The 71839-nt window shown below is 42.6% G+C and overlaps 5 protein-coding genes and 1 long non-coding RNA gene across 6 annotated transcripts; 4 read left to right on the top strand and 2 right to left on the bottom strand.

Annotated features, from left to right (window-relative positions):
• The first annotated feature begins 16271 nt into the window (after window positions 1-16271).
• eppk1 (epiplakin 1) lies at window positions 16272-33520 on the top strand. Its single transcript, XM_060043146.1, has 2 exons — window positions 16272-16421; window positions 21579-33520. Exon 2 carries the CDS (start codon window positions 21587-21589, stop codon window positions 33311-33313), a length of 11727 nt encoding a protein of 3908 aa, XP_059899129.1. The 5' UTR covers window positions 16272-16421; window positions 21579-21586; the 3' UTR covers window positions 33314-33520.
• A 461-nt stretch (window positions 33521-33981) lies between these two features.
• On the bottom strand, window positions 33982-40780 carry fbxl6 (F-box and leucine-rich repeat protein 6). The gene is made up of 10 exons (XM_060043173.1): window positions 40649-40780; window positions 39353-40118; window positions 38837-38995; window positions 38664-38727; window positions 38276-38407; window positions 36955-37062; window positions 36355-36471; window positions 35828-36059; window positions 34848-35097; window positions 33982-34201 (listed from the first exon to the last, which is right to left on the bottom strand). Exons 2-10 carry the CDS (start codon window positions 40015-40017, stop codon window positions 34072-34074), a joined length of 1857 nt encoding a protein of 618 aa, XP_059899156.1. The 5' UTR covers window positions 40018-40118; window positions 40649-40780; the 3' UTR covers window positions 33982-34071.
• A 97-nt stretch (window positions 40781-40877) lies between these two features.
• On the top strand, window positions 40878-44429 carry LOC132450950 (uncharacterized). Its single transcript, XM_060043162.1, has 3 exons — window positions 40878-40927; window positions 41188-41278; window positions 41455-44429. The coding sequence occupies exons 2-3, from the start codon at window positions 41218-41220 to the stop codon at window positions 43935-43937; spliced, it is 2544 nt and encodes an 847-aa protein (XP_059899145.1). The 5' UTR covers window positions 40878-40927; window positions 41188-41217; the 3' UTR covers window positions 43938-44429.
• A 300-nt stretch (window positions 44430-44729) lies between these two features.
• Window positions 44730-50067, top strand: slc52a2 (solute carrier family 52 member 2). The gene is made up of 4 exons (XM_060043180.1): window positions 44730-45032; window positions 45871-46789; window positions 47156-47279; window positions 47997-50067. The coding sequence occupies exons 1-4, from the start codon at window positions 44774-44776 to the stop codon at window positions 48204-48206; spliced, it is 1512 nt and encodes a 503-aa protein (XP_059899163.1). The 5' UTR covers window positions 44730-44773; the 3' UTR covers window positions 48207-50067.
• A 624-nt stretch (window positions 50068-50691) lies between these two features.
• si:ch73-196l6.5 (riboflavin transporter 2) lies at window positions 50692-54736 on the top strand. Its single transcript, XM_060043185.1, has 4 exons — window positions 50692-50886; window positions 52389-53441; window positions 53690-53813; window positions 54345-54736. The coding sequence occupies exons 2-4, from the start codon at window positions 52429-52431 to the stop codon at window positions 54552-54554; spliced, it is 1347 nt and encodes a 448-aa protein (XP_059899168.1). The 5' UTR covers window positions 50692-50886; window positions 52389-52428; the 3' UTR covers window positions 54555-54736.
• Window positions 54737-59344: 4608 nt separating this feature from the next.
• Window positions 59345-60875, bottom strand: LOC132451029 (uncharacterized). The gene is made up of 3 exons (XR_009523953.1): window positions 60750-60875; window positions 60400-60484; window positions 59345-60243 (listed from the first exon to the last, which is right to left on the bottom strand). It is a non-coding gene; the product is annotated as an uncharacterized LOC132451029 (long non-coding RNA).
• Between the last annotated feature and the right edge of the window lie 10964 nt (window positions 60876-71839).

The following is a 71839-nucleotide window of genomic DNA, read 5'->3' as shown; positions in this document are numbered from 1 at the left end:
TTATGTTTTTTTTCATGACGGCAATAAAAAACGACAGTGTTACCCCTTATGTTTTTTTCATAACGACCGATAAAAACAACAGTGTTACCCCTTATGTTTTTTTTCATGACGACCGATAAAAAACGACAGTGTTACCCCTTATGTTTTTTTCATGACGACCAATAAAAAAACAACTGCATTACCCCTTATGTTTTTTTTCATGACGGCGATAAAAAACGACAGTGTTACCCCTTATGTTTTTTTCATAACGACCGATAAAAACAACAGTGTTACCCCTTATGTTTTTTTTCATGACGACCAATAAAAAACAACAGCGTTACCCCTTATGTTTTTTTTCATGATGACCGATAAAAAACGACAGTGTTACCCCTTATGTTTTTTTTCATGACGACCAATAAAAAACAACAGCGTTACCTCTTATGTTTTTTTTCATGATGACCAATAAAAAACAACAGCGTTACCCCTTATGTTTTTTTTCATGACGGCGATAAAAAACGACAGTGTTACCCCTTATGTTTTTTTTCATGACGACCAATAAAAAAACAACAGTGTAACCCCTCATGTTTTTTTTCAAGACGACCAAAAAAAACCAACAGTGTTACCCCTTATGTTTTTTTTCATGACGACCAAAAAAAACAACAGTGTTACCCCTTATGTTTTTTTCAGGACGACCAATAAAAAACAACAGTGTTACCCCTCATGTTTTTTTCAAGACGACCAAAAAAAAACAACAGTGTTACCCATTATGTTTTTTTCATCACGACCAATAAAAAACAACAGCGTTACCCCTGCCGACGTTTTTACGGGGATTAGAACCTGAGCTGTTTAGAGTGTTAACCTCCGAACTTATCAATGCTCCATCAAGACACCGAAGAATTTCATCACAATGGTTATACTTGACTTTATAATTCGCATGAAATAGAGATAAGAGTCTTCCAACAGACGACTTCAACCGGACTTGAACCCCGGTCTCCAGGGGGTTAGCCCACAGCTCTCTCCACTCCCCACTGAAATTTATGTGTAAAATATGTCTCTGGTTATATATGACAGTGCAATAGACATGACGACCAAAAAACAACAACTGTGTTACCCCTTATGTTTTTTTTCATGACGACCAATAAAAAACGACAGTGTTACCCCTTATGTTTTTTTTCACGACGACCAATAAAAAACAACAGCGTTACCCCTTATGTTTTTTTTCATGATGACCGATAAAAAACGACAGTGTTACCCCTTATGTTTTTTTTCATGACGACCAATAAAAAACAACAGCGTTACCCCTTATGTTTTTTTTCATGATGACCAATAAAAAACAACAGCGTTACCCCTTATGTTTTTTTTCATGACGACCAATAAAAAAACAACAGTGTAACCCCTCATGTTTTTTTTCAAGACGACCAAAAAAAACCAACAGTGTTACCCCTTATGTTTTTTTTCATGACGACCAAAAAAAACAACAGTGTTACCCCTTATGTTTTTTTCAGGACGACCAATAAAAAACAACAGTGTTACCCCTCATGTTTTTTTCAAGACGACCAAAAAAAAACAACAGTGTTACCCATTATGTTTTTTTCATCACGACCAATAAAAAACAACAACGTTACCCCTGCCGACGTTTTTACGGGGATTAGAACCTGAGCTGTTTAGAGTGTTAACCTCCGAACTTATCAATGCTCCATCAAGACACCGAAGAAATTCATCACAATGGTTATACTTGACTTTATAATTCGCATGAAATAGAGATAAGAGTCTTCCAACAGAGGACTTCAACCGGACTTGAACCCCGGTCTCCAGGGGGTTAGCCCACAGCTCTCTCCACTCCCCACTGAAATTTATGTGTAAAATATGTCTCTGGTTATATATGACAGTGCAATAGACATGACGACCAAAAAACAACAACTGTGTTACCCCTTATGTTTTTTTTCACGACGACCAATAAAAAACAACAGTGTTACCCCTCATGTTTTTTTCATGACGACCAAAAAACAACAACAGTGTTACCCCTTATGTTTTTTTCAGGACGACCAATAAAAAACAACAGTGTTACCCCTTATGTTTTTTTTCATGACGACCAATAAAAAACGACAGTGTTACCCCTTATGTTTTTTTTCACGACGACCAATAAAAAACAACAGTGTTACCCCTTATGTTTTTTTTCATGACGACCAATAAAAAACAACAGTGTTACCCCTTATGTTTTTTTCATGACGACCAATAAAAAACAACAGTGTTACCCCTCATGTTTTTTTCATGACGACCAAAAAACAACAACAGTGTTACCCCTTATGTTTTTTTCAGGACGACCAATAAAAAACAACAGTGTTACCCCTTATGTTTTTTTTCATGACGGCCAAAAAAAAACAACAGTGTTACCCCTTATGTTTTTTTCATGACGACCAATAAAAAAACAACAGTGTTACCCCTTATGTTTTTTTTCAAGACGACCAAAAAAAACCAACAGTGTTACCCCGTATGTTTTTTTTCATGACGATCAAAAAACAACAACAGTGTTACCCCTTATGTTTTTTTCAGGACTACCAATAAAAAACGACAGTGTTACCCCTTATGTTTTTTTTCACGACGACCAATAAAAAACAACAGTGTTGCCCCTTATGTTTTTTTTCACGACGACCAATAAAAAACGACAGTGTTACCCCTTATGTTTTTTTTCATGACGACCAAAAAAAACAACAGTGTTACCCCTCATGTTTTTTTCAGGACGACCAAATTATGTTTTTTTTCATGATGACCAATAAAAAAACAACAGTGTTACCCCTTATGTTTTTTTTCATGACGACCAATAAAAAACGACGGTGTTACCCCTTATGTTTTTTTTCATGATGACCAATAAAAAACAACGGTGTTACCCCTTATGTTTTTTTTCATGATGACCAATAAAAAACAACAGTGTTACCCCTTATGTTTTTTTTCATGATGACCAATAAAAAACAACAGTGTTACCCCTTATGTTTTTTTTCATGATGACCAATAAAAAACAACAGTGTTACCCCTTGTGTTTTTTTTCATGACGACCAATAATAAACAACAGTGTTACCCCTTATGTTTTTTTTCATGACGACCAATAAAAAACAACAGTGTTACCCCTTATGTTTTTTTTCACGACGACCAATAAAAAACGACAGTGTTACCCCTTATGTTTTTTTTCATGATGACCAATAAAAAACAACGGTGTTACCCCTTATGTTTTTTTTCATGATGACCAATAAAAAACAACAGCGTTACCTCTTATGTTTCTTTTCATGATGACCAATAAAAAACAACAGCGTTACCCCTTATGTTTTTTTTCATGACGGCGATAAAAAACGACAGTGTTACCCCTTATGTTTTTTTTCATGACGACCAATAAAAAAACAACAGTGTAACCCCTCATGTTTTTTTTCAAGACGACCAAAAAAAACCAACAGTGTTACCCCTTATGTTTTTTTTCATGACGACCAAAAAAAACAACAGTGTTACCCCTTATGTTTTTTTCAGGACGACCAATAAAAAACAACAGTGTTACCCCTCATGTTTTTTTCAAGACGACCAAAAAAAAACAACAGTGTTACCCATTATGTTTTTTTCATCACGACCAATAAAAAACAACAGCGTTACCCCTGCCGACGTTTTTACGGGGATTAGAACCTGAGCTGTTTAGAGTGTTAACCTCCGAACTTATCAATGCTCCATCAAGACACCGAAGAAATTCATCACAATGGTTATACTTGACTTTATAATTCGCATGAAATAGAGATAAGAGTCTTCCAACAGACGACTTCAACCGGACATGAACCCCGGTCTCCAGGGGGTTAGCCCACAGCTCTCTCCACTCCCCACTGAAATTTATGTGTAAAATATGTCTCTGGTTATATATGACAGTGCAATAGACATGACGACCAAAAAACAACAACTGTGTTACCCCTTATGTTTTTTTTCATGACGACCAATAAAAAACGACAGTGTTACCCCTTATGTTTTTTTTCACGACGACCAATAAAAAACAACAGCGTTACCCCTTATGTTTTTTTTCATGATGACCGATAAAAAACGACAGTGTTACCCCTTATGTTTTTTTTCATGACGACCAATAAAAAACAACAGCGTTACCCCTTATGTTTTTTTTCATGATGACCAATAAAAAACAACAGCGTTACCCCTTATATTTTTTTTCATGACGGCGATAAAAAACGACAGTGTTACCCCTTATGTTTTTTTTCATGACGACCAATAAAAAAACAACAGTGTAACCCCTCATGTTTTTTTTCAAGACGACCAAAAAAAACCAACAGTGTTACCCCTTATGTTTTTTTTCATGACGACCAAAAAAAACAACAGTGTTACCCCTTATGTTTTTTTCAGGACGACCAATAAAAAACAACAGTGTTACCCCTCATGTTTTTTTCAAGACGACCAAAAAAAAACAACAGTGTTACCCATTATGTTTTTTTCATCACGACCAATAAAAAACAACAACGTTACCCCTGCCGACGTTTTTACGGGGATTAGAACCTGAGCTGTTTAGAGTGTTAACCTCCGAACTTATCAATGCTCCATCAAGACACCGAAGAAATTCATCACAATGGTTATACTTGACTTTATAATTCGCATGAAATAGAGATAAGAGTCTTCCAACAGAGGACTTCAACCGGACTTGAACCCCGGTCTCCAGGGGGTTAGCCCACAGCTCTCTCCACTCCCCACTGAAATTTATGTGTAAAATATGTCTCTGGTTATATATGACAGTGCAATAGACATGACGACCAAAAAACAACAACTGTGTTACCCCTTATGTTTTTTTTCACGACGACCAATAAAAAACAACAGTGTTACCCCTCATGTTTTTTTCATGACGACCAAAAAACAACAACAGTGTTACCCCTTATGTTTTTTTCAGGACGACCAATAAAAAACAACAGTGTTACCCCTTATGTTTTTTTTCATGACGACCAATAAAAAACGACAGTGTTACCCCTTATGTTTTTTTTCACGACGACCAATAAAAAAAAACAGTGTTACCCCTTATGTTTTTTTTCATGACGACCAATAAAAAACAACAGTGTTACCCCTTATGTTTTTTTCATGACGACCAATAAAAAACAACAGTGTTACCCCTCATGTTTTTTTCATGACGACCAAAAAACAACAACAGTGTTACCCCTTATGTTTTTTTCAGGACGACCAATAAAAAACAACAGTGTTACCCCTTATGTTTTTTTTCATGACGGCCAAAAAAAAACAACAGTGTTACCCCTTATGTTTTTTTCATGACGACCAATAAAAAAACAACAGTGTTACCCCTTATGTTTTTTTTCAAGACGACCAAAAAAAACCAACAGTGTTACCCCGTATGTTTTTTTTCATGACGATCAAAAAACAACAACAGTGTTACCCCTTATGTTTTTTTCAGGACTACCAATAAAAAACGACAGTGTTACCCCTTATGTTTTTTTTCACGACGACCAATAAAAAACAACAGTGTTGCCCCTTATGTTTTTTTTCACGACGACCAATAAAAAACGACAGTGTTACCCCTTATGTTTTTTTTCATGACGACCAAAAAAAACAACAGTGTTACCCCTCATGTTTTTTTCAGGACGACCAAATTATGTTTTTTTTCATGATGACCAATAAAAAAACAACAGTGTTACCCCTTATGTTTTTTTTCATGACGACCAATAAAAAACGACGGTGTTACCCCTTATGTTTTTTTTCATGATGACCAATAAAAAACAACGGTGTTACCCCTTATGTTTTTTTTCATGATGACCAATAAAAAACAACAGTGTTACCCCTTATGTTTTTTTTCATGATGACCAATAAAAAACAACAGTGTTACCCCTTGTGTTTTTTTTCATGACGACCAATAATAAACAACAGTGTTACCCCTTATGTTTTTTTTCATGACGGCGATAAAAAACGACAGTGTTACCCCTTATGTTTTTTTTCATGACGACCAATAAAAAAACAACAGTGTAACCCCTCATGTTTTTTTTCAAGACGACCAAAAAAAACCAACAGTGTTACCCCTTATGTTTTTTTTCATGACGACCAAAAAAAACAACAGTGTTACCCCTTATGTTTTTTTCAGGACGACCAATAAAAAACAACAGTGTTACCCCTCATGTTTTTTTCAAGACGACCAAAAAAAAACAACAGTGTTACCCATTATGTTTTTTTCATCACGACCAATAAAAAACAACAGCGTTACCCCTGCCGACGTTTTTACGGGGATTAGAACCTGAGCTGTTTAGAGTGTTAACCTCCGAACTTATCAATGCTCCATCAAGACACCGAAGAAATTCATCACAATGGTTATACTTGACTTTATAATTCGCATGAAATAGAGATAAGAGTCTTCCAACAGACGACTTCAACCGGACATGAACCCCGGTCTCCAGGGGGTTAGCCCACAGCTCTCTCCACTCCCCACTGAAATTTATGTGTAAAATATGTCTCTGGTTATATATGACAGTGCAATAGACATGACGACCAAAAAACAACAACTGTGTTACCCCTTATGTTTTTTTTCATGACGACCAATAAAAAACGACAGTGTTACCCCTTATGTTTTTTTTCACGACGACCAATAAAAAACAACAGCGTTACCCCTTATGTTTTTTTTCATGATGACCGATAAAAAACGACAGTGTTACCCCTTATGTTTTTTTTCATGACGACCAATAAAAAACAACAGCGTTACCCCTTATGTTTTTTTTCATGATGACCAATAAAAAACAACAGCGTTACCCCTTATATTTTTTTTCATGACGGCGATAAAAAACGACAGTGTTACCCCTTATGTTTTTTTTCATGACGACCAATAAAAAAACAACAGTGTAACCCCTCATGTTTTTTTTCAAGACGACCAAAAAAAACCAACAGTGTTACCCCTTATGTTTTTTTTCATGACGACCAAAAAAAACAACAGTGTTACCCCTTATGTTTTTTTCAGGACGACCAATAAAAAACAACAGTGTTACCCCTTATGTTTTTTTTCATGACGACCAATAAAAAAAAACAGTGTTACCCCTTATGTTTTTTTCATGACGACCAATAAAAAACAACAGTGTTACCCCTCATGTTTTTTTCATGACGACCAAAAAACAACAACAGTGTTACCCCTTATGTTTTTTTCAGGACGACCAATAAAAAACAACAGTGTTACCCCTTATGTTTTTTTTCATGACGGCCAAAAAAAAACAACAGTGTTACCCCTTATGTTTTTTTCATGACGACCAATAAAAAAACAACAGTGTTACCCCTTATGTTTTTTTTCAAGACGACCAAAAAAAACCAACAGTGTTACCCCGTATGTTTTTTTTCATGACGATCAAAAAACAACAACAGTGTTACCCCTTATGTTTTTTTCAGGACTACCAATAAAAAACGACAGTGTTACCCCTTATGTTTTTTTTCATGATGACCAATAAAAAACAACAGTGTTACCCCTTGTGTTTTTTTTCACGACGACCAATAAAAAACGACAGTGTTACCCCTTATGTTTTTTTTCATGATGACCAATAAAAAACAACGGTGTTACCCCTTATGTTTTTTTTCATGATGACCAATAAAAAACAACAGTGTTACCCCTTATGTTTTTTTTCATGACGACCAATAAAAAACAACAGTGTTACCTACCCCTTATGTTTTTTTTCATGACGACCAATAAAAAACAACAGTGTTACCCATTATGTTTTCTTTCATGACGACCAATAAAAAACAACAGTGTTACCCCTTATGTTTTTTTTCATGACAACCAATAAAAAACAACAGTGTTACCCCGTATGTTATTTTTCATGACGACCAATAAAAAACAACAGTGTTACCCCTTATGTTTTTTTTCATGACGACCAATAATAAACAACAGTGTTACCCCTTATGTTATTTTCATGACGACCACTAAAAAACAACAGTGTTACCCCTTATGTTTTTTTTATGACGACCAATAAAAAACAACAGTGTTACCCCTTATGTTTTTTTTCATGACGACCAAAAAAAACAACAGTGTTACCCCTTATGTTTTTTTTCATGACGACCAAAAAAAACAACAGTGTTACCCCTTATGTTTTTTTTCAGGACGACCAATAAAAAACAACAGTGTAACCCCTCATGTTTTTTTCAAGACGACCAAAAAACAACAACAGTGTTACCCATTATGTTTTTTTCATCACGACCAATAAAAAACAACAGCGTTACCCCTGCCGAAGTTTTTACGGGGATTAGAACCTGAGCTGTTTAGAGTGTTAACGTCCGAACTTATCAATGCTCCATCCAGACACCGAAGAAATTCATCACAATGGTTATACTTGACTTTATAGTTCGCATGAAATAGAGATAAGAGTCTTCCAACAGAGGACTACAACCGGACTTGAACCCCGGTCTCCAGGGGGTTAGCCCACAGCTCTCTCCACTCCCCACTGAAATTTATATGTAAAATATGTCTCTGGTTATATATGACAGTGCAATAGACATGACGACCAAAAAACAACAACTGTGTTACCCCTTATGTTTTTTTTCACGACGACCAATAAAAAACAACAGTGTTACCCCTCATGTTTTTTTCATGACGACCAAAAAACAACAACAGTGTTACCCCTTATGTTTTTTTCAGGACGACCAATAAAAAACAACAGTGTTACCCCTTATGTTTTTTTTCATGACGACCAAAAAAAAACAACAGTGTTACCCCTTATGTTTTTTTTCATGATGACCAATAAAAAACAACAGTGTTACCCCTTGTGTTTTTTTTCATGACGACCAATAATAAACAACAGTGTTACCCCTTATGTTTTTTTTCATGACGACCAATAAAAAACAACAGTGTTACCCCTTATGTTTTTTTCCATGATGACCAATAAAAAACAACGGTGTTACCCCTTATGTTTTTTTTAATGATGACCAATAAAAAACAACAGTGTTACCCCTTATGTTTTTTTTCATGATGACCAATAAAAAACAACAGTGCTACCCCTTATGTTTTTTTTCATGACGACCAATAAAAAACAACAGTGTTACCCCTTATGTTTTTTTTCATGACGACCAATAAAAAACAACAGTGTTACCTACCCCTTATGTTTTTTTTCAGGACGACCAATAAAAAACAACAGTGTTACCCATTATGTTTTTTTTCATGACGACCAATAAAAAACAACAGTGTTACCCCTTATGTTTTTTTTCATGACGACCAATAAAAAACAACAGTGTTACCCCTTATGTTTTTTTTCATGACGACCAATAAAAAACAACAGTGTTACCCCTTATGTTTTTTTTCACGACGACCAATAAAAAACGACAGTGTTACCCCTTATGTTTTTTTTCATGATGACCAATAAAAAACAACAGTGTTACCCCTTATGTTTTTTTCCATGATGACCAATAAAAAACAACGGTGTTACCCCTTATGTTTTTTTTCATGATGACCAATAAAAAACAACAGTGTTACCCCTTATGTTTTTTTTCATGATGACCAATAAAAAACAACAGTGCTACCCCTTATGTTTTTTTTCATGACGACCAATAAAAAACAACAGTGTTACCCCTTATGTTTTTTTTCATGACGACCAATAAAAAACAACAGTGTTGCCTACCCCTTATGTTTTTTTTCATGACGACCAATAAAAAACAACAGTGTTACCCATTATGTTTTTTTTCATGACGACCAATAAAAAACAACAGTGTTACCCCTTATGTTTTTTTTCATGACAACCAATAAAAAACAACAGTGTTACCCCTTATGTTTTTTTTCATGACGACCAATAAAAAACAACAGTGTTACCCCTTATGTTTTTTTTCATGACGACCAATAATAAACAACAGTGTTACCCCCTATGTTTTTTTTCATGACGACCACTAAAAAACAACAGTGTTACCCCTTATGTTTTTTTTCATGACGACCAATAAAAAACAACAGTGTTACCCCTTATGTTTTTTTTCATGACGACCAATAAAAAACAACAGTGTTACCCCTTATGTTTTTTTTCATGACGACCAAAAAAAACAACAGTGTTACCCCTTATGTTTTTTTCAGGACGACCAATAAAAAACAACAGTGTTACCCCTCATGTTTTTTTCAAGACGACCAAAAAAAGACAACAGTGTTACCCATTATGTTTTTTTCATCACAACCAATAAATAACAACAGCGTTCCCCCTGCCGACGTTTTTACGGGGATTAGAACCTGAGCTGTTTAGAGTGATAACCTCCGAACTTATCAATGCTCCATCAAGACACCGAAGAAATTCATCACAATGGTTATACTTGACTTTATAATTCGCATGAAATAGAGATAAGAGTCTTCCAACAGAGGACTTCAACCGGACTTGAACCCCGGTCTCCAGGGGGTTAGCCCACAGCTCTCTCCACACCCCACTGAAATTTATATGTAAAATATGTCTCTGGTTATATATGACAGTGCAATAGACATGACGACCAAAAAACAACAACAGTGTTACCCCTTATGTTTTTTTTCATGACGACCAATAAAAAACGACAGTGTTACCCCTTATGTTTTTTTTCACGACGACCAATAAAAAACAACAGTGTTACCCCTTATGTTTTTTTCATGACGACCAATAAAAAAACAACAGTGTTACCCCTTATGTTTTTTTTCAAGACGACCAAAAAAAACCAAGTGTTACCCCTTATGTTTTTTTTCATGACGACCAAAAAAAACAACAGTGTTACCCCTTATGTTTTTTTCAGGACGACCAATAAAAAACAACAGTGTTACCCCTTATGTTTTTTTTCATGACGACCAAAAAAAAACAATAGTGTTACCCCTTATGTTTTTTTTCATGACGACCAATAAAAAACGACAGTGTTACCCCTTATGTTTTTTTTCACGACGACCAATAAAAAACAACAGTGTTACCCCTTATGTTTTTTATCATGATGACCAATAAAAAACGACAGTGTTACCCCTTATGTTTTTTTTCATGACGACCAAAAAAAACAACAGTGTTACCCCTTATGTTTTTTTCAGGACGACCAATAAAAAACAACGGGGTTACCCCTCATGTTTTTTTTCATGACGACCAAAAAAAAACAACAGTGTTACCCCTTACGTTTTTTTTCATGACGACCAATAAAAAACAACAGTGTTACCCCTTATGTTTTTTTTCATGACGAGCAATAAAAAACAACAGTGTTACCCCTTATGTTTTTTTTCATGACGAGCAATAAAAAACAACAGTGTTACCCCTTATGTTTTTTTTCATGATGACCAATAAAAAACAACAGTGTTACCCCTTATGTTTTTTTTCATGATGACCTATAAAAAACAACAGTGTTACCCCTTATGTTTTTTTTCATGATGACCAATAAAAAAACAACAGTGCTACCCCTTATGTTTTTTTTCATGACGACCAATAAAAAACAACAGTGTTACCCCTTATGTTTTTTTTCATGACGACCAATAAAAAACAACAGTGTTACCCCTTATGTTTTTTTTCATGACGACCAATAAAAAACAACAGCGTTACCCCTTATGTTTTTTTTTATGACGGCGATAAAAAACGACAGTGTTACCCCTTATGGTTTTTTTCATGACGACCAATAAAAAACAACAGCGTTACCCTTTATGTTTTTTTTCATGACGGCATTAAAAAACAACAGCGTTACCCTTTATGTTTTTTTTCATGACGGCGATAAAAAACGACAGCCTTACCCTTTATGTTTTTTTTCATGACGACCGATAAAAAACGACAGTGCTACCCCTTATGTTTTTTTTCATGACGACCAATAAAAAACAACAGCGTTACCCTTATGTTTTTTTTCATGACGGCAATAAAAAACGACAGTGTTACCCCTTACGTTTTTTTTCATGACGACCGATAAAAAACAACAGCGTTACCCCTTATGTTTTTTTTCATGATTACCGATAAAAAACGACAGTGTTACCCCTAATATTTTTTTTCATGACTACCGATAAAAAACAGCAGGGTTACCCATTATGTGTTTTCATGACGACCGATAAAAAACATCAGTGTTATCCCTTGTGTTTTATTTCATGATGACCAATAAAAAACAACAGCGTTACCCCTTATGTTTTTTTTCATGACGGCAATAAAAAACGACAGTGTTACCCCTTACGTTTTTTTTCATGACGACCGATAAAAAACGGCAGTGTTACCCCTTATGTTTTTTTTCATGACCACCAATAAAAAACAACAGCGTTACCCCTTATTTTTTTTTTCATGACGACCAATAAAAAGCAAAAGCGTTACCCCTTATGTTTTTTTTCATGACGGCAATAAAAAACAACAGCGTTACCCCTTATGTTTTTTTTCATGACGGCGATAATAAACGACGTTGAAGTCAATACAATGCAGTCAATATTGAACATCAGTAGGTAAATATTTTGCATGATTACTCAACACAAAAAAAATGCCTAACTAAGGAAGAGACAGAATTGTATCTCACATATGCCTCTCAGTATTCTTCCCAGAGAACAGGAAATCCTATTTCTTTCAAACCATCTTCTCAGATAATACCAGCACTTATACAACAGATTGGCTGCCATCCAACTGATGCGGCTTGGCAATGTTGTCCTTAAATGATTGTTGAATTGTGGTTGTTTTGGAGGGTTTGGCATTATTGGTCTGATGAATTCCTTTGGGTTGAGATTAAAAAGAAAAAATGACACCCGAGACAAAGCATTATTCCTCGGAACTGGAACAGGGTGATTAAGCCTGATCGTGTCACAAACATGTATTAACCCAACTCGACGTGCAGGCTCAGCCGCCGTCAGAGGTATGCCTGTACAAACTATTCTCCGTCGACGGGCGGGAGTGGCCGAGATAACACGGGCTGATAAAGAGGAACCTGCAAACCTGTTAATCCGATTGATGCATGCAGCTACATAAACGCACAACCCTGATTACGCAACTGACTTCAGTGACGGGTTAACCATGATGAATAAAGGTGTGTGTTCGACATTTTGCTGTGTGTTTAATGACATGTAGATGTGAAACCAGGGAGCTGTGTGTGTGTGTGTGTGTGTGTGTGTGTGTGTGTGTGTGTGTGTGTGTGTGTGTGTGTCTGTGTGTGTGTGTTAGTGTGTGTGCTTGCGCGTGTGTGCGTGAGCATGCGTACGTGCGTGTGTGTGCGTGCGTGTGTGTGTGTGCGTGCGTGTGTGTGTGTGCCCATGTTTGAATCACGTTCAAATTTAAAAAAACATAGTTGGGTAAGGGACTACTAGAATGCATGATGAAAATAGAAAAATGTCAATTCAAACATAATCAATTTACCCTTCTACCCTTCTTTGTTTCCACGGAAGTTGCTGCAGCTGCTGTTGTTTTCCTGCAGGTGATGGACACACACATCCGTCTTGCTTTAAGCAGAGCTCCAGATGCATGGCTGAGTGAGAGGGCCCTCCCCCTGTCTCGACAGGTCAGAGTGTGGGTGTGGCAGGGTCTGGCCGGACAATAGGAGAACATTCCAGGGTCTAAGAGAACTACCAGAAAGGAGGGAGGGAGAGAGGGAGAGAGAGAGAGAGAGAGAGGAGAGAGAGAGAGAGAGAGAGAGAGAGAGAGAGAGAGAGAGAGAGAGAGAGAGAGAGAGAGAGAGAGAGAGAGAGAGGAAGAGAGAGAGAGAGAGAGAGAGAGAGAGAGAGAGAGAGAGAGAGAGAGAGAGAGAGAGAGAGAGAGAGAGAGAGAGAGAGAGAGGAAGAGAGAGAGAGAGAGAGAGAGAGAGAGAGAGAGAGAGAGAGAGAGAGAGAGAGAGAGAGAGAGAGGGAGGCAAGGAGGGCAGGCTGGGTGGATGTGGTTGGCAATTATATTTCCACCAGGATTTATTTTTAAAGTGGATAAAGTGAGGCCTTCTCCAGTACCTCTCTATTGGTGTAGTATTTATGCGTCAATGGGTCCTTTGTAATACTTTCTTTAATGCTACATCCTTCTGCTGGAAAACGGTGCAGATTGTTCCATATGTGAGACAGATCTTAAGTTCACAATCCAATGGAATGATATTTAGAGCACTGGTCAGCACTTAAACACACTTCGTAGACAGGAAGAATGGCTTAAATACAACTTAAGTTCAATTATAATGACTTCAATGCTTTTTGTTCCTGTTTTATACCATATTGCCCATTCCAACGACGATGATTTGGGTTTTGTGGTTTACAGGGAAAAGAGGTCTATGACTACAGTACAGATGATCAAGGCCTGGAGGTAAAATTGTGAGTCTTGGCAAGCACTGTATTTGCATTCATCGACTCTCTGCACAACATTTGCATTTCACAATCGAAGCATTCAATCTACAATCAACAAACTTTATTTTATACAGCAGTTTTGTGCAAACCAACAATGTGCGTGTGTGTTAAGTTATAAGCATTACATTATGTGTGCACAATGCTTACCTTTTTCTTTTGCCAATTTTTGGCCTGAAACATAAGTAACTGTGGATGATGTCATCTTTCAGTGCATTCGTTCGTGTATGTGATTGCTCAATCTCCAATTGTGTTCTGTTTCCCGCACCCATCTATCAATCAATCCACACCTGTTTCTTCAATTCATCATGACATTACCTCACCGGGGTGCCTACTAATGCATTCTGGGAATTTTCCACACGCAACACAGCAATATGTCTCCCAATAGGTTTTTGCAGTGCCGGTGGTGTCCAAACTATCTGGGTTTGTGTTGGATTTGGCCCAGGGGTAAACAGCAGATGTATCCAAGCCTTTTATATAACCAGGGAAGAATGGAAGAGGTTAAAGCTGAGGTAACAAAATGTGCCAGTTCTGTTAAGATCAAACAGGAATTTTGCAGCTTGGGGCTGCATCTTGATTCTATTGGACTGAATCTGGTGCTGGCTGATGGATTCTGTAAACTGAATAATTCTGGTAGCTGACTGATTTAGAGGCTGGCTGAATTATTTCGAGTTGACAAGTTCTGGATGACTGATTTCGGAACAGTTTGACTGATTCCTTAAGACTGTTTCTGGTACTGGCAGACTGATTCTGGGGCTTGATTACTGATTCTGTTAGCTGACTGACTCTGGTGCTGTCTCACTGATTCTGGTAGCTGACTGATTCTATTAGCTCACTGATTCGGGAACTTCACAGATTTTGTACTGGCTGACTTACTGGATGGGGGCCAAACTGTAGTTGCCTGATCATAAATGTTAACTTTTTCTATGTAAGCCTGTTAGTTGCAATCCAATAAAGCAGTTATTGAATGTTATTCAATGGGATTATCATAGACTAATCAATTAACTATTCTGTTTTGGTCATCAGTGATAAGGTCTCATGGTGTGAAATACTGCCGAACTCCAGATTTAGCTCCAGGGGTTGGTCACAGAACGGTGCGAGGTGTCACGTCTCTTACTGCACACTGTTGCGTGATCTATCCCTCTGCATCGGTTTATAGTCCACTCCATTGACTGATTCATATCTCGGCATCTGTTTGAGTCTGTGACGACCTTACCGTCCTAACAGACGGGTGTCACAGTTGTGACACACCGATCGTCCCGCATTTATGATGTCAACGGTAATTAAAAGAACGACTTTTCCAGAGAATGCTCTGTCGGAGGACCCCCCCCCCCCCCATCCCGCCCCCCATCCCCCCCCCCCCCCCCGCCCTTCTCTCTTGGAATGTCTGACTATCCCCTGAGAACCCGCCGGGCACGGGACACGCTTGGTTAACAGCCACACCCTTTCTCTCTGACTTTGATGGAGGTATTCCTGTCAGTGCTTGGCTTACTCTGTGAGGAGAGATAAGGGGTCACACCAAGAGCCTCTTAAACAGAGTAAATGACAGCTAGGGAGCCGTCCACATGTGTGAAGCTCATACATAAACACACATAGTGTTATTCGCAGGGCTCTTGACTACAGAGGTGTAGAAGAGATTCTGGGATTCATGAGGTTTAACCACCACACACTTAATAAGAACTTCTTCCTGTGAGACCTTTAACTTTATTATTTGAATTATACAAAGAATAAAAAACAATGCCTTTATTTATATAACACTTTTCAAGTGTCACTTTTCAAGTGAAAAAGTGTTTCAGCATAACAGGAAAAACACTAAAATGTATAAAACAAGCAAAAAACCCACCACTCAGCATTTCATATGTTAACTCAAAGTAAGGACGTGACTCTGCAGCACAAAATGTTATTCTTGGGCAAGACAATAGCGAGGGGATGTACTGAGATCCAACGGAATTCCTGGCATTCTGCAACCAATCGGCTGACAGGATTTCTCTCCACCTTGTCTTGAGTCTTTACTGTATTTGGAAGGTGGGCGTGGTTTCCGTGGAAAGCAGTTTGACTCGATCCAGAGGTGGACAGCCCCTCTGACGCTTTCTATAAGAGCTGTCCGTCAGCCCAGCTCCGAGAGACGCCAGTGCTCCCTGGCATTTAACACCACCACCACCACCACTCCAGCCATCTCCTTTGCGCACCGGTTTCTGCATCTACCCACCTACACGTAAGTGTGTCATTCAGTGACTGTGGTTTCTAACCAACTTTATTTATTTCTGGGGTGAAACACATTATTGTGTTATCTCATGAAAGGTCATCATTTAAAATGTATTCTATTCTTCTTTGATTGGTTTTAATGGCAAGATCAGGTTGGATAGAGATCTTGAAATAAACTTCACGAGGGAGAAAAGCCCAGCATGTGTAGTAGGTATTGCGGGTATCCTAGATCAAATCCTAGAGGGCCAACTCCCTTGCCATAAAAAAAGGGAAAGTAAACATTCCTCTGCGATTAGGTCGTGGTAGCGCTCAGGTCTTGATAGTGTCCTGCGCGAGGGGTTAACGCTTGGGCGGAGAGGACGCAACAAGTCCACCACCAGGTCAGAGACGGTTCTCTGTCACTACTAACAACAGATCTCAAATAACCTGGGGGTTTTGTTGAATTTAGAAACAAGGAACGAATACCGGGACCTGACACTTTATAACGGGAGGTTGCGGCTCGCCTCAAACTATTTTTTTTTTGCACTGCTGAGTAACCCTTGAACCTGGGGCTTTACTGGGAGAGCAGGCGTTAAATATGTCACAACCTACAACGTCCTCTTTGAGAGATACACACATGGGTTATGGTCCACCATAAAACGATATGCTTTCCTATTTGCCTGTAAACCGACAATGAGCTCAGCCTTGGTAGGATAACCCTTTATGATGCTTGTGCATTTACAAAATGCATATTCATGACCCAACTGGCATTTTTATGTTTTCATATTGATCACAACCCGGGAACTCAAACATTAATTTCACACAAAAAAGGTTTGAAACCGTTCCTGTCGTTTGCTCCTGTTTGTTTGTTGTTCAGTTAACATCAGGGTTGGTAAATAGTGCATTGTGTGCATGCTTATGCAGTTCTTGTGAAACTTCTCCTGCAACTTCTTAATAACTACCATTACTGAATGAACCAGAATGTGAACATGCGAGTGTAAATAGGTAACACACTGCACTCACACATTCTTTGTCATTACATTCTACATTTTCAGTCAAATGTCATCTGCATTTACAAATGACTAACCCTACTACCAGGCTGGTATTTAAACAAAGCAAAGAATGATTGCACAACTTTGACGAAATGACAGTATGTGCTTACCCTGCAACGGATTATTCCGATTAAATCTTTTTCATTTTGGAATGTTCTTTCCTGAAAGGCCTCACAAATTGCTGGTGATATTCTGCAAATGGCTGTAATTATCTGTCTGTTCTTCCGGATGTAAATCTTTGATCAATACAACATACCTCCCTTCCTTAACACCTCATTAGAAAGAGGCCATCGGCAGATCTCAAAAGATACGTCGGTCCAATGTGATCTCAGCCTGTGGCAAACAACCAGATTTGGCAAAACCCTAATCCTGGTTGAAGAGGTGACGAGATTAGATTCGACATGAGGAAATCAGTCAACGAAAGAAAGTCTCTCCAACGCAAACAAAACTCTCTCCCAATGGTATGTTCAGAGAGCTGATGTCGCAACCCTTCTCCTGTTCAGGTGAATAGTTTCGCTCCATCTCCCACGTCCCGGTTGGGTGGGTGATCTGGTCAGGTCGTGGTATCGGTGGGGAGGGGCCGGGGACGGTGAGGGGAGGAGGGGGAGAGATTACGGGTGGTGGACAAATCACGCTGCCCTGCAACGACGGAAGACCTCCTTCCCGGTTTGGCACTCCTCATTGCAGTACCCATTCATTTAATTTGCACTCATGCACAACATGTGGTTACAAATACTTATTTCCTGCGGTATATAAATAATGCTGATGTTTGCCCGACTGAACTCAACAGAGCCCTTTTTAGAAAACAAGACAGGTTCTGCAGAAGAGGCTACTTGGTGAAATGGACCGACGTTTATCTGCTTCATGTGTGATCAGATAGATCAGAGGTTGGATGTTATAACATTGAGATAAACACATTTAGTTTCTTCAGAAGATGCCTTGTCGTGGGAAAGGATATTTGTATTAGTTGCTAGTTTGTTGAAATTTGATTCATTGGAATGATACTACTCAACTGCAGATATGATTACTCTGTCATTTGTCCTGATCGAAAGGGGAACCACGCACATTCAGCAGCAGCCAGTGAACAGCGGCCAAAAACTGAAAACATTTGGCTGAAATGAAGTTTTCGATTAATCCAAAAAAAAATAAAAAGTTGAAGGTTAAAAACCTGGCAGATATTGTATGTCAGGGTTTCTGCATGTTTAATCTTCAAACTCGACAGTGCCGGCTCCTGTGTAGTCTGCCCATCTCAGAGCAGAAGCAATTTTGTCATGATTAATTCACACAATCCCTGTTATGTTATGCTAGCACAAGTAAAAGGCTGAAGGCCTATACTTAATTTGCCAGGAGCTATTGGCGCATGCTAAATTAATATTTATTCACAGCTATGTGCCAATTCTTCGTAGCAGTACACTGAACATGTACCTACATCACACAACACACACACACACACACACACACACACACACACACACACACACACACACACACACACACACACACACACACACAACTTTTTATTAATGTTTGAATTAGTGCTGTCAAACGATTACAATCGCGATTATTCGTCATAGTTAACTCGCGATTAATCGCAATTTTTTTTCTATTCTAAATACCCCTTGATTTCGTGCTGCTAGCCTTTTAGTGAGATCAGAGAATGTTGAGAAGGACAGTAATAAATTATATTTGGTAAGATGGATATAAGAAGAGAGACCCGCAGTGAATTCAAACCGGTCCACTTGACATCGGGTAGGTGCATGACAGTGGTAGGCCTACCGTAAAACTTCAATAGCCCAGGCTTTTATTTGTATTTCCACCACTGAAATTTCGAACAAAACTCTTGCTCAGCAAAGATGGGAAATACTATTACATTTATTATTTAAACCAGTATGAATATTCATACCATACGAAGGCCTATACACATTACCAGGCTACCGAATAACGCCTACACAAACACACACACACAGACACACACACACACACACACACACACACACACACACACACACACACACACACACACATAGACACACACGGTGGTGGAGTGGTAATCGGGAGAGTCAGGAGAATTCCCGGTGGGCCGTTAACGTTTCGCGGCTGTCGGGCTGATTACTGCGGGATAACAATATTGCGTTTCTAAAAGTTCCTTGCAGCCAGTATTAATTTTGTCAGCTATTTTAGATTTAGCCTTAGTCTTAGGCCCCGTCCACACGAAGCTGAAACGTGCGAAACCGTTACGGTTTCGATCTATCCGGTTTCGGAGTATCTCCGTAAAGACGGAGTCAAGCGAAACCGGGTAGATCTGTAGAAACGCTGTAGTACACATTCCAGGCCCATAAGGGGCGCTGCTTCTGCTACAGTAAATAAATAATAAGAAGAGGCAAGCATGCGCATAAAGGGTGAGACTCCGCGGGCTTAACAGTCATTGGCTAGAGGGTCGAGGGGTGGGGCGATGACTTCATGGTTTACGGTTTCAGTCGGTTTCAGGCGTCCACACAAATCCAAAACGAAACCGGGTAGATTTGAAACCACTTCCGAGGGTGGTTTCAGAAGTTTACGGTTTCGGTCAGCGGATTCGCCGGCTTCGTGTGGACGGAAGGCCGAACCGTACAAGACCTTTGCGGTTTCGCCATAAAATCGGCTTCGTGTGGACGGGATCTTAGTCTTTAGACGAAAATGCTTATTAGATTTAGTCACATTTTAGTCATTGTTTTCCTTTGTAGTTTTAGTCAACGAAAAGTCCTTACATTTTAGTCAAAATGTTTTCTCTTTTTAAACTAGTTCAATTAGGCTAACCCCATATATATGGACACCTCCTAAACTGTTCCACTCAAATAGAGTACTAAAGTGAATACGTCACGTTGTCCTGGCAACCAGATTTTCAGTTCTAAACAACCGAACGAGAGATGGCGTTCTCCATTGCTTCCATGTGTTGTTTTTTTCAAAATGAAAATAAATCAATTTCAAGAGGTGAAAATCACTACCAATCGAAACATGTCGAGGCGTTCATGTATTCCCCTGGGGTATTAAAAGGAAAAGTTCGTAAACGTTAGTTTAGTTTAGTTTCTTTTTATATGAAGACAATCTATTCTAGATATTACGCGGTGATTCTCTTCAAAACGAGAGCCGGTAAATTCTGAAAAATGTAATCATACAACGCGGTTATATGCTATAGACCCTAGAGTATCTGTGGTATAAAGGCTGGGACGAATTTTGAATTATATGTACAATGCATAACGTTAGCTCATAGCTGAGTGGACTATACCTCCCGTGGCCAAATCGTAGCTAAGGTCCGTCCTATTTACTGGAGGAGTGATCAGTTGCATAAGAACCTTACGGGAGGGTATTGATTGGAAAATATCGTGCATTTCGAATGTCCAAATAGCACACCACTAACATTTTAGTCCTGTCTCGTCTCATCAACAAAAACAAAACATACATTTCGTCAGGCTCGAACAGAGTGACACACAAACACACACAAACTTTTAAGGAGTTTTTCACCCACTCCGTATATCCGTATATCCTTGCTTGCCCCAACAAGTTTGTGCAGCGTGCTTGTTGTTTTGTTTCCGGTGTAGCTAGATCCGGTATGGTGTTGTAGTTTTCCTAACGTGACTAATTGTTGCTAGACAGCAGGTGAAAAAACTACAATGTTTGCCAAACCAAAAGAGCGTTAATCACGCGACAAAAAAATTAACGCCGTTAAAATTGGTTTGCATTAAATCAGTTAATAACGCCTTAAACTAATAGCACTAGTTTGAATCTTTAACCTATGTTTGTATTAACATTTATAAACAATTTGAATGCTCATTGCGAGTACCGTATATCATGAATTTAGTTAATTACTAGATAGTTCATTTAGATTACTGCATGCATCCCCTAATTTATTTTCAACTGACTATTTTTTTTATTCCTCCCATATCCTTTTGCGCTACATTGTTGAGGATATGCAAAGTAAAATGTGTTGGGTTGGTTTAAACGTATTTATATGTATAGAGATATTACAAATAAATTATTTTGTAGTTGTATTCGTAGTAGAATTAGCTGATCATTTAGGGTAAGGTACATGTAAATGTGTGTTGGTTTGGCCATACTTCTCTAACTTCTTTCTTTCTCTTTTTATTTTATTGTCTCAGGTGTCAAAATGGCGCCCATAAGTGAAGCTACTAATGGGAAGCAAAATGGTTTTGGAGAACACAAACACCGCCCTGTGGCGGGAATATTCCTGGAGAAGACAAAGGAGAAGAAGACTATCTATGAGGCCATGAAGAAGCGTCTTCTCAAGCCTGGAACTGCACTAGCCCTGCTCGAGGCTCAAGCTGCTACTGGCGGGATTCTTGACCCAGTAAACAATCGCACACTTACTGTGGAGGAGGCCATCAAAGCTCAAATAGTTGGACCTGAGATGAAAGAGAAACTGCTGGCAGCAGGGAGAGCCATTGATGGTTATGTTGACTCTTCCACCAATGAAACAATCTCTGTATACCAAGCCATACAAAAGGATTTACTACCAAAGGAGTATGGATTGAGGCTACTCGAAGCACAGATGTCTACACATGGTCTCTTCGACCCGATTGAGAAGAAATGCATTGCGGTGGAATCTGCCATTGAAAAGGGCTACTATGAGAAAGGTCTGCTCAATAACAAGATGGAAGAACTCAAAGTTTTCTACAATCCAAATACACAAGAAAACCTCAACTACAGCCATCTCCTCGAGAAATGCACTGTCGAGCCTGAGACCGACATGGTGCTTCTGCCGATCTTCATCACCTTCAAAGGCCTGCGTCGGGGTGTGTCCTCCTCTGAGCTGCTGGCGTCCAACATCATCAACAAAGAAACCTATGATGACCTGCAGATGGGCAGGACCACCACTCAGGACGTCATGCTCATGGAGACAGTGAAGGAATTCCTGCAGGGGAAAGGGAGCATCTCTGGAGTAGCAGTGTTCTCCACCAATGAGCGGATGAGCATCTATAAAGCCATGAAGCAAGGCATCTTGATGCCTGGAACCGCGCTGGTCCTCTTGGAAGCCCAAGCCGCCACTGGATTCATGTTTGACCCTGTGAAGAACAGAAAATACAGCGTGGATGAGGCGGTCAAAAACAAAGTTGTTGGCCCCGAATTCCATGCCAAGCTTCTCTCTGCCGAGCGGGCAGTAACGGGTTACAAAGACCCTTACACTGGTGAGACAATATCTCTGTTCGAAGCGCTATCAAAGGATCTCATGGTGAAGGAGCACGGGATACGCTTACTTGAGGCTCAGATTGCCACCGGTGGTATAATAGACCCGATAAACAGCCACAGACTTCCAGTAGAAGTGGCCTACAAGAGGGGCTTTTTAACGGAAGACATGAATGCCATCCTGGAAGACTCCGGCGACGACACCAAAGGCTTCTTTGACCCAAACACCAAAGACAATCTCACCTATCTTGAGCTGATGGAGAGATGCGTCATTGACCCAGCCACGGGGCTCTGCCTGCTTCCTCTTATTGGGAAATCAGACAAGTTGAATATCAGCTTCATCGACTATGACACAAAAATGGAACTGAAGCAAACAATGGTGAAAGTGACGTGTGGAAAATACATGGGAATGACGGTGTCACTGTGGGAATTGCTGATGTCAGAATACTTTGATGAAAACCAGAGGCAGGAAATCATCAACAAGTACAAACAGGGAAAACTCACGATCAAGACGGTCACTACGACAGTCCTGGAAATCATAGAGAAATCTGTGAAAACAACTACCGTCGTCTTTGAGGGAATCCGAGAAACTGTCACCGGAAAGCAGTTACTCGAGGCAGATATCATCACTGATAAGGACCTGGAGGAGCTGGAAATGGGAAAGATCTCAGTGAACAAGCTTAAAGAAGATGAGACCGTCCGCATGTATTTGCAAGGGAAAAGTAGCATCGCCGGTGTCCTTCTTCCAAATTCTCAGATCATGACCATCTACCAAGCCCGACAGAAGGCATTGCTCAGGCCGGGTACAGCTCTGATTCTGCTTGAGGCCCAGGCAGCAACCGGGTTTGTCATCGACCCCATTGCTAACAGGAAGTTCTCAGTGGAGGAGTCTGTGAAGGCCGGAATTATCGGAGCAGACGTTTACCAAAAGTTATGCTCAGCGGAGAGGGCGGTCACAGGGTACAAAGATCCCTCAGACGGCAAAACAATCTCCTTGTTTCAAGCAATGCAGAGGGACCTCATCATCCGCGAGCACGGAATTCGTCTGCTCGAGGCACAGATTGCAACGGGTGGAATTATTGACCCAATAAACAGTCATCGCATTCCTGTCCAGGTGGCCTATAAGAGAGGTCTGTTCGACGAGGTGATGAACCAGGTCCTAGACGACCCCAGTGATGACACCAAAGGATTCTTTGACCCAAACACCCACGAAAATCTGACTTACCTTCAGCTCATGGACAGATGTGTGACCGATCCAAGCACAGGATTGTGCCTTCTGCCCCTCAAAGGTAAAGTGCATAAGATCAACATTGATGATACCCTTCGGGAGGTCTTCAGAAGCACGATGGTCACTGTAAAGTATGGCAGATTCCGTGGCAAGCAAACAACACTGTGGGATCTGATCAATTCAGAATATCTCTCAGAGGAAAAAAGACAGGAACTTTTCAAGCTCTATAAGTCACGAAAGATGACTTTGGAACAGATCACTGTCACCATTTTGGAGATTGTCAAGATCAGGGAATTGAAACATCAAGCAGATCTGAATTTTGACTGTCTCAGGGGAAAGGTCTCTGTTTTGGATCTCTTGGGATTAGATATTGTGGATAATTCAATTTACAATGGTTTGCTAGAAGGGACACTATCAGGAAGTGAGGTAAGGAAGATGGAAAGTGTCAGAACTTACCTTCAAGGAAAAAGCTGTGTAGCTGGCATGATACTACAGCCATCTAACCAGAAGCTAAGCATCTATGAAGCTCAGAAGAAGGGCTTCATAACACCCAGTACTGCCCTGTGTCTTCTCGAGGCCCAAGCTGCCACAGGATTCATAGTAGATCCCACAAATAACCAGAAATGTACAGTGGCACAGGCTTTACAAGACAAGCTCATAAGTCCACACATGTATGAAAAGCTCCTATCTGCTGAAAGAGCTGTGACAGGGTACAAAGATCCATACACGGACAAAAAAATCTCCCTTTTCCAGGCATTGAAAAAGGATCTGATTGTGAAGGAACATGGCATCCGTTTGCTTGAGGCCCAGATAGCTACAGGCGGCATCATTGACCCCATAAGGTGCCTTCACTTACCCCTCAACATTGCCTACAGGGAGGGATACTTCGATGCAGAACTTAACCAGATCCTGACAGACCCTACTGATGACACTAAAGGCTTTTTTGACCCGAACACCAAAGCAAATCTGACATACATGGAGATGTTAGGCAAATGTGTCAAAGATACAGAAACAGGCCTGTTTCTACTGCCGTTAAATGAAAAAGGCACTTCTACAGGAACAAAGGTGGAAACATATACTGACGAAGAAATCAGGCAAGTGTTTGAAAAAACCCTTGTAACCATATCAGTGGGCCTTTACTCAGGAAGAAACATTTCGCTTTGGGAGTTGATCCATTCTGGATATTTCACAGAGGATCAGCGGCGGGAATTAATAGCAGAATATAGGACAAAGAAAACAACCACACAGAGCATAACCACCACAGTGATTAGCACCATTACAAAACTGGAACAGGCCGAAACTCACAAGACCGTAATGGGCCTCAGAAAACCGGTATTTGCCAAACAGCTCCTGGAATGTGACATCATTGATGTAAAGACATTTAGTTGTTTGGAGGAAGGCACACTTACTTTCGAAGAGGTCTCTAAACGGGACTTGGTGCAGAAATACCTGAAAGGAACTGGAAACATTGCTGGGATTGTGAGTCACCCATCCAAGAAGACCTTGAGCATCTATGAAGCAAGAGAACAAGGGCTGTTGACAGCAGCTGCTGCACTTATTTTGCTGGAAGCCCAGGCTGCAACAGGGTTCATCGTTGACCCGGTCAAAGCTAAATGCTATACTGTTAAGGAAGCAGCAAGGGAGAAATGTGTTGGTGCAGATCTACATGAGCAATTGCTTTCAGCCGAGCAGGCTGTGACAGGCTATGCAGACCCTTTCACAGGTGCTAAAATCTCTCTCTTTGAAGCAATGGGCAAAGACTTGGTCACGAAAAGCCAGGGCATTCGACTTCTGGACGCGCAAATGGGAACCGGCGGGATTATCGACCCGATTCAAAGTCACCGGATACCTCTTCATGTTGCAATGAAAAAGGGATACTTTAGTGAGGAAATGAATCAAATGATGTCTGCCCTCAATGATAACACAAAGGCCTTCTTTGACCCAAACACCAAGACAGCGGTCACTTATCTCGAATTGAAAGAGCGCTGTGAGAAAGACCATGAGACTGGGCTCCTTCTTCTACCCATCCATGAAGAAGGGTCCCGTGATTTTCATACAGACAACCAGACCGAGCTGGCATTCCAGAACTGTACAATGACCGTAGATGCAGGAAAGTTTCAAGGCATGAGTACTACTTTGTGGGAGGTGTTGAACTCCGTATACATTTCGAAACAAAAAAGGGAGCAGTTACTTCAGCAATACAGGTCAGGAGCCATGAAGATGGACCAGATCATTGAAATTGTCACCACAATCATAATTGAGGTGACGTCCAAGGAGAAGAAGTTCAAAGGTCTAAGGAAGAGGGTCTCCGCCAGTGAACTTTATGAATCAAAAATTATCTCAAAAGACCTCTTCACACAAATTGTACAAGGAGAACTTACTGAAGATACTATCAATAAAATGGAATCCATTCAGAAGTACCTTGGGGCCACCAACTGTATAGCTGGTGTCAGGGTCGAATCAACCAAAAAGGTAATGAGCATATATGAGGCCAAGTCTAAAGGACTGCTGGCCCCTGGAACATCTCTTATACTCCTTGAAGCGCAAGCAGCCACTGGCTTCGTCATCGACCCATTAAACAACAAGAAAATGTCAGTAGATGAAGCTGTAGCTCAAGGTGTGGTTGGCTCTGAATTGAAAAGGAAACTGCTTTCAGCTGAAAGGGCAGTGACTGGATACAAGGACCCCTACACTGGAAACATAATTTCTTTGTTCCAGGCATTGCAGAAGGACCTCATTGTAAAGGACCATGGAATTCGTCTCCTTGAAGCACAAATCGCTACAGGGGGCATCATAGACCCAGTGTACAGCCACAGAGTGCCAGTAGAGGTTGCCTACCAAAGAGGGTACTTTGATGTGGAAATGAACCAGATCCTGTCTGATCCTGATGATGACACCAAGGGCTTTTTCGACCCAAACACACATGAGAACCTCACCTATCTCCAGCTGATGGAAAGATGCATCAGAGATCCAAGAACAGGGTTGAGTCTGCTGGTCATTGCAAAGAAGGGAGAGTTTTACTTTTTTGTTGATGAGGCAACAAAACTCATTCTGAAATCAACCACAACAACCCGGGCTGGAGGAAAATACCAAGGAAAGACTGTTTCTCTGTGGGAGCTTCTGTACTCCAAGTACATCACTGAAGAGGAAAGGAGGGAGCTGGTCCAGCAGTACAAGTCTGGAGCCATTAATATTGAACGCTTCCTGGAGATCATTCTCACAACCATTCAGCAGCAGAACGACACAACCACAACAACATCAATGGTATTTTGCAAACCTCCAGAAATTGACTCAAATGCCAGCATAACCAAAACCACCATAACCACAACCACATCTACCAATTCCACTCACAGTAACGCCTTCCATGGAATCAGAAAGGAGGTCAGTGCCACTGAGCTCCTGGAATCTAAAATCATTGACAAGAAGCTCTTTGAAGATCTCAACACTGGAAAGGTCACTGTGACAGAGGTCAGCGAGATGGACTCTGTGCGCCAGTATTTGGTGGGAACCAACAGTATTGCAGGAGTGTACCTTCAGTCCAACCAGGAAACCATGAGCATCCACCAAGCCAAGTCCAAGGGTCTGCTCACCCCTGGAACCTCCCTGGTCCTGCTTGAGGCGCAAGCAGCCACTGGCTTCATCATAGACCCAGTGAATAACAAGAAACTCTCAGTGGAAGAAGCGGCAGCTCAAGGTGTGATTGGCCATGACTGGAAAAAGAAACTGCTTTCAGCTGAAAGAGCGGTGACTGGATACACAGATCCTCACACTGATAAGACCATTTCTTTGTTCCAGGCCTTGCAGAAGGACCTCATTGTAAAGGATCATGGAATTCGTCTCCTTGAAGCACAAATCGCTACAGGGGGCATCATAGACCCAGTGTACAGCCACAGAGTGCCAGTAGAGGTTGCCTACCAAAGAGGGTACTTTGATGTGGAAATGAACCAGATCCTGTCTGATCCTGATGATGACACCAAGGGCTTTTTCGACCCAAACACACATGAGAACCTCACCTATCTCCAGCTGGTGGAAAGATGCATCAGAGATCCAAGAACAGGGTTGAGTCTGCTGGTCATTGCAAAGAAGGGAGAGTTTTACTTTTTTGTTGATGAGGCAACAAAACTCATTCTGAAATCGACAACAACGACCCGAGCTGGAGGAAAATACCAAGGAAAGACTGTTTCCCTGTGGGACCTTCTGTACTCCAAATACATCACTGAAGAGAAAAGGAGGGAGCTGGTCCAGCAGTACAAGTCTGGAGCCATTAACATTGAACGCTTCATGGAGATCATTCTCACCACCATTCAGCAGCAGACCACAACAACCACAACATCCTCGATGGTGTATTCCACACCTCCAGAAATGGACTCAAATGCCAGCATCACCAAAACCACCATCACCACAACCACAGCTACCAATTCCACTCACAGTAACGCCTTCCATGGATTTAGAAAGGACGTCAGTGCCACTGAGCTCCTGGAATCTAAAATCATTGACAAGAAGCTCTTTGAAGATCTCAACACTGGAAAGGTCACTGTGACAGAGGTCAGCGAGATGGACTCTGTGCGCCAGTATTTGGTGGGAACCAACAGTATTGCAGGAGTGTACCTTCAGTCCAACCAGGAAACCATGAGCATCCACCAGGCCAAGTCCAAGGGTCTGCTCACCCCTGGAACCTCCCTGGTCCTGCTTGAGGCGCAAGCAGCCACTGGCTTCATCATAGACCCAGTGAATAACAAGAAACTCTCAGTAGAAGAAGCGGCAGCTCAAGGTGTGATTGGCCATGACTGGAAAAAGAAACTGCTTTCAGCTGAAAGAGCGGTGACTGGATACATAGATCCTCACACTGATAAGACAATTTCTTTGTTCCAGGCCTTGCAGAAGGACCTCATTGTGAAGGATCATGGAATTCGTCTCCTTGAAGCACAAATTGCTACAGGGGGCATCATAGACCCAGTGTACAGCCACAGAGTGCCAGTAGAGGTTGCCTACCAAAGAGGGTACTTTGATGTGGAAATGAACCAGATCCTGTCTGATCCTAATGATGACACAAAGGGCTTTTTCGACCCAAACACACATGAGAACCTCACCTATCTCCAGCTGTTGGAAAGATGCATCAGAGATCCAAGAACAGGGTTGAGTCTGCTGGTCATTGCAAAGAAGGGAGAGTTTTACTTTTTTGTTGATGAGGCAACAAAACTCATTCTGCAATCGACACCAACGACCCGAGCTGGAGGAAAATACCAAGGAAAGACTGTTTCTCTGTGGGACCTTCTGTACTCCAAATACATCACTGAAGAGGAAAGGAGGGCGCTGGTCCAGCAGTACAAGTCTGGAGCCATTAACATTGAACACTTCATGGAGATCATTCTCACAACCATTCAGCAGCAGACCACAACAACCACAACATCCTCAATGGTGTTTTCCACACCTCCAGAAATGGACTCAAATGCCAGCATCACCAAAACCACCATCACCACAACCACAGCTACCAATTCCACTCACAGTAACGCCTTCCATGGAATCCGAAAGGACGTCAGTGCCACTGAGCTCCTGGAATCTAAAATCATTGACAAGAAGCTCTTTGAAGATCTCAACACTGGAAAGGTCACTGTGACAGAGGTCAGCGAGATGGACTCTGTGCGCCAGTATTTGGTGGGAACCAACAGTATTGCAGGAGTGTACCTTCAGTCCAACCAGGAAACCATGAGCATCCACCAGGCCAAGTCCAAGGGTCTGCTCACCCCTGGAACCTCCCTGGTCCTGCTTGAGGCGCAAGCAGCCACTGGCTTCATCATAGACCCAGTGAATAACAAGAAACTCTCAGTAGAAGAAGCGGCTGCTCAAGGTGTGATTGGCCATGACTGGAAAAAGAAACTGCTTTCAGCTGAAAGAGCGGTGACTGGATACATAGATCCTCACACTGATAAGACCATTTCTTTGTTCCAGGCCTTGCAGAAGGACCTCATTGTAAAGGATCATGGAATTCGTCTCCTTGAAGCACAAATCGCTACAGGGGGCATCATAGACCCAGTGTACAGCCACAGAGTGCCAGTAGAGGTTGCCTACCAAAGAGGGTACTTTGATGTGGAAATGAACCAGATCCTGTCCGATCCTGATGATGACACCAAGGGCTTTTTCGACCCAAACACACATGAGAACCTCACCTATCTCCAGCTGGTGGAAAGATGCATCAGAGATCCAAGAACAGGGTTGAGTCTGCTGGTCATTGCAAAGAAGGGAGAGTTTTACTTTTTTGTTGATGAGGCAACAAAACTCATTCTGAAATCAACAACAACAACCCGAGCTGGAGGAAAATACCAAGGAAAGACTGTTTCTCTGTGGGACCTTCTGTACTCCAAGTACATCACTGAAGAGAAAAGGAGGGAGCTGGTCCAGCAGTACAAGTCTGGAGCCATCAACATTGAACGCTTCATGGAGATCATTCTCACCACCATTCAGCAGCAGACCACAACAACCACAACATCCTCAATGGTGTATTCCACACCTCCAGAAATGGACTCAAATGCCAGCATCACCAAAACCACCATCACCACAACCACAGCTACCAATTCCACTCACAGTAACGCCTTCCATGGAATCAGAAAGGACGTCAGTGCCACTGAGCTCCTGGAATCTAAAATCATTGACAAGAAGCTCTTTGAAGATCTCAACACTGGAAAGGTCACTGTGACAGAGGTCAGCGAGATGGACTCTGTGCGCCAGTATTTGGTGGGAACCAACAGTATTGCAGGAGTGTACCTTCAGTCCAACCAGGAAACCATGAGCATCCACCAGGCCAAGTCCAAGGGTCTGCTCACCCCTGGAACCTCCCTGGTCCTGCTTGAGGCGCAAGCAGCCACTGGCTTCATCATAGACCCAGTGAATAACAAGAAACTCTCAGTAGAAGAAGCGGCAGCTCAAGGTGTGATTGGCCATGACTGGAAAAAGAAACTGCTTTCAGCTGAAAGAGCGGTGACTGGATACATAGATCCTCACACTGATAAGACCATTTCTTTGTTCCAGGCCTTGCAGAAGGACCTCATTGTAAAGGATCATGGAATTCGTCTCCTTGAAGCACAAATCGCTACAGGGGGCATCATAGACCCAGTGTACAGCCACAGAGTGCCAGTAGAGGTTGCCTACCAAAGAGGGTACTTTGATGTGGAAATGAACCAGATCCTGTCCGATCCTGATGATGACACCAAGGGCTTTTTCGACCCAAACACACATGAGAACCTCACCTATCTCCAGCTGGTGGAAAGATGCATCAGAGATCCAAGAACAGGGTTGAGTCTGCTGGTCATTGCAAAGAAGGGAGAGTTTTACTTTTTTGTTGATGAGGCAACAAAACTCATTCTGAAATCAACAACAACGACCCGAGCTGGAGGAAAATACCAAGGAAAGACTGTTTCTCTGTGGGACCTTCTGTACTCCAAGTACATCACTGAAGAGAAAAGGAGGGAGCTGGTCCAGCAGTACAAGTCTGGAGCCATCAACATTGAACGCTTCATGGAGATCATTCTCACCACCATTCAGCAGCAGACCACAACAACCACAACATCCTCAATGGTGTATTCCACACCTCCAGAAATGGACTCAAATGCCAGCATCACCAAAACCACCATCACCACAACCACAGCTACCAATTCCACTCACAGTAACACCTTCCATGGAATCAGAAAGGACGTCAGTGCCACTGAGCTCCTGGAATCTAAAATCATTGACAAGAAGCTCTTTGAAGATCTCAACACTGGAAAGGTCACTGTGACAGAGGTCAGCGAGATGGACTCTGTGCGCCAGTATTTGGTGGGAACCAACAGTATTGCAGGAGTGTACCTTCAGTCCAACCAGGAAACCATGAGCATCCACCAGGCCAAGTCCAAGGGTCTGCTCACCCCTGGAACCTCCCTGGTCCTGCTTGAAGCGCAAGCAGCCACTGGCTTCATCATAGACCCAGTGAATAACAAGAAACTCTCAGTAGAAGAAGCGGCAGCTCAAGGTGTGATTGGCCATGACTGGAAAAAGAAACTGCTTTCAGCTGAAAGAGCGGTGACTGGATACATAGATCCTCACACTGATAAGACCATTTCTTTGTTCCAGGCCTTGCAGAAGGACCTCATTGTAAAGGATCATGGAATTCGTCTCCTTGAAGCACAAATCGCTACAGGGGGCATCATAGACCCAGTGTACAGCCACAGAGTGCCAGTAGAGGTTGCCTACCAAAGAGGGTACTTTGATGTGGAAATGAACCAGATCCTGTCCGATCCTGATGATGACACCAAGGGCTTTTTCGACCCAAACACACATGAGAACCTCACCTATCTCCAGCTGGTGGAAAGATGCATCAGAGATCCAAGAACAGGGTTGAGTCTGCTGGTCATTGCAAAGAAGGGAGAGTTTTACTTTTTTGTTGATGAGGCAACAAAACTCATTCTGAAATCAACAACAACGACCCGAGCTGGAGGAAAATACCAAGGAAAGACTGTTTCTCTGTGGGACCTTCTGTACTCCAAGTACATCACTGAAGAGAAAAGGAGGGAGCTGGTCCAGCAGTACAAGTCTGGAGCCATCAACATTGAACGCTTCATGGAGATCATTCTCACCACCATTCAGCAGCAGACCACAACATCCTCAATGGTGTATTCCACACCTCCAGAAATGGACTCAAATGCCAGCATCACCAAAACCACCATCACCACAACCACAGCTACCAATTCCACTCACAGTAACACCTTCCATGGAATCAGAAAGGACGTCAGTGCCACTGAGCTCCTGGAATCTAAAATCATTGACAAGAAGCTCTTTGAAGATCTCAACACTGGAAAGGTCACTGTGACAGAGGTCAGCGAGATGGACTCTGTGCGCCAGTATTTGGTGGGAACCAACAGTATTGCAGGAGTGTACCTTCAGTCCAACCAGGAAACCATGAGCATCCACCAGGCCAAGTCCAAGGGTCTGCTCACCCCTGGAACCTCCCTGGTCCTGCTTGAGGCGCAAGCAGCCACTGGCTTCATCATAGACCCAGTGAATAACAAGAAACTCTCAGTAGAAGAAGCGGCAGCTCAAGGTGTGATTGGACATGACTGGAAAAAGAAACTGCTTTCAGCTGAAAGAGCGGTGACTGGGTACACAGATCCTCACACTGATAAGACCATTTCTTTGTTCCAGGCCTTGCAGAAGGACCTTATTGTAAAGGACCATGGAATTCGTCTCCTTGAAGCACAAATTGCTACAGGGGGCATCATAGACCCAGTGTACAGCCACAGAGTGCCAGTAGAGGTTGCCTACCAAAGAGGGTACTTTGATGAGAAAATGAATCAGATCCTGTCGGATTCTGACGATGACACCAAAGGCTTCTTCGACCCAAACACACATGAGAACCTCACCTATCTCAAGCTGTTGGAGCGATGCATCAGAGATCCACGAACAGGGTTGAGTCTGCTGCCCTTGAACAAGTAATGACCTAATCATCCCCTTTGACCTTCTTTTCTATCTTGCTTTTGATGATTAATATTAATTAGATATGCAAATGATTTCCGGCAAACCTATATATATATTTTTTATCTTACATTTATAATGCTTGGTGTATTTTATGAAATGCATTCCGGGAAATAAATGTAAACCTTTATAAACACAATTATGTTGAAAATAAAATGTAAGACCCTTTTTGTTTGTCTATTCATGTGGTATGGTATGTTGCCTAGATGCAACACTTTAAGAAAACTTTAATGTCATGTCAGATCTAATGGGTTTTATTAACTAAATCCCAGAACTTAGTTTTTTTGTCATGTTAAGTTTGCACACATTTTTAAGTCCAATACTTTCAAGAACTTTCAATGGCAGATCGTTGTTAGGGGTTCAAAATTAGCCATAAATTAAAAATATAATTCAAATTTAAATTGTGGCTAATTAAACAACTTTTAGATTCTCACTTGTGTGTCTTACCATTTCTTTTAAAATACTCGCTATAAGCAACCAGAACTTACCCTTTCTTTGTAGACGTCTAAGACAAACGCCTAAGAGCCTAGACAGGCTCTAATATACAGTTTTTAATTTTAATTATAATCTTGTGCTTACACATGCATGCAAGAAAGATATTATAAAATAATGGATACTAATCACACAAACAGATTCAAATGTTTTAATATTAAAAGAGAACTGACCCATTTATATCCAAAGATTGGCTTTATGAATATCAAAAAAATTAAGCCCCTGAGCTACTGCAGCGCCACCAGCAGCTGACTGATTTCCTCATGGCCGCGGTGCACCCTCTTCTGGCCACGGGGAAGATTGCGACACGAGGTTACATTGAGGTAGCTGAGCGCTGTCGACTGCTGAATAATCAACCTGTAAAAAAAAAGGAAAGACACACATTAGTGGTTTTGTAAGTTAAACACCCAAATGGTTTAAACACACCAGTGTATGTTCTTCTCTTAGTATTTCGTTTTCCTTGATAAACCCATCTATTAAACACTGAATGAAAGTGTGTCAGATCATTGGCATTAAATTAAACATTTGATAAAGAACATTTGCGCAAAGAATGGCTAACAAATAGCTTGTGGGCTCAATCCAAACTCAATACCATGACATTTTAATTTTGTTTGACCAACACTTCTTACAGCACTAAATAGTATATACTTATATACTAAGTGGCTCTGGTCGGAAATTAACCACTAACCCTGGCAGTCATAATGCCATGCTCTAACGGTTGAGCTACAGATATAATAGTTCATTATCATGAATTATGATTATTAATTATCATTATTCATGATAATTAGAATCTTAATAATAATCATACACACATTGATATTCATAACAATATTAATTTAATAATAATAACAACAACAATATTTTCACAATAATAGTAATGATGATTGATTATGATTAATAACAATATAATTAATAATAATATTCAGAAACGCAATAATGTTAAATCATAGCAATTATAATTGTCATAGTCGATCAACCGTTCCAAGAGCCCCGAGTACCGGACCTGAGGGCGGGGGCGCTGATCCGGGTCCCACTGAGGTTGAGGGACCGCAGGGTGCCGGGGTCTGGGGCCCGGGCCAGGTGGCCCAGGGCCAGCTCCAGGTCCTCCTCGCTGAACAGCTGGTTGGCCAGGTCCAGCTCCCGCATGCTGCGGCTCCACTTCTCCGTCAGCTTGTGGAGGTCCTTCCTGGCCGGGGGCGGCCAGGAGTTACACTTGGAGTTAAAGTACTGACCCCAGAACAGACACTCCAGCTCTGGGTGGGGTGGGGGGGGATCAAACACAACGAGGGACTTTAATAATCTAGGTATAACAATCACAATAAATATATTTACATTGCTATCGAAGTATTACGACACATAACGTAATATAAAACTTAATATTATTTAAATGGTGCTGTAGGTGAGATTTAAGGGAGTACATTTTAGGGTTATTGACGATTATATTCTATTATATCAGTGAGTGAAATTATCAGAGAACAGCTGTTATGGCTGAATTCGCCGGTCTCAGTATTCAACTATTTAGATTCGGATATGGGCTTACACCCTATTTGTCTCACCTGGGGGAGACGTTGGTGCACACTGAAGTCAAATGTTTGAATGAAAACAAGTACACTTGCGTTAGCTGGGAAGAGCATGGAGGTTTGACTGTCTGCTACACAACATCTATCTCTGTACCGAAAGACCCATCGTTTAATTGGCTTTAAAATGTTTGTTTAAAGGTCCCATATTATAGCACACGGTGTGAGAATGACCAGCCGTTACAAGCCTGCCTCTTCTCACATCACAAGTGGGCGTGTCCAACTAGATGTATGACGGATACGTTTTGTTACGTTTTGCTGGTACACTGATCAATCCAGCACACATCTAGGAGGACACGCCCACGTGTGATGTCAGGAGAAGGAGATTTTCAAAACGGCTTGAAACGGCTTTCACACTCACACCTGGTGGTGTGATCTGGGACCTTTAAAGCGGCCTCCGGCCTACCTTCACAGGGCAGGGCCGCCAGCCCGGGTGCACTGATATAAAAGCAGCCTCGCAGGTCCAGCACACGCAGCTTGGGGGAGGCCAGCAGCAGGTCCCACAGGTCGCGGTCGCTGGTCGGGCAGCTGGAGGAGGTGGCCATGCACAGCTCCTCCAGCAGGGGGAAGCCCAGCGCAGAGACCTCCGCGTGCCTGATCGTCTTACGCCCCAGGACGACGTTCAGCAACCGGAACGTCTGGTGGATTCGCCAGGGGGAAATCGGAGCCATGGGTCTATGACTACGAGTCTAAGGCCCAATCCCATTTCTACCCCTTACCCCTTCCACTTACCCCTTCAAAACAAGGGGGAGGGGTAAGGGGAAGGGGTTAGGGGTAGAACTGGACTTGGGCCTATGTGTGATGGATGGGTTGATTCATTCTATATGCAAATAAGCCCATGGGGCAGGGAGGTGAACACACAATTCATGGATTGATTGTGTTTGAGTTGTCATGAGGCCGAAACATGGCAGTGTTAGGTCAACAGAAGCTCACCTTCAGCTTGGGGCAGCCATGCTGCAATGCTTGGATGTGGATAGGAAGCTCGCAAAACCCGCCTTTCTGGACATTCCAGTTGATCTCCAGGAACTCTAGATCTGGGCAGCATCCTCTCTATGAAAGATAATATACAACACGTAGAGCGTGTGCTACTACTACACATGTCTTTAAAATAGGGACGCACCGAATATCCGGTATTCGGCTATTATAGTATTATATAGTATATATAGTATTTGGCCAATGTGTGAAAAGGCTGCATTTCCATGATGCCGTCAGTCTGGCCGTGTGTCCATTAGTGATACACATCCTTTCTGTACCGACAGCGATATATTGATGCACTTCTTATGACAAATGTACTTATTGTAAGTCGCTTTGGATAAAAGCGTCTGCTAAATGCCGTAAATGTAAATGTAGGTGAAGAGAGATTAGCATACAAGGGGGAAAAACCTCTTGAGGGGACTAAAGTGAACACTTTTTTTTGGAACACTACATGTAATACTTGTAATACACAGTATCCGGTTATTCTAACCTGTTTGCGCATATTTTTCATTCCTTATGGACACACGCACACGCACGCGCGGTGTGATTAGTACGTACGGAGAGAGCGGCCAGCAGCATGTCGTTCCTGGACCCGTGCGTGAAGAGGAACTTCCTGATCTCGCCGCCGTTGGTCTTCAGCAGCTGAGCGAGACCTTCCACCTGGTACTGGAGCCAAGGAGAGCACAGCAGGTCAAACGGGTGTTAAAACCCGCAGGACCTGCATGAAGGGAAAATAACTCAAGGGTCTATATATATAGACCCTATATTTTCCCTCATATAAAGGTACATTCTGCATTCTACCCATTTACAAACTCGGGTTCCTGTTTGTGAGGTCAGAGAGAAAATATTCACAAATGTCCCCCCTCCCCCCCCCCCCCAACATGACAAAGTGAGAAATCGGCGCTCCCTTGACTTTTGTAACATTTTGTGTTGCAACACTTGGACATGTAGCTTTGGAAGTGAGAGCAGGGAGGGGGTGGGGGGGTACTGTAATGGGAAAATTATATTTACACATTTGGTTTCTGTAACTGCCTTTTCGCTGACATCTTTGGGGTGGTCAAGGGTCAAAGGGTCCAACTGAGAAATCACCTCTATGAGACCCCACATTACAATTACCAATGATCAAATCAAATTATGTTTAGGGCATGTTAAGGACAGAGTTTCCTGTATTCTCATCAAGGAGATGAATGCATCTCTGCTCCCTCGTGACCGGTATACCCCAGGCACAAAGCGGTTAACGTTAGATAACGCTAGGAACAAGTAGAGTGGCTAGACAATGCAAGGAATAGAAGACAGAGCTTACATGATGAAGGGGAATCAACATGATGCATTTTTCCATCACACACCATACGTGGAGCAGAGCTGATCTCAGCATTTCTGAGACCTGTGCCACGGTATAAGAAGTCCTAGCATTAGACACTGCGTCGGACTTCAGCTTGTAGACCTCTCTGGAGGGATGCAGGCTGATTTCCAATCCGTTGGATCATTGCATGGTTTGTTTTGTTGTTTGTTTGTATGATTGCTGTATTTTATTGTACCGTTATTACCCAAGTACATGAAAATAACTTGTATTAGTTCGGATGATTCTATATTCTACCGACGTGGGCCCGGAAATTCCCACCACAGTACCAATGAGAAATCAAATCAGAAGACAAAGTGCTCTGTGCGCACTGCTGTCTTGCCTTTCCAAAGGGTGCTCACTACCGAACCAAGGGGGCTGAGTTTTACCAAACCTGCTCTCTCATTCCCACGGCTACAAGTGCAAGTTTTGCAACACATTTATCACATAAAGTGTTGCAGAGGTCAAGGAGATTAATCACTCTGTTATGCACAGGGGTTGGCTCTGTTAACGCACAACGTTTCTTTCGGCTTTTGCTACCTCCGAGTACTGCATGTTGATGCTCTGTAGAGAGGGGCTGTTCTCTGCCAGGCTCAGGAAGGCCTGTCCAGTCACGCCCGTGCAGTAGGACAGATTGAGGGAGGCAAGCTGAGGGCACGACTGGGACACAACCTGCAGGGGTGGAACATTCAAAAGATGGGATTGAATCAGCGCATTTTAAAGTACATTTCAAAAGACTGCACACATTTCAATATTGAATATTAAAAAGATAAAGCATATATTTAAAAATAAAGTAAAAATCAATAGGAAATCAAACTATGAGAGTAAAGGGCTAACTGTATTATGAAGACCAGTATGCCTATATGTCTGTTTGTGGGGTGTGTTTGGATGCTTCTATGCTTTAAAACGTAGTTTGAAAAGCACTTACTTTTACAGCGTAGTCAACATTCTTCTTCCAGTGGTTAAGAGTGAATTCTCTAAGCTGGCTGAATCTAGAAAACAACAGACACATTTCATTGTTTTCATCGCCATTGTGATTATATCCAGGAAGCTCCCCGATGTTAAAAACAAACAGAACAGCCCCCGCTCAAGCATCCTGACCTATCGGAGGCCAGCCATCCGACGGTGTGCTTGATCTTTTCCTCTGTTCTGGGCGTCTGCGTCTTGCTGGGCGTTATCCAACAGAACCCCATGGACACACTGCGCCACAGGCCGGGGCTGGCGGCCGCCGTGTTCCAGAGCCGACACACTCTGGACACCCTGGAGACAGAGGAACACACACACACCTGTTATGATTGCACACTGCCTCTCAGAATGAGCTACTGCCACAATGTGGAGCATGTCTGAGAAAACAAGATTCATTAGCACATTTACACATGACGGTTGGGGTGCCGACAGAGGAACACACACACACACACACACACACACACACACACACACACACACACACACACACACACACACACACACACACACACACACACACACACACACACACACACACACACACACACACACACACACACACACACACACATTTTATACCACGTTGTGGATTTCAATGAAACGTCGGTTCAGGTTCATGCCCGTAGTGAGATGCGGATGACGTCCTACTACCTGCACAGAAATGGTATTGCACCGTCCTGGACCACGATCATCTGAAAGATGCTGACCAGCACCTCTTCGGGCAGACTCTGACCCCATCTGTGGTCCAAGTCCTTTGGTGCGCAAAGAGGATTCTCCTCTGCCACTCCGTTGGAACGTTCTCGGAGGGTCGGCGCCCCTAGGTTTACTCCGGGTTTGGCGGCCACTGGCTTTTTCTTCTTCCTCTGGGCATGGGTTTTCAACTTCCCCTTGCCGGAGGAGGTCGTCTTCTTCGTGGCCGCAGTCGTCATCTTCAAGGGCCGCCAGGCCAGGTGATCCTGATGGCCTGTGTTGGAGATCAACAGTAGCATGTCCTCTCCCTCCTGGATGGTGTAGCCAGGCCCCGCTCCGAACCTGGCCTTCTTCCTGGCCTTCTTCGGCTTGGCGGCCGCCGCTGTGCCTGACTTCCTTTTCACCCCCGTGCTTGACTTTCTTTTCGCCGCCTCGCTTGATTTCCTTTTCGCCGCCGCCGCCGGCTTCGTCGGTCCACCTTCCCCACCCCTCGACGGCCCTGATGTGCCGGATGTAGCGCCAGATGTAGCGCCAGATGTAGCGCCAGATGTAGCGCCAGATGTAGCGCTGCCGACACCCTCATCCATGGGTTTACTGTCACCTCCGCCAATGACCACCTGATCCATCTTGGATGTGGTCCGTCGTCTTTCACCTTGGACAGATGGAATAGCCACACACTACTTCAGACAGAGAACATGCCAAGGCCGTCTGACAATAACGGTCGAGTCTGTTGAGAGAAAAAGGAAAGGGAGATCAAAAAGTCTGCAACCACAAAAAATGCTAAAAACACACCCATACATTTTTGTGAATGAATGTAGTACATAAAACTGTGCTGTACAATGCAAACTTTTACAGTTTGCTTTTTAGCAATTGAGCAAACGCTTTCAAGAAAGACTAAAAACACTTTATAAAATCATGGGGAGCAGTTAGAATTAAATATTGCTCTCCGTCATTTTGCTATCCTGTCCTTATATTATAAATATATTGTCACTCATAAAGGCCATGTTAACATCAAATCCAGTGTATAATGTGCACATATAAGTTACTCATTTACATTTCTACAAATACTGGAAATCAAAGAAACAAAGAAGGGTCCTGATGTAACATAAGCGTTAAACTAGCTAATGTTTAGCCGAAATTAAGATTGCTGCCTTGCTATATTGATACATAATTGACATGCCAAGATACATTCCTATGCTTTTATTATAATCGTGCAACTACGCCTAGTACTAAAATCAAACAACAGGTTTAACCCACCGCTGAACGAGTCCGTGAATGGGAATTGTTCTTAATTTCTTCTTGATTTCAGACGTGCATTGTTTACTATGGTTCCTGATTCTCCCCGCGCATTGAAATGGCGCAACTTCCGTGGTCAATGTCCATGACGCACTTTCCTTCTTCAGCTCATTGGCAGAAGGGGCAACATACGCACCGCCCCTTCTAAAAACAGCCAATCAGATGCCAGGATAGAACTTGGGGCCCCGGACGGGAAAGCTTTACCCATTCACGCTTTAGATGTAAAAGATCACATCTTCGGTAAGAATCTAACGCTAAATACATGTGAAACACTACAAGTTAACATTAAGACCATAATAGTAAAGGTAGCACTCAAATGTGTTTACAATATATAGTTTATAACAATTCTACAGAGCTTAGGTATAAGCCTCAACAATAGCGTGCATGTATTTACCTTCCTTGGGTCGCTGTAATTAATGGTAAACATTTTCCATGATCCGACGCAAATGCTCTTTGACCTTCTATGTTTTGTTGACGAATGTTTACTCTTTCTTCCCCAGACTAACCCATTCATCAGTATTCCATCAGCGATGGAAGAAGACCTCAACTTTTCGATATCTGGAAAAACGGTCATAGCTCAGGCGAACCTACGTAAGTGTGTGTCGGTGGGAGGGCCACGCTGGCTCTCGCTGTAGGGGCCTTTGTAAAGTCGACTCTGAGGCTTTTATTCATAAAAAGACAACTTGGGCATGTTGTTACACAAGAAAGCATTTGTGTGTCTGGATAAAATTATTTGCAACATGTATGTGTTTCTATTTTATTTTCAGGAGATGAAACTTTCTGGAAGCTTGTGGCTGACTTCTATGGCTCCCAAGCTGGCTTGGAGTTGGACCTCGACACGCAGCGATGCAAAAACAGACTTTTGGTTCAAGTGGGACTCATGCGAGAGGACAACCATCTGACCTGGGATGCGGTGGTGGAGTGGCTGAAGAAGATCTTTCCGGAACACCAATCTGCCTTCTTTCAAGGCCTGATTGAAACAGGCATCGCCACTACCTTGAGTTTAGGAACTGACGCGCGATACACCTTCCTGGAATCAGAGGTCAACTTTAACTTTGTTGGCCCACTGTGTGATATCATCGGGGTTGAAAGAACTGCTCTTTTGGAGAAGGCAGATTTTTCGGAGCAGGCCCAGTCTATTGAAGTCACCAACGGGTTGATTCTTGAGCTGTGCAATTTCGCTGCCAGGGAAAAACTTGAGCTGAGGAATTTAACATTCTGGCTTAGAAACTTCCATCCACTGTTTTGCAAGGATGGAGATATTCAGAAGGCATACAAAGTCCTGAGGCCTAAAATAAGACAATTGAGGCTGAATTACCGCAATTACAAGACAAGGAGTTATAGGAGAAATACAGCAATGGAGACACTGATTCAAAGTCCGTTTGAGCTGGTGCGTGAAGGGCGCAAACTCAACACAAAGAAACGGGTCAAAAAGGATATTTCACTGGTCGTGGAAAAACCCAAAATCAAGAAAGAGCATGTTAATTGCGAAACATTTTCAAATACGCAAGACGAAGAGAGATCTATCTTTGGCCTCAATTCCGACGTGGGGAACCTACAAGTTAAAGTTGAGGAGATACCTCTCAGCATCGATCGTAATCCTACAGATGATGAGCAAAAAACAATAACTCTGCTGGACATTGCTATGTTAAATATTCAAAAACTGGCATCTGTGTATCGCGGGGAAACCGATGCTTTCAAGCAGCTCTCGCTGGATCTTTTAAAAAACCAATACAACTTATGCAAAGAACTCCCAGGCATGAAAGAGTTTGAGAGCAAAGTCAATGTGCTTGCGAAAGCCATCCCTTTGGCGTCCCCTCTGGAGTTTCTACACCACAACGCACATTTTCTTGTGGACTTGCACGAGGTGATCGAACAGGAGCTGATGAGTGTGGAGGACGCGACGGCAAAGTCCAGTGGGAAAAAGTTGGGCAGAGACGGTAACCCCAAGTTCGAGAGATTTGTGGATTTCCCTGAAAGTGCCACTTCACGTTACGTCCACATGGCCTGCGAAGTGTTGAGCCCAGATGATTCCAGTCGGAGCTGCTACATGAACCACTGGATTGCGTTCTGCGAGGAGAAGGGGAATCCTTCGAAACTCAAAGGTAGCCCATGGGAGATACTCGACTCCCACAGCTACTTTGAAGCAGCCGCAGGCCTCGTCCACCACCACGAGGAAATCCCCTTATTTTTCTCCGATCTGCTTCTGTTGAACGACGACGACTGTCCCAACGTCGTCCTGGAGAGTGTCAACAGCGACGCCACCGATGGCGTCATACAGAGTCTCGTGTGTGTGCTGGCGGTCGTCCACTGCAAAATACTGGGCCCTTACTACCAACTACTGAGCAGTGGCGGTGAGTACGGCCTCTTCTGCCACTACATACTCTGCCTCTACCAGAAGCTCCTTGAGTGGACCAAGAACCCCTTGATGCTCATGGAGCCGGAGGCGGAAGTGAACATGTTTCTGCAGGATCCGCTGCAAGAGAGAACCTTCCACCGGGTCTTCCAATACTGCGGCAGGTGGCATCCAAACCAAGACCTGATCAGGAACTGTCTGAAGAACATCTTGAAGCGGATCGCCATGGTTTTGGATGAACACTTGTTGGATTTCCTGCCCGGGGGGAAGTACTCTCCACCCCCACAGGAGGAGGTGGGCATTCAGATCACCGGCTGCCCGTTTTCGGCCTTGTGTAGGGAATACCCCTTTAGCAATCCGTACCTAAGAAAGATTCCCAGAAGGCAACAGCTTCCGTTGTCGTCGGAAAGCTCTTCGGAGGACGACGATTCCTTGGATTCGTCCGGTGTGGAGGAGGATGACGAGCCGATTCGGAACGGCTCGCCTGCCGCCAAACGGGCCCGTGTCCTGAAGACAACCAATTGGGAGGAGAAGGACGGAGGGGCGACACCCAAACCCGACCCTGAGGTCGCTGAACCAAGACGCACCTTGAATACGAATAGAAAATACGTAATGGCCGCGGTGAATAGAAACGGGGGGCCGTGTAAGACCCAGCAGGACGTCGACAAGCTGCTCTTGCGCTTCGAATCTAAGTCTGGCGCCGAGAAAGTTGAGGCCCTGCGCTGTGAAGTTCTGTACCAGAAGATGGTCCTGGACAATAACGACCCCAACTTGGATATCTCTTTTGACGGTTCTGTGTACGCCTCGAGCATATCTCCAAAACTCAAACTGGCTCTACCTCGGGTGAAACCTGGGTACAGTTTTGTCTTGAGCCCCCCCAGCCAGGCCAATTGACGTTCCCAGACGAACGCAGGGTCAATGGCTAACAGTTGGAATTCGAGTACTGAAGAGCAAAGGGAACTTATTCGATGTTAAACAATAATGGGAGAATAATATGTTCAGTATTTTGTGTTTTAAAAAGAAAAATGTTTGGTTTTATGTGGGGAAAGTCCACATAATTAGGAAAATAATGTTACTTACAGTGACTTGGCATGTTAGTCAATCATGTTTCGACTGCAATGAAATGAGGCGGTCCACCTAAAAGATAGCAATCATTGAGCTAGCATAGAGTGACCATGATGGAAATAAGTGCTTGCACTTTGTCATGTTTTTTCTTATATCCCTTGGATATGTCTTTATCCAAATAAATCAAATCAAATCCAACCATTACTGTTACAATTTTCTAACTTCAATTTTCAATGTATTGACTTGTATGTATGTCAATTTGTACGCCTGTGAAATTACTGTGCAATATCATATGCAAATGTCATTAAAACCTCAAAAATGTGTTGCTTCTGAAGTCCTTTAATAGCCTATTGTTGGCCAAAGGCCCAGGCAAAATAAATACCTTGTTTGAACATATATGGAAATAACAGTGTTAGTGATAGTATCGATTTTCATAAGTTTATATATGCTTATATAAATATATATATACGTATGCATATATATGTACATACATATATAAATACACATTTATATTAATACGTCTATGTGCATACGTTTATTTGTGTATATATGAGGCTATTATTTTATAACGAACCAACGCACCCCTTTCTCCCCTTTGCTGTCTGATTGGGTCATTTTCTCAAGGGGGCGTGTGGTAGTTTCGCGCAGCTCAACATCATACATCTATGTTACATCCGATCCAGCCTTCCGCTTTGGCAACCTCTAGGTCGTTAGGTAACCGTAACATAGGAGACTTTGTTAACTCAACCTACACTTCATTTACCAGAGGAGAACCAAACCTATTTTTCGGTGCAATGGCCGGCACTTGGTGGCATAGTGCCGCGGTGACCCACGTTTTGATGGCGCTCTTTGCCATGGGCTCCTGGATTTCCGTAAACAGTCTCTGGGTCGAGCTGCCGGTGATTGTCAAAGTATTGCCCGAAGGTTAGTGTGCCAGAGTTAACTCTTATTTTACGACGTCTATTATGCAAAAAAAAAAATATTGTTGTAGAATAATTAGGGGCGATGGACGATTGTTTTCCAATCAGCATGTTTTATTGAAAGGATTGTTTCTTTCGCGCGTCTCCGTGGAGACTGTTGTCTGTCGCCCAAGCGACTCCATGGAAGAATGTTCAGTTTAGCCATTGTCCGTATATAGGCATACGTCCTGGTAATGGGAAATAGCAAGTCTATAATAATAATGGATTTAATTTATATAGCGCTATTCTAGACACCCAAAGACGCTAAGGTAAAATCCGCCCCCAAAAAAGTGAATCAATATATGCTTTGTATTGCTACCCGTTTACTTACTGATAATCGATACATAATGTAATAACGGCGCTATTACTTCTTATTCTAGTAGTTACTGTCTGAAGAACTTCTGTCTATTTTGTTTCTTTGTTTGACCAATGGCACGGCAGGTTTTTCTGTATATATGAAACACTTTTCCCAAGTACTATTTACCTTGGAAATGGGTTGTTTAGTTCACTGCGAAGTTCCGTGGTTAGTCATGAAGAGGTTTGAATGGGGCTCAGGGCTCAAGCAGGATGGTCGTGTGTGTCCATCCAAGATATATATATATATATATATATACCGCTCCCACATACCCAATGACGTGTTAGACAAGTCCTGCTATATGGCTCTGCACAGTACTGACCGCTGTCGTCATTGTATGAAACATTGCATGGAATGCGGTCAACTCCGTCTGTGTGTCGTAATTGTGCAATTCAGCTGGCAGTTGCAAAATGGTTTGATCCCCTCCCACCGCCCCCTCTGCTCGCAGGATGGAACCTCCCCGCCTACCTCTCCGTGCTGATAGCTCTGGGTAACCTGGGGCCCATCGCCGTCACCGTGACCCACCACTGCGCCCCGGGACGCCTGAACGAGCGGCTGGTCATCCACGGCATCCAGGCGCTGGCCGTGGCCGCCTCCGGCGCCCTGGCCGTGTTCTGGTCGCACACGGCCGGCGTGGGCGACCGGCAGCACTCGCTGGCCTTCCTGCTGCTCAGCTTCCTGCTGGCGCTGGTGTGCTGCACGTCCAACGTCACCTTCCTGCCCTTCACCTACAGCTACCCGCCGCAGTACATCCGCACCTTCTTCGTCGGCCAGGGCCTGAGCGCGCTCTTCCCCTGCGTGGCGGCCCTGGCGCAGGGCATCGGCAAGACGGAGTGCACCGAGTCCGTCAACGGCACGGCGGGCCACGCCGTCCACCGGCCCGAGAGCTTCCCCGCGCAGAGCTTCTTCTGGTTCCTGTGCGCCATGCTCTGCGTGTCGGCGCTCGCCTTCTTGGCGCTGGTGCGGCGGCAGGAGGCCTCGTCGTCGTGGCGACCGGGCGACGAGCCTGTCGCCGCCGTCGACGAGGCGGAGGCGGGGTCGTCGGCGGCGGCGGCGGCGGCGGGGAAGGGGCCGGGGGAGACGGGCGACGGGGAGGAGACGCACCCGCTCCACAACGGCGGGCCGCTGGTCACGGACGAGCGGCCCGCGATGGAGGAGCAGCTGGCGGCGCACACCTTCTGGACGCCGCGCAACGTGTACCTGCTGGCGCTGCTGGCCGTGTCCAACGCGCTCACCAACGGCGTGCTGCCGTCCGTCCAGAGCTACTCCTGCCTGCCCTACGGCACCATGACCTTCCACCTGTCGGTCGTCCTGGGCAACATCGCCAACCCGCTGGCGTGCTTCGTGGCCATGTTCGTCCTCTTCAGGTGAGGGGGGGGGGGGGCTCTGAGGGTCTGAGTCCGTGGGATCGGTTAGTGCTTCTCGTGTAGAGGTCGTCTGATGGTAGGCAAGACATGGCCACTTTATTTATGTGTCGCTCTTCATACACGAGGCAGACTCAAAGTGCTTCACGTAGAAACATCTTCATAAAATAAAGAAAACGGATGAGTAAAAGAGAACAAAGGCAAAGTAGGACGTTTGCATTGTAGTAAGTGCACAATAAAATAAAGTAATAAAATAAAGTACATATGTGAGAGGAAACAACGTAAGGCTTTTGTCGTTTTATAATACTGTATATTCAGTTCGAAAGACAATACTCAAACTCCAGTTTGTTCGATTCTCTCACCTCCCAGGTCCTCTGCGTGTCTGGGCGTCATGTCCTTGGCAGGAGGGGTGTTTGCAGCGTACCTCATGGCGTTGGCGGCCCTCAGCCCGTGCCCCCCTCTCCTGGGGCACCCGGCGGGCGTGGGACTAGTGGTGAGTCACTCGGGCCCGAAACGCAGAACCGCGAGACGCACCCACCGGTGTTAAGGCTGGTTCTGGGCATCGCCTGTAAGTCATGTCAACACGAGGGGCTTCAACAGAAACCAAAACAAATAGGTTAACTCTCGTAGTAAACGTCATGGATTTCATGGATGCTTACAGCGATTGGTCCAACGTGGGCGGAAATGGCAAATTATAAACGGACGAAACCATCTTAATCCAAGTCTTGTTTACATTGTATTTAACGAATTGAGGAAAATAAGAATTAACTGGCACATAGAATCTTTCTATACTATTTTTTAGTTCTTGGCTCCTTTTATCCATGTCACCAAAAGTGACTTCAGGAACAGGTCATGAAGGAGCGGGTGGGCTGTTCACCCCTCTGGCTCTGGGAATGCCTACAGGCCCTGTGTGACTGCCAAGGTTCATAGCACATGGACGTTAGCGGGGATCGAACCCGGGTACCTTTGGGCAGCTGGGACTCGTACCCTCGCCCGCTACGCTATCCTAACCCTGAATCCAGTGGCGTTGTGAAGTTCCAGCGTTCTGGCCATCATGTGGTGAAACGTGTGTGTGTGTGTGTGTGTGTGTGTGTGTGTGTGTGTGTGTGTGTGTGTGTGTGTGTGTGTGTGTGTGTGTGTGTGTGTGTGTGTGTGTGTGTGTGTGTGTGTGTGTGTGTGTGTCTCTGTCTGTGGCGCCTCCTCCCTGCAGGTCACCTCCTGGATCGTCTTCACGGGGCTCTTCTCCTACCTGAAGGTGGCCATCGGCACCCTGCTCCACGAGGCGGGCCACTCCGCCCTGCTGTGGTGCGGCATCTCCATCCAGGCCGGCTCCCTGGTGGGGGCGCTCTCCATGTTCCCCCTGGTGAGCGTCTACCACGTCTTCTCCCGCGCCCAGGAGTGTGTGGACAACTGCAGCTAGCCGCCCCGCGGCGTCCACTCCGAGCTAACATCGGATTTTCAGGATTTTTGAGACATCGTTCTCCGTATTCACTCTGAGGGGATCGTGTTTTTTTTGGTGCAAGCTCTAGAATTAAAGTGCCACAAGCCTTTTTTTGATTCCCGCGGATAGTGCCGCTCGTGATGAGACGCTCTGTTGTTGTTTTGGGGAACATAGAGGTCGCTGGAGGCTTCCTGGATAATAGGAGCATTGAGTTACTGTCGACCAAGGGGGTGGGAAAGAGAAAGGGGCCTTTTAAGGAGACGATACTGCAAGAGGCTATTTGTGGTGCGTTTTATGAATATTTTTTACAGCTGTCCTAAGCTTTGGAAGGATCATGTGAAACTGTTGATGACCTCAGGAACACAATAAGCTACTTATTCACACAGAGAGAAAGAAAAACATTCTTCCTTTTCTTATGCGAGGGGAAAGAAATGCAATGGAAATGGTTGTTAATAACTACATTGAGTTTCCTACCTCTACACTAAGTAACCATTTCATGCACAGACCATATTTTCTGTTCATTGCAATCCATATGCGTCCAGGTCTTTCAAACAATACAGGGAGATTCTTTTGCCTTTTAATACCTTTTTTTACTTGCTGCTAGTCACTTGGTAATTATTATAAAAGAATATAATCATGTAATTGACAATTGACAATAAATGTAACAACACATTTTAAAGGTCAACTTCACCCTAGGAGGAACTGGGATAAGCTAATTACTATTTGTGTAATAAAATGTTGTTAGCGTAGCAATTATTGTACATCAGTGCTTTCTACATAAAAAAGTGACAACACAGGTTTATTACCAGCCAAAGGACAGTAATTTTTCAGTGGCAAATAGTTAATACATTATTGTAATATTTCAAAGAATGTATTTACTGGTAAATTCAAGGCCTACCAAATGTAGTGTCCAAAAACCAACTTTGGTAAAAGAGGAAATGTTTTAATAGCAGACCACCACGAATGTAGGCTATATATTTTGATATTCAAATTGTACTATTCTGATTATCATCAATATGCTGCTACCGTTGATAAACCTGAACAGATTGTCATAGTTACTTTACTACAAGGAATGTTCTTGATTTGTTTGGTAAAGGCTTCATTGTTTGATTTACCATGTAACTGATTGATTGCAGATGAAATTGTAATTTTTTTTGTTCTTAGTTGGATTTTTTTTTATGAACTGTAACAGATTATTATTATTGTTGCCATAAGTGAAATCATCTGCAAAAAAGTTCTTTTTTTTTTAAAGTACATAGATTGTAAAAAATTCAGTTCAACATTGACACCATCATGAAAGTCCTAATGAGTTTTGAAGGGATCATGATTTCGCTGAGTGAATAATGAACCTTTACCCAGCCCATGTTTGTCCGGGTTTGTGAAGATAAGAATCTCAATGTGCCTAAAGGTATTGGTTAGCTACTACATAGCTATCAACACTCCTTCCATTGCTAGTCATCTGAGGAAAGGGCTAATTTTTTAAAAGAAACAAAAGGTTATTTGAGAACAAATGGTACGCCTCATCTTCTAGTATTCAATTAGGTTTGATTTATTGCTACAATATGGCAAACGTATTAAACTGTACAATGTTGTGACACTCATGAGAGCCCAGGGAACTTAGGATAACGATGTATCAGGAAGAATAAATTGTAATGTCTTTCAAATGTCTCTAGCCCCCTCCATCTCCTTGCTGTCGAAATTAAACCAGCCAAAGCCATTACATTGTGTATTTTATGTCCTGACTGATGTATGCTACTGCCATCATGTGGTTTGTTTACGATTCTGTTCACTAAATCGAAATAGTGAAACTGATTAAACCAAGTAACTTTCAAAGATGAAACTGATCTTTTTATTGATACCAATCCAAATCCATTTCTGTTAACTATTTTCCAAATATGATTTTTAAGCTAAATCCAATCGACGGGTATCCAGCTCCCCATTTTGGTTTCTTGTCATTAGCCCACATTAATCTCTTGGCTTCTTATAATTTATTTTTTTTTTTTTCTTCTGAGAATGGACATTTCCGCAAAGTATGTGCTTATGAAAAGGTATCTACTCAATCGTACTATATTTTTCAGGCAATTAACTCAAGTTAAGCTATTATTTTGTTTTTTACCCATATAGAAGAATTTCAGTATTGATCCACTTTGTTAACTACATTCTAGTTTTTAATAAAATCAAATAAAAATGCTACATAAAAGATGGAGGCCTCTCCATCTTGTGATTCCCTCTTGCAGGAATCACATAGATAGATAATACAAATGTATACTTTTCCCTAAAGCCCACACCACAACAGAAACAACTTGTTTGGTTTATATCCGATAAGTACGTATACAGGAAAGGGGAACTGAAAACTTTAAGCCTCTGCTCCCATGACCGGCCTGGGGGGGGGGGTCAAGAAAACCTCCAGATGCTATAAACCTTTGACTAGTCAAAGATGGGTTTTTTTTGTTAAAAAAACAAAGAAGCTGGTTACGAATCACAACATGTGATGTGTGTCTCTCTGTTTGTCAATGTATCAGGGGGGGAGGGCATATTGCAGACCTGTGTCATGGTTGGTTGATCAACGTCCCCCCCTCCCTCACCGTTATAAACTTGGCTCAGAGTCCGGGGGAATGTGATTTTAGATGTCGGTTTGCTGAGCTTCTGTCGAGCCACGGTGAGTGTTTGCCCGACAAGAGATACTGCCTTGTTTTTTTTAACTTGACGGTTCTGTGATTATAACGTCACAGAAGCGCAGCCCAGGTATTACATGGTATAAATGTTAATATGGAAGTTGATAGATGCTGTGTTGCAACCTGCTAATCCTTTGCAAGAAGAATTTTTGAAATTCACGATAGTATTTTTAGTGAGACACAAATATAACCTTTAAATAGAACATTTTAAATTGACAATTTTGCGCACTTAAAGGTTAAAAACCCTTTCTATAACTTTTCATATATTTTTCACGTTCCATTGCCAGATGTGCATGCTATGATTTCCGAGCTGTGACATAATAGTGTTTTCAAAAGCTCTCACAGCATGATTTCCTTCATGATTTCCACAAACAATGCCTGCTCAGACGTGTTCTTAGGTTGTATAACACTGCTGAACATTACCCCGTCATAGCAGATGGCTATAAACTTTTCAAAAGTTTGCAAGGTTCCCAAACGGACAAAACCATCTTAATCCAAGTCTTGTCTACATTGGTTCAAATATATGGTTTGTCATTAAAGACTTTTCGGATTTTGCATCACACGTAAACCAATACGAATCCCTATAGTATTATTCAGTTAGAAGAGTTGGTGGATCACGACGTCCCCGCCTCTTCTGTGACTGTAAAGCCTCATACACGGGACATCTTAACGCGACAGCACATGCAAATTAATCATTTAGAGAAAGAGGAAACACCCTTTTATACAACTGTTTGCTTACATATTAACTTAAGTTTGTTGATGGGTCACATTTTGATAATGTTTACTTTACTTTCCTTGAGGTTGTCAGCCATATGTATATTGTTTCTTAAGAACTTTCAAGTCAGATCATTCTTTTTGTCATTTTCTCTTCATCTTTTTGCATTTCTTTACGCTTTAATCATTCAAGATAGAGTGAGTTAGACTGGAAGGTATGGGAGTACATGCAGGCAAGGACCATGGGCGGGAATCGAACCCGCAGCACTGCGAAAAAGGACTAAGCCTTTAATGGTGCGCTTAATGCATCCCATTAACCCGGGTAATGCTCTAGCCGGTTAGCTACCAGGGCGCCCCAACCAGTCATTTGTTATTCAAGCTTATAACGATAATTGCCAATTACTGAAAATAAGCAGTTCCACATTTAGGCTTATGTTACAGCAGGTCAACGAAAGACCGTGAAAGACGTTTCTGAATACAAAGTCCAATCTTGGGAGTTCGGCCTTTGGAGAATAAGACTTGTAAGCTGGCAAATCCGCAAGTAGACACACTACTGAGAACCGGCCTTTCCTCACCGCAATCCTTGTGCAGCCTGGGGTACCGTGGACACATGCATTGTATTATGCAGGAAAGCCTGATGTTCCGGTCGCCTACTCCCAGCGAAAAGGTACTAGATTCAATCCCCAGTGTCCGCAGGTGTACCCTTATGCATCATTTGGCAAGATGCCCTCAACCCCCAACGAACAAAATGTATTTTCCTCCCATCTTTTAGGAAAGTTGTGCTTCACTCGAAGGGACCTTTTTCCTTCAGCATGTCCCTGTTCACCCACATACTGGCCTGCCTGCTGGGCATGGGCTCCTGGGTGTCCATCAACGGTCTGTGGGTGGAGCTGCCCCTGCTGGTGCCCCAGATCCCCGAGGGTTGGTACCTGCCCTCCTACCTGTCGGTGCTCATCCAGATGGCCAACGTGGGGCCCCTCTTCGTCACCCTCATGCACCGCTTCCAGCCGGGGAAGCTCAACGAGACGGCCGTCATCTACTTCATCATCGGCCTGGGCGCCGTGGCCTCCCTCCTGCTGGCCCTCTTCTGGAAGGAGACCACGGTGGTGGCGGGCGCCCCGCGCAGCGTGGCTCTGCTGGTGCTCACCTTCTTCCTGTCCACCGTGGACTGCACCTCCTCCGTCACCTTCCTGCCCTTCATGATGCGCCTCAAGCCGCAGTACCTCACCACGTACTACATCGGTGAGGGCCTGAGCGGCTTGCTGCCGGCACTGGTGGCCCTGGTGCAGGGGGTCGGGGTTGTGGACTGCGTCAACGTCACCGCCGCCGCGTGGGCGCCCAACCGCACCGCCGCCGCCGCCGCCGCCACCGAGCTGGAGGCCCGGTATCAGCCGGCCAACTTCTCGCCGGAGGTTTTCTTCTACTTCCTGAGCGCCATGATGCTGGTGTGCCTGGCGGCGTTCCTGCTCCTCAACCACCACCCGGCCGTGGCCCGGGAACGCCGCAACGGCGACTACACAAATGGCGTCAAGGCCACCCACGGCCGGTCACAGGCTTCCGAGAGGGGCGCCGTGAGGACGGATCCGTTCAGAGTGGTCAACGCTGAGCCCAGGAGCGGCTTCGGCACGGGGGCCTACAGCGCGAGGGAGGTGCTGTACATCTTTGGCATCCTTGCGTGGGTCAACGCCCTGACCAACGTGGTGGTGCCGTCCGTGCAGTCCTACTCGTGCCTGCCCTACGGGAACAGAGCCTATCACCTGTCCGCCACCACGGCCGCCGTGGCCAACCCGCTGGCCTGCTTCATCGCCGTTTTCATCCCGATAAGGTAGAGCCAGATCCACTTGTGGTAGCATTTTATGACTATTAACTGGTACGCTGAACCATCATGCGTCTGGCTTCAGAATATGGACGCACATCAAAAACGTGTCAGTTCACCATAGTGTTGATTTTGAAATGGCTTGTAATCGCTAAACCACATCACACACTGGTGTCAACACTACGATTTCTGTGTAATGACGAATCAATCCAAGAGAACGCAAACAGCAAATGAGAGGTTTGTTTCTGCACACGTAGGTCGCTGCTGTCGATGGGAGTGCTTACGTGTTTGGGCACCGGTGTTGCAGCGTACATCGTGAGCATGGCTGCACTGAGTCCCTGTCCGCTGCTGGTCCACGACACCTCGGGAGTGGTCCTCATCGTGAGTCCAACGTTGTTTCAGGGCCTCTTGTACTCTGTTGCTCTGCTATAAAGGACCCCTACGTTACCACCAGGCGTGATGGCTGGTGGGTCAGCGTTCACCGGGGGACATCATAAGTGGGAGCGTTCTCCCAGGTGTAGGATGGATAGATGACCAACCTGATGGACTGCACCAACTGGGAGGCTGAATCGCTTCATCCTACATCCGGGTGGACACTCCCAGATAGGAGAGGCTTTATCTAATAACTAATCAACCTCGTACCTGGTGGTGAAATAGGGGTCATAAGTTAATTATTTTCTGATTAATGCTTTAGCAGTGTAAAACTGTGATTTCTGTGCCGTTTTCTTTAATCAAATATGCCGGTTAACCAGAATCACCAGTATTTAATTACCTTCACATGTTACCGTATATTGTTTATGGAAAATATGGCATAACCTGCTATTACAGCATTTCGATTGAGAGCCATTATTTCCATCGCATTTGAATGCACGCATGCAATGAGGTTCACACATCTTGTCTTCTGCTCAACAGGTGTGTGCCTGGATTGTTTTTGTTCTCACTCTGTCCTATGTAAAAGTGATCATTGGGGTGATCCTGCGCGACGAAGGACACAGCGCCCTCGTGTGGTGCGGCGCTGTAGTGCAGTTGGGTTCCTTGTTAGGGGCCGTCACAATGTTTCCTTTAGTCAGCGTGTATAGCTTATTTTCTTCTGGGGACCCATGCAATTCAAAATGCCCGTGATTAAAGGAATTTATTGTGGAAAACCCAGCCAACAGCAATGGAAACCACACATGTTGGAATGAATGGCCATTGGCCTACTAAGCCTAAGGCTATATAAAATGTCAAGACCCCTCGGTCTGGTCAGCAGACTAATATTTGACTACAGGCAGAGAGGGGCATATCAGTGGCTAAATGAAACTAAATGAGCCTACCAGCACAAAGACAGCTTCCAAAATGTTTACCTGTAAGTGTCAATGTCAATTGACAAGAAATGTGTAAATAGAAATGTAAGTGAATGTAAATAAATTACTTTAAACTTTTGAACACCTTAGACTTTATTCCAAAAACATTAAACATGCATAAATACATACTTTTTTGTGTATTTTTTATAATGCGCCAATTTTGGGTGAAAATAATCTTCATATGGCATTCGTTATAGACGTCCTCGCAGAAAGAATTGTGAGGAAAAATAATATATTAAAGGGAATATCTGACATTTGGTCTACCCCTTCAATGGGCAAATTAAAGTAAACCAAGTCTAATGCCGCTTTTCCACTGCATGGTACCAGCTCGACTCGACTCGACTCAGCTTGCATTTTTGCCGTTTCCACCGCGAAAACATGGTATCTGGTACCTAGAGTGGCTGCTTTTTTTAGTACCGCCTCGCTCTAGGTTCCAAGCGAGGTGAGCCGATGCTAAAAGGTGATGTCGGCAGACGGCCGGCCACTGATTGGCCAGAGAGTGTGACGAAGTCACGAGAGCGACATGGCAACCATGCTGGTAACAGCCATAGCAGCGCCGCAGCCAACATATTCCACTTCTTCAACTTCTTCAACATGCCAGCTAATAATACAAACACGAATACCATCGCATCGATGTCCTCCATTGTTGTTATGTGGGTTCTGTCCATGTGTGGGTTGCGTAGGTGTTGTTTGCGTCGCGTACAAAAATACGTCACGGCCCTTTCGCGCAGCCGACCCCGCCCACGTCCCGGAGGTACTATTTGCGGTGGAAAACGACCCGTGCTGCTACCGTGTCGAGTCGTGTCGTGTCGAGTCGAGTCGAGTCGAGCTACATGTGCGGTGGAAAAGCGGCATATCCTGTTTCAACAGGATGGTTACGGTGGGCGATCAATCACTCTCAAAGGAGGAACCAGGCGATGTTGGCAAGAAAACGTGAATAAACAAAACAATGTATTCTGAAAAGATAAAATAAAAGATTGACTAAAACTAAGAAGGATGGAGGAGGAATAACCTCCATTTCAGATATAAAGATAAATAGGCCTATCTCACTTTGTCGGTGTTAAACATGGAAACAGCTGCCCTGTAGCTGACAGGTAAAACATGGGATGCACCACACTAGCGACAGTGACGAGGAATATACAGAAAGGAGAAATTATACAAGAGGAGACTCTCGCTACAGTCTTATACCTAAACATTATACCCGCTGGGATGTAACACAGAAACGATGCAATGAATATCGCTCGGACTGTTTGAAAAGCTCTCTTTTTGACGGGATGTTGTTTATCAGTGGAGGACGGCGAGTTTTTGAGAGCGTTGAGAATGGCGATGTTGGACCATAACATTACAATCACCACAAGGCACAAAATGGTGTACGCTACAATGTCCATTGACCCCTGTTCCATTGAAGTATGGAGGTCCTCAGAAAGGGCTTTCATTAGGCTAGGAGGCACCGCCAAAAGCCACACCAACAGCGAACAACCCTCCCTGCATCTGTACTTCTTCAACAGTGGGTAGAAGGCGGGATGGATCACAGCAATGTGCCGCTCCAAACAGATGAAGGATAGATTCATTGGCCCTCCAATGAGTACATACACAAATAAAAACCTAGTCATTTTGGTATGGTCATCAATGTTAATCAAAATTACAATTATTTGTAACAGGGAAAGCATGTTTTGAAGGGTGTGAAAACATGCCAAATTGATATTGAGGACATCAGTCTTCTTTGAGTGGAAGGTCGTCCACAGCAGCTTTGCAATCACCGGTAGTCCAATGAGAACCGTAGAAATATCAAGCGTTGTGATAACAACTGTGAAGTGGTAGTTTTCATTATTTTTAACTGTGTCGTTGTCAAATAAGTCTTCCATGTCCTCCAACTCCAGATTGTGGGTCTAAAAAATATTAGAAACCGCACACAAGTCAGGGATAGGCCAAAACAGTTGAGGGCTGATTCATGGTCATAACTAACATAATGACTATATTTATAAATGAATGTTTTGCTTACCAGGTATTGGCGAAGTTTCCTGAAGGTTCCAGTCAGTCCTATGATTTTATAGCAAGTGGATCACAGCTCATCCATTTACCTACAGGCTAGTGACTGTGGGACAATCAAACAAAACAAACCACTTCAAGTTGTGATTTAACAAGTGAGATTTACATACAAGGCGTATATATATATGTAAGGTGTAACTCAGGCATCAGAAAAATGAACAATTGATAGGTGATACTGTGGACCTACAAAAGGCTTATCGAAACGGCAGGTGTTTAGTCAAATAGGACTAGACAGAGAGAGAGAGAGCGAGAGAAATAGAGAGAGAGAGCGAGAGAAATAGAGAGAGAGAGAGAGAGAGAGAGAGAGAGAGAGAGAGAGAGAGAGAGAGAGAGAGAGAGAGAGAGAGAGAGAGAGAGAGAGAGAGAGAGAGAGAGAGAGAGAGAGACCTTAACATGAACTGTTAAACAGCTTAAATAAGCTGGCTACAAGTTCTGCTTTGCTATATATATATATATATATATATATATATATATATATATATATATATATATATATATATATATATATATATATATATAGATATACATATATTCTGTCTCATTAATGGCCCCTGTGGCATGTAAGTTAAATACAACCTGCAAAAGATAATGCATTCAGAGCAAAGTGAATGCCAGCTCCGTTGGTTGAGATAATAACAGTCAGTTATAAAAAATAAATGTGATAAAAATCCAAACGTTACAAAGGAAATTGTATTTTCACCATTATCCGCGTTTAGACGTATCTTCCGTCTCTCTCCCGACCGGATCCGGCCGGTTCAAACATAATTGAAGTTGTTGTCCTTACCCCCATTGGCTGTGAAAAGGTATCTGACATGACTCAGACCGAACTCATGTTCACGGACAGGTCAATGTTTTATCATTGTATTCAGGTTACGTTTAGTCACGTTATGCAAATTAATTTGAATGAAATTGCATAAGTAATGTAACAATAACTCCCAGAATTAGATGAGTCGACTACCCTAAATTTAAAATATTACTTCACACTTATAGTGTTTCCAACATAATTGGTGCTAGCTGACAGAAGGGTCACAAGTGGTGTCAATTTGTTAAGTTAGAAAGATATTGGATATTCAACACTCAACAACTACAGCGATCTAGACGCTTAAGATGACAGTATGAGTCCTGTGTGTCCAGCAGTGTGTTCCTGCCGAGGAGACGGTTGGCAGCGGTACTCCCTCCTATAGAGTCACAAACTCAACTTACCTGGGGGCCGCTGGAGGTAGAGTCTGGGTCAGGCTGGGCCACATCAAGTATTCCACAAGAAAAAGTAGCACAACAGACCCAATCTAAGATAATGATTGGGCTGTAATTAGATCACGTTGGCTATGTAATCGCTGACAACAGGGGACGTTTCATAATGGTTGGTGGAAACTGGGACATTTTAGTGTCCTTTGGCTTTTGTCGGGACTCAGGACACGCAACTCAAAATTGGGACTGTCCCGGCAAAACCGGGACATCTGGTCTATCACAAGTGATAAAAAAGCATGGCAAGCGACTCAGCAAAAATGTGCGTTTGACAACAACACGGGGGCCGCACTAACACTAAACTCTGATGTCAAGTAGGGGGCCATAAAATATCATCCGGTGGGCCTCAATTGGCCCCCGGGCCGCGAGTTTGAGACCCCTGCTATAGAGCAATTGTTGGTCATTACTTTACATTGGCTATGGTACATCCGGGCCTCTCCAACAGGCGAAATACAAAGCACCCCGTCATTGACCTGCTGCCGAATGTAACAGGACGTTACCCTGAATGAAACTACGGATTTCTCTTAGGTTGACATTTTTTGGAAACAATTTGGATAATGTAATAACAAAAAAGTATAACAAAGGAATTGTAGTTTTAAGATATTTTAAAGCAGAAATGTTACTTCTTATGCCTTTAATAGGGTGCTGTAAGAAAGATTTGAGTAAGCCAGGCTAAAATCTCAATAGGCTCATACAGAGGCCGGCACACTAATAGCCGACAAATGGCTGTGGCATTAATAACTAATTACATTCAAACTCTTCTCCCATTCAGCCTTTTGGGACCTCTGGGCATAGGCCTACATGATATTATAATATGGTAAAAAAGAATCACAGGACAGCTTCCATTGTTTCTCTAAAAGTGCCAATGAAAAGATGTATACCTATAAGTTATACATGTTATGTAAATGCATGTTGAATGTACTTCAATTGTGTTCCAAAGGATCTACACTCTAAGCTCTTTATAGAGAATATATCATTAGCAGTGTTTTTTCTTATGGTCAATAAATTGCTTTTATGTAGCGCTTTAAGAACCAGTGGCCACTCAAAGCGCTGTACACGTTGAACATTACAACATTCACCCATTCATGCACACATTTACACTCTGGTGTCAATGTATGCATGACGGCGGTGACTACCATGCAAGGCGACAGCCAGCTCGTCAGCAGCAGCAGTCAGGGTGAGGTGTCTTGCTCGGGGACACCTCGACGCTTGGCTAGGAGGAGCCGGGGGATTGAACTAGCGACCCGCCGGTTACCAGCCAACCCGCTTCACCACCTGACGCCACATGACGCCAGTTTCTTATGGAATCTGTGATGATTAGGCAAGGCAGGTTCCCCGTAGTTGACAGGTAAAATATGGGATGCGCAACACTAGCAATCGATACCAGGAATAGGATGGCAGGAATTGTTGAACAAATTGTTTCATTTCCTTTTATCAATGTGCATGAAATTAATCCACCAACTGGAATGTAACACATCGATGCAATGATTGCAATGGCACGGTTAGTTTGAAAAGCTCGCTTTTTGGCAGGATGTAATTTATCAGTCGCAGGCCCCGAGATTCTGAGTGCCTTCAGAATAGCGTGTTCGCACCATGCTATTACAATCAGCATGAGGAACATTACAGTGTACACCATGTAGTCTATTACAATCTGATTGCTAATTTTGAATTCAATTAAAAAGTATTTAATCGTGGCAGTGGGCAGCACTAGAAACCACATTGACAGAGCACAACCCTCCCTACATCTGTACCTTTTCAACAGTGGGTAGAAGGCGGGATGGATCACAGCAATGTACCGCCCCAAACAGATGAAGGATAAAGTCAGCGGGCCTCCTATGAGAAGATACACACTTATGAAAGAAACAATTTTTAAACTTGGATCCTTGTTAAATTGATATATGAAACCCAAGTGTATAGTGGTTAGCAGGTATTGGAAGTTGTGAAAGAGACCCAAATTGATATTGAGGACGTCCGTCTTCTTTGAGTGAAAGGCGGTCCATAGCAGTTTTGCAATCACAGGTTGTCCAATGAAGATACACGAAAGGTCACTTATTGCAACGGAAATCCAGTATGTATGGCCCAGACATTGGGTTGATGGCCCATTACGTCGGGCAGATTCCGTGCCATTGGAAAACACGTTAGTGGTAATCTCCATGTCTTTCGATTGTTAAGGGCTGAAGATATGAAGAACCAAACACATTTATGCTATTTTAGAAGGAAAACCATGGTGGCTAAAGTTGGTATTGTGAAGTTGGTACTATTTATAATATTTATTCAGTAACATAATCTAACACATTAACTAGCATAACAGTTTCAATTAGAACACTTACCAGGTATCATTGGTTGATGCTATATGGCCAAGATCAATGCCTCAGTCCTGTGATTTATAGACAGTTACTTATTCACCTAAAGTGTCTGTTGGACAGTCAAACAAAACAAATCACGTCGTGCAAATAAGACAAACGCATCTAACAACTCTCTGGGGCCTCTGATGTGGTTCCGCCAAAGGCCTGTCAAAACAACAGGTGTTCAGTCAGGCTGAAAATATTACAAACCATATACAATTAGGCTATTTTAGAAGGAAAACCGTGGTTTCTTAGGTTGGTACTATGTATGCATCCCTATTCAATAACATAAATGAACACCATAACAAGATAACAGTTTCAATCAGAATACTTACCAGGTATCGGTGGTTGTTGCTATATGGCCAAGATAAAGGCCTTGGTCCTGTGATTTTATAGCCAGTTGGTGACACCTTACTTATTTACCTAAAGTGTCTGTTGGACAGTCAAACAAAACAAATCACTGATGTGGTTCCACAAAGGCCTGTCAAAACAACAGGTGTTCAGTCATGCTGGACGACCGTCGCACGATCCTGCAGGACTGCAGAGATTATTATTATTAGGGGGCCAAGCACAAAGTGTGAGGCAACCTACTGTAATCGTTAGTGTTAGGGTTAGGGTTAGGGAGGGATTAGTGATTGTTGGGGGCCAAAGTTATAACTGCTCAAGTAGATGATGAACTCGATTGACGAAACAACATGGCTGCCGTAGGCTCATAATCATCCAAATTGAACTTAACGGCAAAAATTGTACCCGATCATAATCGAACTTGGTGCAGTCAAAGGCACATGAGTCAAGTAAGCCAAAATAAATGTTAGGTGCCAAAGGCGGGGCCACCTTGAGTCTATCCTCACCAAACTTGGTCTACTTAAATAAGCATAGGTCAAAGGTTAACAAGGCAAAACCCCATCCAAAATGGACCACAGGAGGTGCTACGGCAATAAATTAAACTCCAAAGACTCATAACTCCACATCTTTTTGATGTACAGTAATGAAAGTTTGTTCACCCATCACCAGATCCAAGCTGAGGCTAATCCAGCGTTGTCAACGATATGGAAACAAAAAAGGTCTTAATCGTCTGCGCCTGGGTCTTTATTGTCTGCATCACAGTCTTTAAAAAGGCTGTGAAAAATCGAGTAAGCTATTGGATATTGAACAGATGTTCACACTCTGAATTACAGCGGTCTTACGTGGCGAACTAGGCGCGCAAGATGACAGTATGCGTCCTGTGTGTCCAGCAGTGTGTTGCTGCCGAGGAGACGGTCAGCAGCAGCACTCCTCCCTATAGAGCCAATGTTGGTCATTACTTTACATCGCCTTTTGCACATCCGGGCCTCTCCAACAGGCGAAATACAAAGCACCCCGTCATTGACATGCCGAATGTAACAGGTCGTTACTATGAAGGAAACTACGGCATTTTCTGTGTATGAACATTGTTGGAAATTAGAAAAATTTAACTCACACAACAACAAAAAAAAGGTAGAACAAAGGACTAGTCATTTTCCGATATTTTAATGCAGAAATGTTTCATATTATGTTGTACATCTTACAACACATTTGAGTTATTTTCGTATAACGCATTTTGGGACATCCGGGCATAGGCCTACGTGATATTATAATATTATACAAAACAAAAATACTCACATGACCGCTTCCATTGGTTCTCAAAATTTCCAAATGTTAAGGTTTAAACCTATAAGCTATAAATGAATTGTACATGAATTGTGTTTCAAAGGGGCAGTTTGCTCAGCTATTTATAGAAAATATATCATTAGCAGTAAGCAGTGTCGTTACTGAGTCGCTGACGATCTTCGGCAAGGCAGGTTCCCTGTAGTTGACAGGTAAAATATGGGATGCGCAACACTAGCAACAGACACCAGTAATATGATGGCAGGAACTAAAAAACAAGTTGAATCAGGTCCGGAGAAAAATAAGAATAAAAAACCCACACCCAATGGAGTGTAACACATCATTGCAATGAACACAATGCCACACACAGTTCGAAAAGCTCGCTTTCTGGCAGGATGTAATTTATGAGTCGCAGGCCCTGAAGTCCTGAGGGCCTTCAGAATGGCGATGTTGACCCATGCCATTTCAATTGCTATGAGGCACAGTACGGTGTACACCATAGAGGGTATGACATAACTTTTGATATTCAATTCATCCGAAAAAGCATTAATCGTGGCAGTGGGCAGCACTACAAACCACATTGACAGAGCACAACCCTCCCTACATCTGTACCTTTTTAACAGTGGATAGAAGGCGGGATGGACCACAGCAATGTATCGTTCCCAACAGATGAAGGATAGATTCATCGGCCCTCCTATGAGAAGATACACACTTATGAAATAAACTATTCGTGATTTGAATTCCCAGTTTAAATAAATTAAACACACGTGTAAAGTGGTTAGCAGGTATTGGATGTTGTGAAAAAGAGCCAAATTGATGTTCAGGATATCCTTCTTCTTTGAGTGAAAGGCGGTCCACAGCAGTTTTGCAATCACAGGTTGTCCAATGAAAATACTAAGAATTTCACTTATTGTGATGTAAGTTTGACATATTTCGCTTGCGCAAAAGATTGTCCCATTATTTCCGGCAGATTCTGTGCCATTGGAAATCATGTTTGTCGTGTTCTCCATCTCTTGATTGTTTTGGGCTGAAAATATTAGAAACCATATACAATTAGGCTGTTTTATAAGGAAAACTGTGGTTTCTTAGGTTGGTACTATGTATGCATCCCTATTCAATAACATAAATGAACACCATAACAAGATAACAGTTTCAATCAGAATACTTACCAGGCATCGTGGTTGTTGCTGTAAAGCCAAGGCTTTGGTCCTGTGATTTTATAGCAAGTTGATGAAACCTTACTTATTTACCTAATATGTTTGTGGGACACTCAATCAATATAAATCACGTCGTGCAAATAAGACAAATGCTTCTAACAACTCTCTGGGGCCTCTGATGTGGTTCCACCAAAGGCCTGTCAAAACAACAGGTGTTCAGTCAGGCAGGACGACCGTCGCACGATCCTGCAGGACTGCAGAGATTATTATTATAAGGGGGCCAAGCACAATGTGTGAGGCAACCTGTTGTAATCGTTAGTGTTAGGGTTAGGGTTAGGGAGGGATTAGTGATTGTTGGGGGCCAAAGTTATAACTGCTCAAGAAAGATGAACTCGATTAACAAAACAACATGGCTGCCGGAGGCTCAAAATCGTAGAAATTGAACTTAAGGCCAAAACTTGACCCCATTATAATCAAACTTGGTGTAATCAAAGGAACAAGCGTCAAGAGGAATCTCTCAAAATGTTAACCAGATTGGGCCTTAGGGGTTGCTTTAACAATTAACTGAAAATGCAAACTTTGGACTGCCATATTTCCTGACGCCTTTCATCTATAATCATTAAATCCTGAACGCATATTATTGCAATGAACGCAATGCCACACACAGTTTGAGAAGCTCGCTTTTTGGCAGGATGCAATTTATGAGTCGCAGGCCCCGAAGTTCTGAGGGCCTTCAGAATGCCGATGTTGACCCATGCCATTTCAATCGCCACGAGGCATAGTATGGTGGACACCATGAAGGGTATGACATTACTTTCGATATTCAATCTATCTGAAAAAGCTTTAATCGTGGCAGTGGGCAACACAATAAACCACATCGAGAGCACACAACCCTCTCTCCATCTGTACCTTTTCAACAGTGGGTAGAAGGCGGGATGGATCACAGCAATGTACCGCCCCAAACAGATGAAGGATAAAGTCATCGGCCCTCCTATGAGAAGATACACACTTATGAAAGAAACAATTTGTGAATTGAGTTCCCCGTATAAATAAATCATACACATGTGTATAGTAATTAGCAGGTATTGGATGTTGTGAAAAAGAGCCAAATTGATATTAAGGATATCCTGGTGGTCCACAGCATTTTTGCAACCCAAGGTTGTCCAATGAAAATACTAAGAATGTTACTTATGGTGATGCAAGTCTGATATAGTTTGGTTGTGCAAACGACTGTCACATTATTTCCGGCTGATTCCGCGCCATTGGAAAACATGTAAGTTGTATTCTCCATCTCTTTTGATTGTTCTGGGCTGAAAATATTAGAAACCATATACAATTAGGCTAATTTAGAAGGAAAACCGTGGCTTGTTAATTTGGTACTATTTATGCATCCCTATTCAATAACATAAATGAACACCATAACCATGATAACAGTTTCAATCAGAACACTTACCAGGTACCGGGGGTTGATGCTATATGGCCAAGATAAATGCCTCGGTCCTGTGATTTTATAGCATGTTAATGAAACCTTACTTATTTACCTAATATGTTTGTGGGACACTCAAACAAGACAAATCACTTAGTGCAAATAAAATGAATGCATCTAACAACTCTCTGGAGCCTCTGATGTGGTTCCACCAAAGGCCTGTCAAAACAACAGGTGTTCAGTCAGGCTGGACGACCGTCGCACGATCCTGCAGGTGTGCAGAGATTATTATTATAAGGGGGCCAAGCACAAAGTGTGAGGCAACCTATTGTAATCGTTAGTGTTAGGGTTAGGGAATGATTAGTGATTGTTGGGGACCAAAGTTATAACTGCTCAAGAAAGATGAACTCGATTAACAAAACAACATGTCTGCCAGAGGCTCAAAATCTTAGAAATTGAATTTAAGGCCAAAATGTAACCCCATCATAATCCTAATTGGTGGTCAAAGGCACACGAGTCAAGAGGAACCTTTCCAAATTGTATCCACATCGGGCCATAGGGGGCGCTATAACAACTAACTGAAAATGCAAACTTTGGGCGGCCATATTTCCTGACCCCTTTCACCTACAGTCATTAAATCCTGCAGACTTACGTCTCTCCTTATGTTTAGCAAAATAGGAAACCCAGAACGTGTAACAATATGGCGGCTGGACGTCCAAATTAGGCCAATCAATGTCAGTTGAGTCAATCCTCACCAAACCTTGTAAACTTAAAGAAGCATAGGTCAGGTTAACCTTGCCAAACTCCATCCAAAATTGGCCATAGGGGGCGCTATAGCTTCCAATTAAACTTGAAAGACCCATAACTCCTCAGCCTTATTACGTACAGTTATCAAAGTTTGTTCGGCCATCACCAGATCCAAGCTGAGGCTATTCCAGCGTTGTCAAGCATATGGAAACAGAAAAGGTCTTAATTGTCTGCATCTGGGTCTTTCTCGGTCTGTGTCACAGTCTTTAAAAGACCATTAAAAATCAAGAAAGCTATTGGATATTTAACAGATATTCATGCTACGAAACAGACGCATAAGATGACAGTATGAGTCCTGTGTGTCCAGCAGTGTATTGCTGCCGAGGAGACGGTCAGCAACGGAACTCCTCCCTATAGAGCCAATGTTGGTCATTACTTTACATTGCCTTTTGTACATCTGGGCCCCTCCAACAGGCGAAATACAAAGCACCCCGTCATTGACCTGCTGCCCGTCACCCAGAAGAAAACTACGGCATTCTCTGTTTATGAACATTGTTGTAAATTAGAACATTCAACTCACACAACAAAATAAATGGTAATACAAAGGACTAGTCGTTTTCTGATATTTTAATGCAGAGATGCTACATATTATGTTATATATCTTACCCACACAACACTTTTTAGCTCTTTCACATTACGCATTTTGGAACATTTGGGCATAGGCCTACGTGATATTATAATATTATACAAAACAAAAATACTCACATGACCGCTTCCATTGGTTCTCTAAATTTGCCAATGTTAAGGTTTAAACCTATAAGCTATGAATGAATTGTACACGGATAGTGTTTCAAAGGATCAGTATACTCGGCTCTTTATAGAGAACATTAGCAGTAAGCAGTGTTGCTACTGAGTTGGTGACGATCTTCGGCAAGGCAGGTTCCCTGTGGTCGACAGGTAAAATAAGGGATGCGCAACACTAGCAACAGACACCAGTAATATGAGGGCTGGAATTGCTAAACAAATTGAATCGGGTCCGTTAATAAATGCAAATAAAACACACACACCCACTGGAGTGTAACATATCATTGAAATTAACCCAATGCCACACACAGTTTGAGAAGCTCGCTTTTTGACAAGATGTAATTTATCAGTCGCAGGCCCCGAAGTTCTGAGGGCCTTCAGAATGGCGATGTTGACCCATGCCATTACTATCCCCATGAGGCCCAGTATGGTGTACGCAATGAAGTCTATTATATTACTTACGACATTCAATCTATCCGATAAAGCTTCAATCGTGGCAGTGGGCAGCACTACAAACCACATTGACAGAGCACAACCCTCCCTACATTTGTACTTTTTTAACAGTGGGTAGAAGGTGGGATAGATCACAGCAATGTACCTTTCTAAACAGATGAAGGCTAAATTCATCGGCCCTCCTATGAGAAGATACACACTTATGAAAGAAATAATTTGTGAATTGAGTTCCCTGTTTAAATAAATGATACACACGTGTATAGCGGTTAGCAGGTATTGGATGTTGTGAAAGAGAGCCAAATTGATGTTGAGGATATCATTCTTCTTTGAGTGAAAGGCGGTCCACAGCAGTTTTGCAATCACAGGTTGTCCAATCAAAATAATAAGAATGTCAGTTATTGCGAGATAAGACTTATATATATTGCCCGCGCAAATGACTGTCCCATTATTTTCGGCAGATTCCTTGCCATTGGAAAACATGTGAGTCGTGTTCTCCATCTCTTTAGATTGTTCCGGGCTGAAAATATTGGAAACCATATACAATTAGGCTATTTTAGAAGGAAAACCGTGGTTTCTTAAGTTGGTACTATTTATACATCCCTATTCAGTAACATAAATTAACACCATAGCTAACATAACGGTATCTATCACAACACTTACCAGGTACCGGGGGTTGATGCTATATGGCCAAGATAAATGCCTCGGTCCTGTGATTTTATAGCAAGTTTGTGAACCCTTACTTATTTACCTAAAGTGTCTGTGGGACACTCAATCATTACAAATCACGTCGTGCAAATAAGATGAACGCTTCTAACAACTCTCTGGGGCCTCTGATGTGATTCCACCAAAGGTCTGTCAAAACAACAGGTGTTCAGTCAGGCTGGACGACCGTCGCACGATCCTGCAGGACTGCAGAGATTATTATTATTATTATTAGAGACACATCAAACCCAGCTAGAAGAATCTCATTGGATAGGCGTTGATGTCTTTATGGTCTAATAGATACATATAAATGATATAAATAAATAATAAATAAATCACTGTTACTGTGTACATACATCTACTGATGCTTCTGGACCCATCATCAGTGACTGATGATGAACCCCCTGCTTCGAAGGTTATCAATATCAGTGGCCTAGCAGGTAGAGTAGGCACCATGCTGGCCCATATGGGGCTGATAACCACTGATAATGTCCATTTATCGATTGACAACGTTAAAGCGGGGGAATAAAAATCGAATGGCGGGATATTCAATGTAGGCATCACAGCGAATTGTTCTTAAAGTGAAGTAAAGATTGTGACCACTTTTAAACAATGATAAATCATGTGTGATAATGATTGAATGCCATGTAGGCCTACGTATTAGACGTCTAAAATAAAACAAATATGACCCATCAATGTATCAAAATGTTCATGGCTTTTCAAAATGAAAAGCCATTGCCAACGATTCAATAAAAATAACACGCAATTCAAAAAAGTACATGAACAGAACCATATTAACACCAACAATTCCAATACCTAGCTCTGCCTGCTACTGGTCTGTTTGAATGCTCTTTACGTAATATTTATTTATTTTTTATGGTGGAAAAATGATTGCCCGTAGAAACACACTTTTATAATATTGCATAACATAATGTGATAACATAACACATCATTTGGTAACTAATGTGATTGCTGTTGTAGCCTAGTTGTAGCCTAGTGATAAACGGGTGATAAACTGCTGATAAACTGGTGATAAACTAGTGATAAACTGCCAATGTTTTTACTGCCCTATTTCAATTCTGCATTACATCAGTCTCTCTCCACTGGCCTTGAGTACGGCTGCGGCAGTAACCTCTTCTGTTTCTTTACACTCTTTCACTGAGTGAGCTATTGGAGTTCGACAGGCAAAAAAATAGCTATTTTTTTCTTTTCAAAAAATAGCTATTTTTTCTTCCAATGAAAATAAAATTACATTTATCAGAAATATAGTCTAGACATTGTTAATGTTGTAAATCACTATTCAATCTGGAAACGGCAGATTTTTAATCGAATATCGACATTGATGCACACTACAGAGTTCCATCTCAAACAACCATCAATCCTGTTTTCTAATTGTACATAGTTAAGCTAATCGTGTTAAATGCAAATTTATGAATAGAAAACCCTTGTGCAATTATGTAAAACTGTTGAATAGTTTTCATGGAAAACATGAAATTGTCTGGGTGACCGCAAACTTTTAAACGGTAGTGTATATATTTTTTATTAGTAGCGCTCTACACTCTGTACTGTACTAGAGTAGCCTACGTTTATTGGCGAAAATCTTACCGAAAACTCCAAACCTGCCTGGCAATTCGAACGATGACGTCTATTATCTAAATTAAATGAACACAAGCTAGCTAGACTACGATACACTTTAAACACTCAGTTTACTAGCTAAATTCGATTAAACAATTAAATACAATACAAATATAAACTATATTACACTTTAAACACTCAGTTTATTAGCTAAATTCGATTAAACAATTGAATACAATACAAATATAAACTACGATACACTTTAAACACTCAGTTTACTTGCTAGATTCGATTAAACAATTAAATACAATACAAATATAAACTACGATACACTTTAAACACTCAGTTTACTAGCTAAATTTGATTAAACAATTAAATGCAATACAAATATAAAGTAAAAACAAGTCTTATCTGTATTATGTTATTTCGTCTTGATGAGCGCGAACGTTTTTTGAAACCTGCCTGGCAACGGATAATCGCGTCGAAAGATGACGTAATGTTTCGATTACGTAGGCGGTAACATTTTCGCCCCCGGCACAATTTTGGTGTGACAGCGCCAGAATACTGCTATTATGCAAAGACTTTGAGTAATCACCCTAAAAAGAGAATGAGTACATGATATTTTTGTATTTCATGTTCGGAACTTCAGTCCATTAATAATTCAATTTGTTTTTCATTTAAAGCACATTTGTACTTAAATCATAGAATTGCTGCGCAAAGACTTTACAACAGCAACTTCCTAATTCCATAAAAACATGATTTTCATCCTATTTCAATTGAATTATGTTCTCCATGTAGCCCTTTAATTAGCTGCTTTAATTTTATCGGTCTTGGACATGAAAAGAGGTTCCCTGTAGCAGCCAAGTAAAATATTGGATGCACCATACTAGCAACAGATACCAGGAATATGGTAGTAGGGACCAGTACACAATTGGAATCGACTTTCTTAGTAGATCTGTAATAACTCAATATACCCACTGAAAGGTAACACAGCAACGTGAGGATTGAAATGGCGCCAACAGTTTGAAAAGCTCGCTTTTTGGCAGGATGTAATTTATCAGTTACAGGCCCCGATGTTCTGAGAGCTTTCAGAATAGCGACGTTGCACCATACCATGGTAATCGCCAAGAGGCCCAATACGGTGTACGCTGCTGTGTCTATTGCCACGTACATACCGTGTTCTGCATAAAGAACTTTGATCAGGGCAGGAGGCACCGCCAAAAGCCACACCGACAGCGCACAAACTTCCCTGCATCTGTACTTTTTCAAGAATGGGTAGAAGGTGGGATGATCACAGCAATGTACCGCTCCAAAAAGATGAAGGATAAGTTCATGGGCCCTCCTATGAGTACATACACAGACAAAAACCGAACCAGTTGTAAATGTTTCCACACGTTGTAAAAAACGAGACAAAGGTCTACCAGGGACAGCAGGTATTGTAGGTAATGGAAAATTGCTAAATTTATATTGAGGACGTCTGTCTTCTTTGAGTGAAAGGCAGTCCACAGCAGTTTTGCAATCAATGGTGTTCCGACGAGGACACTGAAAAGATCACTCATTGTGATCAAAGTCCTATATAACGTGTTTTGACAAAGGGTGGTGTTCAGAGTGTTACGTTGGAAGTTACGTTGGAACGTTCCGGTGTGATTGTAAAACCAAACAGCCAACTCCTCCATCTTCTCAGGTCCTTTGGGCTGAAAATATAAGCCACTCGTTAGCTAATGATCAAAGAACACATCGTGGACAGTGTACACAGAGCAGACAGACGAAAACACGAATGCATTGAGCACATTCTATTGCCTGTGTCGTAACCAACATGATGTCCAACGAAAGAATATTGAACTGGCTACGTTAAGGAAACACATTAATGCTTACCAGGTCCCAGTGATAAGCATTAACCGTGTTAGCGGGGTAACCACAGAAGAATATTGAACTGGGTACGTTAAGGCATAAAATCAATGTTTACCCAGGTCTCAGGTAACTATATAGACATGTTATTGTGGTAACACCATTAGTTGTGTGAGATTTACCGGGTCTCAGTGTTATGCAGTGACAAAGTTAGAATATTGACATGGCTATGTTAAGGAATCACATCAATGCTTACCAGTTACAGAGGGTGAAGCTATTCCCAAGTTTCTCAGATCGCTGCGGTTCAATGATTTTATAGAAGGTTGATGAGGTGTTTGTGGGGATAGGCAAACATAAAAAAAAACACAGGTAGCACATAAATCAGATCTGATTTACATGATCTCACTCTGTCATGGGGACAATAAAAAACAGGTGTTAGTCAAAAAGGCGCCGGCCACACAACGCTTTTGGTAGGCAAAGGAAGAGATATACAAACAAATGTATGGAAATTCGAAAGTAGTCAGAGCAATACAGTGGGTTGTTGTGATAGCATTAATTTCTTTCTTCATATAGTTTATGTATTATAACAATTATCAACCACTGTGAACTTCTGGCTCACGGAAGTATGAAAAAACTATGTGAGAGAGTGAGACAGAGAGAGCGAGAGCGAGACGAACAGATAGACCTTAACATACGCTGTTTAGCAGTTGGAATTGTTTGTAGCTATGATCTGATGCTGAAAGGATCACGTTGCCTCATTCCCCCAACCAACAGTAACGACAGACAAACAAAAACGGGTGTATATGTTGGACCACTAGCCACCCTGGAGTCTATCATGAATGTCCCCTCAGTGTGGACAATACAGTATGCCTAGGCCTCTATAATTGATAGATTTTATTTTATTCGAAAAACAAAAACGTTTTACGCATTTGCCAAGCTGACGTTGCAGTGAATCAGTTTTGTATATGTTAAATAACATTTTGGTCTTTGTGCTAGGTCTGTTACCGTGGTTACGGCCCCATGGATAGGCTACTATCCATGGATAGGCCTACTATTTGCCCCATGGATAATCTCAGATCCAGCCGTC

This window comes from Gadus macrocephalus, chromosome 22 (genome assembly GCF_031168955.1).
Source record: "Gadus macrocephalus chromosome 22, ASM3116895v1".
Lineage (NCBI taxonomy): Eukaryota > Metazoa > Chordata > Actinopteri > Gadiformes > Gadidae > Gadus > Gadus macrocephalus.
Note: the sequence above shows the minus strand (reverse complement) of the source record. Positions and strands in the feature narration are given on the sequence as shown.

Bases quoted from the DNA above. Each gene is read 5' to 3' on its own strand.
- eppk1 (XM_060043146.1), top strand. From the start codon at position 21,587: ATGGCGCCCATAAGTGAAGCTACTAATGGGAAGCAAAATGGTTTTGGA.
- fbxl6 (XM_060043173.1), bottom strand. From the start codon at position 40,017: ATGGATCAGGTGGTCATTGGCGGAGGTGACAGTAAACCCATGGATGAG. The intron at 38,408-38,663 runs GTAAGTGCTTTT...CCACCCCTGCAG, and splicing joins ATGTTGACTACGCTGTAAAA to GTTGTGTCCCAGTCGTGCCC. The intron at 37,063-38,275 runs GTAGCAAAAGCC...CCTTGGCTCCAG, and splicing joins TCAACATGCAGTACTCGGAG to TACCAGGTGGAAGGTCTCGC.
- LOC132450950 (XM_060043162.1), top strand. From the start codon at position 41,218: ATGGAAGAAGACCTCAACTTTTCGATATCTGGAAAAACGGTCATAGCT. The intron at 41,279-41,454 runs GTAAGTGTGTGT...TTTTATTTTCAG, and splicing joins CATAGCTCAGGCGAACCTAC to GAGATGAAACTTTCTGGAAG.
- slc52a2 (XM_060043180.1), top strand. From the start codon at position 44,774: ATGTTACATCCGATCCAGCCTTCCGCTTTGGCAACCTCTAGGTCGTTA. The intron at 45,033-45,870 runs GTTAGTGTGCCA...CTCTGCTCGCAG, and splicing joins TGTCAAAGTATTGCCCGAAG to GATGGAACCTCCCCGCCTAC. The intron at 46,790-47,155 runs GTGAGGGGGGGG...CTCACCTCCCAG, and splicing joins GCCATGTTCGTCCTCTTCAG to GTCCTCTGCGTGTCTGGGCG.
- si:ch73-196l6.5 (XM_060043185.1), top strand. From the start codon at position 52,429: ATGTCCCTGTTCACCCACATACTGGCCTGCCTGCTGGGCATGGGCTCC. The intron at 53,442-53,689 runs GTAGAGCCAGAT...CTGCACACGTAG, and splicing joins GCCGTTTTCATCCCGATAAG to GTCGCTGCTGTCGATGGGAG. The intron at 53,814-54,344 runs GTGAGTCCAACG...TCTGCTCAACAG, and splicing joins CCTCGGGAGTGGTCCTCATC to GTGTGTGCCTGGATTGTTTT.